Source organism: Hetaerina americana, unplaced genomic scaffold (assembly GCF_022747635.1).
Source record: "Hetaerina americana unplaced genomic scaffold, ioHetAmer1.1.p SCAF_3, whole genome shotgun sequence".
NCBI lineage: Eukaryota > Metazoa > Arthropoda > Insecta > Odonata > Calopterygidae > Hetaerina > Hetaerina americana.
In genome coordinates, this window is record NW_027286874.1 from 4,928,847 (window position 1) to 4,991,214 (window position 62,368).

General features: G+C 40.9%; 1 protein-coding gene across 1 annotated transcript; it reads left to right on the forward strand.

The window, feature by feature from the left end:
• Positions 1 to 11,223: 11,223 nt before the first annotated feature.
• Positions 11,224 to 60,335, forward strand: LOC139691055 (peptide transporter family 1-like). Its single transcript, XM_071588784.1, has 15 exons — positions 11,224 to 11,265; positions 13,469 to 13,547; positions 23,069 to 23,210; positions 26,676 to 26,762; positions 27,440 to 27,714; positions 29,256 to 29,338; positions 29,699 to 29,866; positions 35,305 to 35,553; positions 36,520 to 36,759; positions 38,956 to 39,053; positions 42,680 to 42,808; positions 51,746 to 51,857; positions 51,949 to 52,077; positions 58,836 to 58,943; positions 60,183 to 60,335. Exons 1-15 carry the CDS (start codon positions 11,224 to 11,226, stop codon positions 60,333 to 60,335), a joined length of 2,094 nt encoding a protein of 697 aa, XP_071444885.1.
• The last annotated feature ends 2,033 nt before the right edge of the window (positions 60,336 to 62,368 follow it).

A 62,368-nucleotide genomic window follows, 5' to 3' on the forward strand; every position in this document is an offset into this window, starting at 1 on the left:
CGTCAGAGCGGTGCTGGGCGCGCCTGGAGCGGCGCGCCCAGCCCAGGAGTCAGTACACTTATTTTCCGGACGAACCTCGGCCTCCGCACGGCCTCGGAGAAGGCCGAAAGCTTAAGCAATTTATAATGTCAGTGTCCTTTTAAGTGGTACTATTTTATTTATGTTTTATTGTGCCGTCCAAATATTATATATATATATATATATATATATATATATATATATATATATATATATATATACACATATAATATTTGGACGGCACAATAAAACATAAATAAAATAGTACCACTTAAAAGGACACTGACATTATAAATTGCTTAAGCTTTCGGCCTTCTCCGAGGCCGTCTTCAAGTAAGACTCTTACTTGAAGAAGGTCTCGGAGAAGGCCGAAAGCTTGCACAATTTACAAAGTGAGAATATTGTACTGCTCGTGTGAGTGTTTCTATATCATCGATACATATATATATATATATATATATATATATATATATATATATATATATATATATATATATATATGATTTCGCCGAAGTAACACGGAAGTGTTGAATAACAAACTTTGACAGTAACAAATAATATAAGAACACATAACAACATCACTCACACGTTATCTCTTGATCAATTTCAACTCCGTCTTCATCGGAAGACATATATATATATATATATATATATATATATATATATATATATATATATATAATAGATGAAATGATTACAAAGATGGATGAGAGGAACGGAAACCACAAAATGGAAGAATGTAATCACAGAGTTAGGCAAAATGAAGTACAAAGAGTTAAACAATAAATTGAGGCGGGCAACAAATAAAGCATGGAGGAAGACACAGTGCGAGGATATGGAAGGTTTGTAGCTAAATGGCGTAGTTGGTGCGCGGAACAGCAAAGTTAAATCGTTATCGGGAAGTAAGAAAGGAAGATCTATGGTTACAGTTAGAGATAAGGCGGGTAAGGTAATAGTTGGCAAAGGAAAGATCCAAGAATGATGGAAGGAATATATACAGGTAGAAGAACTGTATAGTAAAAAACAGACCAAAAAGGGTAGACATAGAAAAGGATCATGACGTAGAGGAAGATAGCTTATGTCCAGGCATACTCGACGATGAGATAGAAAGGGCATTACGGGAGATGAAACTATAAGGCCGTGGAGGTGGATAGAATTCCCACGGAACTATTGAAATGTTTAGGAAAATGTGAGAGGAAGAGGCTATATGGGTTCATTCGTAGTATTTATGAGGAAGGAATCCGGCCGGAAGACTTTGTGAGATCAATGTTAGTACCAATTGCGAAGACGGTAAAGGATGCATCATGTGAGGACTACAGGACAATAAGTTTGCTGTCCTACGCAGCTAAAGCTGTTCTCAGAATCATCAATAAAAGGGTAGAAAGTAGAGGAAATGATTACTAAGATGGCAGTGTTTTGGACCAACACGGTCAAAGTAGTAAGGACGTAAGGAGAAGAATTGCGCTAGGCAAAGAGGCTTTCACAAGGAGGAGGGAGTTAATGACGGGGACGTTGAGTAAGGATGTTAAGAAAAGACTTGTAAAAACTTTAATTTGGAGCGTAGCTATGGATGGCGCGGAAATGTGGTCATTGAAGCAGGAGGATAGGCGTAGACTGGAGGCTTTTGAAATGTGGGTTTGGAGAAGAATGGAGAAGGTGAAATGGACAGAGAAGAAAACAAACGAGGAAGTACTTGGTATGGTGGGCGAAGAGAGGGGTTTGTTGGGAGCAATCCTATGGAGGCAGGAAAAGTGGCTGAAGGGGGTATTGACCGGCAGCGGGATGTTGAAGACTGTAATTGAGGGGAGAATGTTAGGCAAACGAGGAAAAGGAAGGAACAGGATAGTGATGTTGGACGGGATGAAAGGGGGAAGAAAGTACTCAGAGCTGAAGAGGGACCTGATGTGGAGTAGGATGTTGTGTTTTGCTAGGGGCCACAAATTATTTAATTAGTAATTACTGCCGTCCAAAAACATACCTTAACCGGTAGATTACCTAATAATAATAATATATATTAACACACACACACATAGCGAGAGAGAGAAATGGATAGGCATAGTTCTTTAATTGAGCGACATTGACACCAAATGGTGGCCCCAAATGACATATATAATGCACAGATTTGCACATCGAAAATATATATATATATATATATATATATATATATATATATATATATATATATATATATATATATATATAGATACATGCATGCATATATAAATTAAGTATACGCTTAAACATACACACATATTCAAATTAAATGACAGCGAAGAAAGAGAACGATAAAATAGGGAAAGTCTGGGCATGTGGGAAAAGCTAGGGAGAGGGTAAAAGAGGGAGAGAGAGAAGGGGGAAGGGGGAATGCTCCCGCAGGTATAGATAAATATAAAAAATACAGACTCATTTATGACTGAGAATATATATGCATAATAAAACTATTGATTTTAATCTTTGAGAAGAGTGAGATGATTATAGCACCGAAGAAACCAAGGACAGACGAAACAGATAAATGCAAGGAATAGAGAATGTTAGGTCTGCTTTCGTACAAATTGAAAATACGCAGATAAATAGTTGAAGACTAGAGGGAAATATAGATGAAAGCCTCATGGAAAATCAGAGGAACAAGAGAGGCGATACTGAGCTTAAGGTTAATGACCCCAAAATGATTCACCTAAAAAATCCATTATATGTGGCATTCATGGACTTTGAGACAGCCTCGGCGACAACGTCGAGAATGGGACAAGATGTTCTAGACGCTAGATGTATGGAATGGATGGCAAAAAAAAAAATTAGTCAACCCTCCCAGAATGAGCAAAGTTACAATAGACAAGAAGGTAGGACAATTGAAGAAGGGCGTAGCACAGAGAAGTCATCAGGGGACGAGGGAACTACAACACTGGATAGATAATAATATAGGGCTGGATTGAACAATTCCTAGGATTAAAATAATGATGACTGTAGTCTTTTTGACATTAGCTCTATTGGTACCGGCCTCAGAAAAGGAAGGAGGATGATACCATATCTAAATGACGGCATTGGAGTATGCTTGCGTTGGAAGGGGGGAATTGGATTTGAAGGCAAATCTAAGTACCCGTTTTTCACTCATCGATAAAGCTCGGGTTGGAGTCCTCGAGGGCTCCGCACGCGCCCTCCCCCCCTCCTTGGAGGTGACCCAACAACTCCCCCATGGGGTCTGATAGCAATGGCTGATATCTAACCTCCAAGATAATCCATCACTTCTCAAGTGGATATCATACGAGTGGAATCATGTGCAGTCATTGTTTCATTTCTCCCCCCTCCCTTCCACCCCCTTCCACGGGACACAAAAAATTCAATCTGGGAGGGTTGAGAGAAAAGCTGTTAACAAATGACGATGGAGGAAATTCGTAAACACCTCCTTCACTTCAACGATTCCGTTGGGAAACGTTCTCCCCTCCCCAGCCACCCCACCCCTCTCTCTCTCTCTTCCCCGGGCTTTGTCTGCGCGCTTGTGGCTCTGCCGAATAAAGAAAAAGTCTTGGAGCAGGGCGCACAGGTGCCTTAATTCGTACGTGCGGACATTCGGAAGACCTCTTTCTCTGATCGGATAAGGAGGCAAATCATCAACTCACGCAAGAGCATAGTCGAAATGTCATTATTTCAGGGCTATCAATTGACTGATCAACCATTGATAATCATTATATATATATATATATATGTAACACCATAAACACACACAGATGCACACACACATATATACATATTTATATATGTTCTTTTTATTTTTTACCACGTTCAAGCTATGAGGACGGAGTTGAAGGTGGAGTCAATAATCAAGTAAGGTCATATCATTTAAAAAATATCAGTCGTAATCGGATGTTTTCCTTGAGAGATATTTTGATTTAGTCAGAATGTCAATATCAGCCTTTTAATACGAAGTAATCCGAAAGCTAAGGTCGCGAATTCAGGGAGACGATAAAGGGGGGCCGAAAACAGTTTTGCTGGATTCACGAAACCTAGTGGCTCTAATGCCGAAAGGCGACGAATCGAGGTGCCTAATTTTCGGGTTTTTCCCCCGTATTTCAGGGTACAACTCTTAAATCATCGAGTTAAGTAGAAATTAGGGCCACGCCCACGTGTGGGTAACTGTCGCTATTTGTATGAGCAGGACAAGGAACAAGATCGAAGTAGCGTGGTGAAATAGTTGACTCTTATTTTCCGTATGAAGAGAATTAATATGGTTGCCTTTTAGTTGATCACATCTCAGCCATGGAACCCGTGCAAGAAGCTAGGAAACTTTTCTAATTTCAAGCCGCAGGTACAAGGTTTACCGACCACAATCTCATTTGAAGAGGGATGTTTGAAAGATTTGCCGGGCGGTGAACGTGGTCTTCACGGACGCAAAATCATGGCACTTAAAGAGATGACGAGGACAAATTTAGTATTACGGATTCGGTGGCCTCGTAAACGCTCGATTTGTGAACAGATATGGCTGATGACTTCTGATGCACTCGACTGGCCGAGAGAAAAATTCTCAGTGAATGAAATGACAATCACATTTCGCTTGGGGGACACTTTTTGCTCTCGATCTGTCTCCAGTAATTGCAATGACCGGATGAAGAATCCTTGAGTTTCGTGCAACGTACTTGACGATTGGACGCTTTAATGACGACTGCTTTGGCTGCTTTATCAACCGGGCGGCGATCACAATCGAATTTACATAATGACTCCGAATTTCTCCAAGGGAAGAACTACTCAAGAGTTTCCCAACGCATGTTTTTTTCACTATCATTATTTTTTTGAGTAATTATTCTATGTTCAGGGGTCACAGTTGTCTCGGGGTCAGACGAATCTTCCAGAGCTTCACGGGTCAGCTTTACACGGTGGTTTTTATTTCGATTAAAGCGAAAAAATCTCCGTGCCAGCGGTGAAGGTGATAAGCCGAGAGATAATCGTTATCCTGTTATCTTTATCCTTGCGCACACATGCGGAAAATAATGGTCAAATCAAGATATACGTGAAGTCGTGCCCTCCCGTTCCCTCTCCCTCAACGCCAGAGTCACCAATGAAAATCCTCCTCGATGCAACAGATTGGGACCCGCCAGGCGCCTCGACCCGCTGATGATAAACAAGAGGCGAGGGACACTGTTTACGCGCTCCAGTTTCCTTCGTTGGTATCGATGCTCGTCCATTGTTGAGGACGTCCGCGGCGTCATTGTTGTCACGCGGTCATCAGTAACGAGAATAACTCTAGTATGGGGCGTGCGTGGGTCACCTTCCCTGGCTGGTCCACTCTCTGCTGACGCACAGAGAGAAACACTCTAAGGGAACTTCGTTCCTGTCGTGAATGACCTGTTATTTTTTCAGCTGGATTTGTTTTTCCAGGGGTCAGTTATTTCTCATAGCGCAAACTGTACCGGGACCGGAACGCGTTTGTAATTTATTGCTCCCATTAGGATGATTGTGGAACTTAGTACTTAATGCTATACCTCTATTTCAAGTCAAATTACGAATTATGAGTTAAAAAACACGTTAATGACCTTTCTTACCTACTGGCTGAAGGTGAAAATACAGGTATATAGTTGGGCGACGGAAAATTTACACAAAAACCAATTCAAAGAAATGCGGGAGTTGTCACGACGGTAATAATTGACGGAGTCAATCGCAAATGCGCATTACACTCTCAAATTTTTGAATTTCAAATTCACGAAGACGTTTGTGACTGAAAGCGTCAAAATATCGCATTGCCCTCCTCCACAATACTACCTTGATCAAAAAGTTCCCGGAATAACCACCGTGTGGCGCTCCCATCGTTCCGATTTGAGTTCTGTTTTTTTTTGTTAAATTGGTACATCTGTTGTTGATATTCCCTTTAAATCTTAGTGTCATAACTTGACATTTGCAAAAGTTACGTAGCCAAGAGTACATCTATCTCTGTGTGTGTTGGCGATTTTTTACAATTGCAGAAATGGATTTAAATTTGCAACAACGAACTTGTATTAAATTTTGCGTAAAAAACGGATTTAGTGGCGCACGGACGTTGGAAATGTTGGAAAAGTGTTTCGGCAACGATTCTCTAAAAAAAACGGTCGTTTACCAGTGGCACGAGCGGTTCAGAAGTGGTCGTGAGTCAATCGAAGATGATGAACGCAGTGGCAGACCATCGACATCGAAAGTCGGTGAAAAAATTGATAAAGTAAAAGAAATGTTGGTCAATAACCGCAAATTAACCATCAGAGAAATAGCGGAGGACTTGAACATTGCCTATGGATCCGCCCAAGACATTGTGGTTAATGATTTGGGTTTCCGTCGTGTAGCAGCAAAGTTGGTGCCAAAAGACCTCAATTTCATGCAAAAAAGAGACCGTGTTGACGTCGCAAAAGACATGATTTGCGAGGCTGAATCCGATCCCACATTCATCAAAAGGATCATTACTGGAGACGAGACGTGGGTTTATGAGTACGACACGCAATCCAGACATCAGGCAAGTGAATGGCGTTCACCAAATGAGCCGAGACCAAAAAAACCACGTCGTTTTCAGTCAAAAAAGAAGGCAATGCTGACGGTTTTCATGGATTACAACGGTGTAGTGCATCATGAATTTTTGCCAGAAGGCCCCACAGTAAACAAAGAGTATTATTTGGGCGTTATGAGACGTTTGCGTGAAGCAATTCGCCGAAAGAGACCAGAAATGTGGGCAGAAAACTCGTGGATTTTGCACCATGATAACGCACCGTCGCACAGTGCTATCATTATTCGTAATTTTTTGACGAAAAATGCAACAAATACCATCCAACAGCCACCGAATTCACCTGATTTGGCTCCCTGTGACTTCTTTCTGTTCAATCGAGTTAAAAAACCATTACGGGGAACGCGTTTTAGCAGCCGAGAGGAAGTAATGGAAAAATCGCAGGAAGCACTGATGGACATACCGAAAACCGAATATAAAAAATGTTTCGAGGATTGGATCAAGCGCTGGCATAAGTGTGTTGCAGTCGATGGGGATTACTTTGAAGGGGACAATATAGATTTAGATGAATAAACTTGTATTTTTAATTTTCTGAATAAATTCCGGGAAATTTTTGATCAAGGTAGTATGTTTCACCAACAACTTTCGGAATTTTTTGTCGATAAGGACAGGACAGGGAAGTTGGAAAATATGAAGCGAGAGAAAATATAGACATATAAAGCGTGCGTGAGGTGAGATGGAAAGATAGCGGGGATTATTGGGGCGATATTTACGCAGTATTGTATATCGAAGGGTTGGAAAGTCAACCTGGGCTAGCCGTGGTAATGCATAGGATACCGGGAAGAAGGGGAGTGAAGGTGGAACAACTGAATGACGTTATTGTTGGTGGGAATAAGAGCAGATCCGGTAAATCCAGCGGTAATCCAGTTGTGCGTGCCGACAAGTGGTCGCAGGGAGGAAGGAGTAGATGGCGCATAAGATCATTTGAAATCAATGATCGTGAATGTACCCGGAAGAGAATCATCCGATAACAAACTAAAGTTCACCAGAGTCTCACATGCCAAAAATATTCCGATGCATTTTTTGTAACATAAAAAAGTGCAACTATATTTCATTTTACTTTTATCCTTCAAAGCAATTTACAAATTCTCATAATAATACTTCACGTTTAACTGTTTTAATATTTTCTTTCGAAATAACGATTACTACTGCATTCACGGGAACCCCTGCTTTAAATAGGCCCTGGAAACGTATCTATTACATATTGTTTCTAATGGAATTGCCAACTTGAGCAATCAAATAGCATGAATAAATGGGACAAAACTAAAAATAAAAGACTCCGGGAACCGAGAGAATTAGTCCAACGGAGTACAGTTCGCGTAAAGCGCTCCGTACATGCTTGCATGCACAAACTACAAATGGAACACTTCGCGGTCCAGGCCATTCCAAAATAAATAGATAATGAATAAAAATAAAATGAGTAAAAAAGTGAATAACTGATCGAAGCACTTTTCCACTTTATAATTTTTTTAATTTTTACGCCCGGGTTTCGATGTATTACATTATCATGAGGTCGTGATGATGATGTAAAGCATCGAAGCCCGGTCGTAAAATTAAAAAAATTATCAAGTGGAAAAGTGCTTCGATCAGTTGTTCATTATGTTCGACTTCCACCACATCACGCCTGAAGCTACTCAATTCGTACATAAAAAAGTTTTGAAAAATAGTTTTTCCAAGAAAATGTAAAATAAGATCCTGTCTCTCGAGAGGCTCCGCGTAAAAGGAAAGGAAAGAAATTATATTATTATGCTTATTCGCAGGCTTGCGTTAATGTATCACATACAAACATATATCTGATATTCCTAAGCTAATTGATGAATCACGCTACATCGTGAAGAAAAGAACATGTCCGTCTAAGTATCAATGGTGTGGAATTTAGTTCAACTGCCCTTTTTTACTAATACGCGAACAAGATGGAAAACATGTGAATCTAATGTTTTATAAACTTCATCACCGGCGACCTACCAATTCAAGGTAACTTTTGAACACCCCCTTACTGCTATGGAGTTCTACGCTTCGCGCGTGATTTCTCTTTTTTTCACCATGTTATTTGCGCCCTCAGATCTTCATTAATTCTTAACTCCTCCCCTGCATGCCGAGCACCATCTCCTTCACACCACGGCCTTATATCCGACCGACTCTCCACATCTCCTACCCACCCACCTGCCTTCTTTCTATTCCACAAACAGCAACTTCCTCTCTTTGCCCAAGATGTTTGAACTTCAGTAATTTCCCTCTTCCTCTCAGTCCAGCTTACTTCCTCCTTCCCAAACCCAAGCCTCGCATGATACACGCCCTCATCCTCTTGCATCAAAATGTGTGCACTTCACGCCCGTTTTCGGATGCTTGGAATATTACGTGCTGATTCTCGGTATTATATATAAAGTCACAAAAATAAGTAGAATAAATCCAAGGGAAAGCAATTATCGCCAATGAAAGTACAAATCACTAAAATTCTTCAAAACTCCGTCCTTGTGCATCGACACAACGATGCTAGCGCCTCTGCCAGTCGCGATACACTTCTTGGAAGGCGTCGACCGATACCTTGTGTTCAGGCAACTCGTCTTGGCCTCCTTGACGTTATTTCAAAATGGTTGTCAATAAAGCTCCAATTTATTCCTGGGATAAGAATTCCGGCGGTGCCACATCGGGGCTGTAGTGGGGCGACGTTACCACCTTGTACTTGGCCAGGTGGTATGGGACGGCGCGTTGTCGTGGTGCGGCCTCCAGTTTGGCAATGATCTCCTTCCTGACGCGTTTCACTCTTTCCCGCAGTCTTTCGAGGACTTCCACGAAAAACGTACTGTTCACAGTCTGTCCCTGAGGAACAATATTTCTCTTTGTGGATAACGCCTTTTGAGTCGATCAAGACAATATTAAGACATAAGCATTAAATTTGGGACACACTCTGTAGTTCTCAGTAACCTTTTCTTAACTTATTCACCTGTCAACGCATACATGATCAGTTTCCTTCTCCGTGTCTGCTTTTTTTTCTGACGCAAGTCTCCCACATCTATAATAAATTACAAAATATTTGATTCCATTCTGTGCAAGTAACAAATTTTATAATATCATATTTGTGCACAATTATGTAATAATTTAATTTTAGTAGTGCAGTGATTCACAAATATACGTATCTTAAAGTATGTGTGGGCAATAGTAATGCACATATTCAAAAGAATTCACTCCTTTAAATAATTTTATTCCTGATCAAAAAAAATTAAAATGTAATTTTCCGTGAATATACAGGTATATCTAGGGCCCGTTTCCCTTTGCTGTAATTCGATTTAAAAGTCATTAGAAAACAGGTTTAAATGTAATATAAAATTCCAACCCGCATACTGTGCTGTAAGCAAGAAACAAATAGAGGATCCATTAAATACAATTAGGAGACGCCGCATATGCAAATTACCAGGACCTTTAAAATTACTATTAACGTTTAGTAAGGGGCCCTCTGATTTAATTGCTTCACTACTGGGCCCATCTCAATCCAAAACAATCACCTAATACTTCAACTGCTTCCATTAATACACTCCTACTTAGCCTAATTTTTTGACGTGATCTTTATTCTTCTTGGAAATCACGTGGGAGGATAATTGTCTTCAATTTTTTATGAAAAAACTCAAGCCTTACGTGCACGACCCTCTGCAATTTGAAGCCCTTATTGTCCGATAAGACCCATATATACCTTGTGGAAAGGCGTTAACTATTTCTTTCCATTTTCTCCTAGATGGATCCATCGGAAAAAACAGCAACGTGACCGATGGTTCGACGGTAGAGAGTCAAAAACAGGTATGAACTTTTCTGCTTAGTTGCTAACGGTTTCTTGGAAAGAATGGAAAAATAGAATAAAGAGTACTAAACCGTCCTCTGTTTAGGCAATTTCACCAGTTCATCCTGCTGAAATTAATAATTGACATCGTCGTTTAGAATAAATCTCGTTTTTCTACAGTCACAAGACCTTGATTTAAGAACTAAAATTACTTAAATTGAAAAAGAACTTGAATCTGTTTAAAAGCAGCACCAGCAGTCCATTCTTGAATTCGAACAGCAAGAGAATCTCCCATCCTATATCTAGTAAACAGCGGGGCAACAGATGATTCTTCATTCCGGCTTTCAAGCGGAGAGAGTTAAACACTTTTAAAGCACTAAGTCAATACACCGTGAGAGCGGAGAGTTTTAAACTGGGTATTTTAAATTAAGTGGCGAGTTCTGTGCCACAGTAATACAACCACATTATTCTGGAGGGTTGTAAATATTATTGAGTGTTTTATGAAATTTTCATCAGACGGGAGGACAATATAGCTCGGTGGTATTCAGGCATTCAGTTATGTGCTTTCGTTGATGCTGGGAATCGAAGGAAACGTTCGAGACCACACGGGGAGGGGGAGGCTTCGGTAACAATGCCAGACCCCATGAGGTCCGATTGATCAAAGGAGGGAATTGGTGAACCAGAGCGGCAAGCTAACTTCTTCAGCCACCGTCTTGCTCAGCCCTTCTTCCCCGACTCATCCCCAAGCGACACTCGCCCTGATCGGTCCGCTGGAAACTTTCTTTGGAGGAAAACATTTCGCGGATGCTAAGGGAAAATGAACGCGATGTGCGAATGTGTCTGTTGCGACAGCGACCAAAGGACTCTCTCATGCTTCGCAGGTTTACGGGTGAAAGAAAAGCGATGCGATAAGCGTGCTTAAATGTCTTCGGAGATTAACTTGGAAAATAAAAATGAACCTCAGGTAAGTATTCCATCGAGTGTTTTTCTAACAACCATCCGTGACCCAATTCATGACTGCTGCATTGCATGAACTGCTAATAGAGTGCTACTTGTAGATAGGTATAATGTTGAAGTCCTCAAAGTGCGAGGAAATGGTGCATGTGACAGCATTTATCGCTGGAAGTGGATTAGGAGAGAGACGATGAAAGAAAACAAAAATGAAAATAATAAGATTTTTTACAACGAACGAGATAATGTGGAAGAGAGATAAAGGGAGTTTCATATGGAAACTAGAGTGGAGTTTGATTAAATCTCTGATATACATGAAGGTAGGAATATTTGAGAAATCATTGCTAGCATCTTTAAACTCAACGCGGTCTATTGATTCTCCTCAGTGATAGTGAACTCAGTGATAGAACTCAGTTAAGGACGATCAATGAAATCGGTGCGATTTTTTTTTATCAATTATTGCGAATAGAGAGAATTTAACTTTGCAGTTAATATCTGAAATAAAATGGAGGTGAAGCTGAGATATACTAAACTAGACATTATGAAAGGAAACATACGTGAAAAGGAAAATGTCACCTTCATACAGGCGAGAAAGAAAGGAAGACCATGACTGGAGAGAATTAGTGGAATAATGAAAAGATATATGAATGTATAAAAACCATCTCAGAAATATATCCAAAAAGATGCAACACCAAAACCATTAGCGAACACTTTGACGAGTATTTCGAGTGTTCAAAGAATCTATAATGCATTCGCTTCTTTGAACACCATAATCAATAATGCAACAAGCCTAAAATTAATGCAATTCACAATTCACTGTCATAATTTCGCCGCTAGCGACATAAAACTCTGTGGAGAGTGAAGATAGATCGCTCGAAAGAATTTAAAGTTCAAGTTTAGCATTAAAGCAAGGGATAGCACAGCAGAGGCAAAAATCGATAAACGATTTGTTTGTTTTGGAGTATTACTAACGTAAACGGAAACTCAACTATTTGAAAATAAAAAAACAACAGAACCATTATACATTATCATTCTTAATAGTTGTGTATCGCAGGATAAATTTCTCGATTGTATGCTCTGATTGGTAAATTCTGATATAAGTCCGAGTTCTTTTCGATGGTGTTTCTGAACGAGAACCCTGACGGACAATGAATCGTTGTAGTTGTTGTAGTTTTTAGGGGAGGTTACCGAAATCTGAGGTCATTTACGCCATTAGTGATGGATGGGAAAATAGGAAGGGTGGAGAGAAACCCGGCGTCGGCATTAGCCTACTCTTAACGAAAGGCGCCAAGGGGTCAGCAGCTTAACATCCCATCCGACGGACGGCGTACTCACTCAAAGTGTTCTCCACAAAGCACTTCAAGTAAGGATTGGGATACCACTGAAAAATATCTGCCGCTGCCGGGACTCGAACCCGGACCCTATGGGAGGGAAGCCAATACGGTAGCCACCGCAGAGGGAGATTGCCCGGGGTGGTTGGGCCTCGTGACCGCCCACCAGACCTCCTCAAGACGACACACACAAAACGGCCCATGTGCACTCAATACCCGCATCGAAGAATGACTGGTCCATTTTGGTGTTAAAATCTTATGAGAGTCACACTATAAGTTGTGCGAGGAAGAAACTGAGGACAGACTCATTATTTACAATTGAATGCAAGTAGCAATCAGAAGAAAACATGGCGTGATTGCTCGCAACAGAGCGCTCCTGTATAAACAAGGTGACAATGGCCTATTTTATCACACAAGTATTAACAGAAGCTGGAATGAATAGGGCTAGGAAATGCTAAATCTCCTTGGAGGATTCGAATGCACACGAATTAACAGCAGCTAAGAGTACTCACTTTAAAGATGAATTATTCTCACGGTATGTTACACTTGAAAGTTTAATTTCAGTTCCGATTAGTCCCTCTATGTTGTCTTAAACGATTTTGACTGAGGTTTGCCATGTGAAAGTTTGCCAAGAAAACAACTTACATGCGCGGCTGCATGGGCGAATTTTCTCGGACAAAATGTTATACGGAATCTAGACTCCGAGGTGATTCAATGAGTGAAGGGGTCAGTGTGTTCTTTGATAGCGTAAATTTTACATAGCGCATAGCGCGTTTCCTAATTCCTTCCAAATGTCATGTTAATGTACAAAATAGCCAATGAAAATGGATTTCTATTACATGTCTCATCTTCTGTAACTAATTGAGTGTCTTTTCTCTTTGCCAGCCACTCAAGTACCCGAAGTCGGTCTTGTTCATCGTCAGCAACGAATTCTGCGAAAGATTCACCTTCTACGGAATTCGCAGTGAGTACCAACCGAATTTCAACTCTAATTTATATCAAAAATTCAATCCAACACAAATATTTTAGCATTCATCTATACCTACATAATGCCCTGCAAGTCACCGCAAGGGCATGTGGCGGGGGATGTTACGTCACTAACTGTAAAAGAGAATAGAACTACATGGAAAACCAACACATGTGCGCAAACCTACACCCACAGTGGCGTATATATTTATTTAAAAATTTTTATTTTTAATTCACACGCATGCAAATATATCACATCATCATAGCCATAGCCGTCGAAATGCCTCTTGGTCTTAGGCATCCATAACTGGTACACACGGTAATACGATAATGTCCTGACCTGGTAACTGGCTGGTTTCAAAACATATACCACATTCTCGTAACCTTTACTGCAATTCATTGAATTACAGTCAATCTAAACAATTGACGAACTGTATTTATTGGCCTGAGTAACATACTTTTCAACCCACGCAAATGTTTGCAACATGTTTCAGTTTTCAAGAGGTAGCGATAAAACACAACAGTTCTAAGTCAAATTATTAACTTTTTGTGTTGTATTACACTAAAACAATAATCTTCTAAATATTTTCATTAAATATGCAACAAAAAAATATTTCCCAATTCGATTGTGGCCATTACGTTTACATGATCCACCAAAATCGTAATCCTCTCACTATAATCGCTTACAAAACAACAGACATCGAATAGCCATGTGATCCCTTCGCGCATTTTCCGATTTAATTATTCCCTCATAATTACTTCCGACCAAGATTATGACCTAAGCTATGCTCCCAAATCAAGTATGCCACAAATATAGACGAAGTTATAAAAGTAGTTCAACTGGGAGCTCAAATCAGCTTTCTTAGGATCCGCAAATATGACATAACGCAGCGGGCTGAACCCTACAGTCGGGATGTTTGTAATGGAAATAATACATTGGGCTTCTAGAATTAATTGGGTTTTTTACTAACTGCATTATATTATCGTCAGTGGTAGAAGTGAGTAGTGGATAGCAGGGTAGGAAGTCAGAGGAATACGTGTCATTGTAAATTTGCCTGTCGCCGTAAAAGATCCACCTAAATTATGTCCATCGCATATCCAGCATAGGGTAATGGTCAGCCAAACACACCATCCAGGGATCCTTAAATTAAATGGGATTAATATTCAGTGAATTCACACAACTTTTTAAATATTACTCAATAATACAGCCAATCCATTATGTACCACAGACTAACTGCGAGTCGGCTGAGTACATTACATTTCATTTCCACAAGTATTTGCCAAGTAAAGTCCTTTTCAGCATGTTTTTAGTCGAATCAGTGTACGAGAAGGTGGCACTCCATTCATTATACGCACTATTAATTTTAATAATGACCCACAACCAATTACCTGGGTTTAGCCAAATTTGGAAAGCCCTACCAGAACCCAACAGAAGAAAAGCACAATACGCCGTCTTAGGAACCCACGACGGACTCCCGAATTGGATCGAGCGTGTATGAGAAATAAATCGAAGAACTTCGAAAGGTGACAGCGTTTTGGACGAATTAAAATTGGGCAGCTGATTAGATACACGAGACGATTGAAATCAAAGATCAAGTGGGAGACTCATCATTGTAACTTGGAACCTCATTTTCGAATTTTTCGTATCGAACTAATGGAAAGCGACATCAAAGGATCCACGTTAGAAGATAACGATTAAAAGGAACGCGACAAGAACACTATAATCAATGGTTAATTTATAAGAGAATTATAAGCTTGTGGCGGGACTAAATTCCTCTCTCCAAATTTTCCTCCACCGCAGAAACCCACTCTCTTATCAACCTGTACCACATACGTCCCTGACCTAGAGTCTCTGAGATCAATCCTAAAAAACTCTACCCCATCCTCAAAAATAATAATTCCACCACCAACCTTTTTCCTAAATATTCCTCCGTTACTTTCGAACGCCCCGTCAACTTATCATATCTCCTTAAATCAGCCAATCCACTCCTAATATTCCCGCTCCGTCCCGAAGCCGCTCCCATGCCCTGCAATAAACTTAGATGCAAAACATTTCCTATTTTCAAAACCCGGACCCTATCCCACTCCCACCAATTCCCTACTCATGCACTTCCAGCAATTTAGTTTACCTTCTGAAATGCCAACTATCCCAGCCTTTTATACTATTGGACAGTGTACCACAATCCTAAATATTATAATCAATAACCATTAGGCCCTAATGCAAGAATTCCTCCCTGATTGGGATTCTGCCTATCCCAAAATACGCCTTCGAACATAACTTTACCTTTGATAAATGCTATACGAGTATGTAGTCTCTCCATGCAAGCATCCCTTTCACCCTCTGACCCTCGACTAAAACTCAAAGCAATAGAACATGCGTGTATCTGGCTCTTGGATCCCTGGAATTACCCAGGTATTAAAATTAGACATAAATTACCCCAATCTTTCGATATTTTCATCCCTCCTCCGCTCCCAACACCTTCCATATTATTCCCACTCTTTCGCAAGCATTTACCCACCTTTGCCTTCCATCCAACGTCTCCAGCCCCGTCTATTTTAACCTTTCACTCGGTTCCTTCCTTCTCTTCCATGAGAAAGGTGGCTTCAACACCGAAAATTCGAAAACGTTTCTTTTCATTTTTTGTGTGTTTTTGTTCGCAAGGGCCAAGTTCATATGCTTTATATATATATATATATATATATATATATATATATATATATCTGTATGATGTTGTATGAATTCTAACCCACTGTACCATCCTCTTGTGTGTTGTCTATTTCTCCTTTGGTGGGTGAAACAACCAGTATATATATATATATATATATATATATATATATATATATATATATATATATATACAGTATACACACATAATGGATGGAATAATAGAACACCAAATAAACTAGGTAACTCGTAAAAGGACACTCACATTGTAGATTTTTGGAGCTTTCGGCTATATTTATTATTATAAGGTAATCTACGGGTTATGATAGGTTTTTGGATGGACACAACTACAAAATAAATAAATATTGTGTGTGTCCTAACCAAATGCCATCCAGCAACCCACTCTACATCAAGTCCCTCTTCATCTCCGAGTACTTTCTTCCGTCCTTCATCCCGTCCAACATCCCTATCCAATTACATAACAAAGCACTGAGCATTAATTTTCCCTGCCTCGTTTACATCTCTCTGATTAATACCCTACATTCCCTCTTCACCATGAATATTTTCCTCATTTGTAACACCTTCTGTCCATTTCACCCTTTACATTCTTTTCCACAGCCAGATTTCATAAGTCTTCAATCTACGCCTATCACCCTGCTTCATTGACCATGTTCCCGCGCCATACAAAACCGCGCTCCATATCAAATTTTTGACGAGCCGTTATCTCTCTTCTTTGCTAATTTCTCGTCTTACTACTAGAACTATTTTTTGTCCGATACACTCAGAATATATATAAACATCTCCACCTGCTTTAGTTTTTTCCCTTGTATTTTACCTTTATCAGTAACTTTACCTTTTCCCTCGTCATCTTCTTAAGACTCGCAAAACAAGAAAATAATAATTCATTAGAAAACCTTGTAACATTTACATTTTTTGCAAGTTTTACATTTTAAGACAGTTAAATTCAGAAACACCTCAAATTTACATCAATGTATCAATTGTCGTCCACACAGCAGTCACTGGTGAGATAACAACTAATGGATTCACTTGCTTAAAAAACTATTTCGCATGATGTCGTCAAATAGGGCAATCAGAGCTCAAAAATATAATATCAATTGCTCTACTATTGAAAGGCGGATTTCGAGGCGGGCATATTTTCCCCTCAGATACTAGCCGCCCGCAGCACCCACCCTTGTTAGGGGAGGCCATAAATCCAGGCCAAAGACTACGCCATCAAGCGCAGCTGCCGCGGCTTCCTTCATCACGCGAATCGATTGAGTCGGGCGGGGAGATTTCCCGCATTGAACGCAACGCGTGTATTTTTATTAATGATACGCGCCACTCAAATTAACTACCTGAAACTGATGGATGCGCTGTAAAAGGTGCGAATATTCTCTTCGAGGTGGTTAGAACTTGACCATGCCAGGATCTCGGATCGGATAGTGCTAGCTCTGCACTAGTATTTGGGGTTTTGGAAGAAAAAAGAGATTTATCATTGACAAACAAATGAAAGTGCATTATTTTATCAATGCATGGATAAAATGTCAAATATATATATATATATATATATTGATATTCGCTGATGACCAAGAGGCAGTGTTAGGAAGAGATGTAAGGCAGGGTTGTCTATTATCACCGTTGTTGTTCAACCTGTATGCAGAGGAAATGATTAAAGAGGCATGGGAAGAACTGGTGGGAGGAATGAAAGTGGGCGTGGAATTCGTAAAATCAGTTAGGTTTGCTGATGACCAAGCTTTAGTTTGTCAGTCAGCCAAGGGGCTGCAAGCATTGCTGAGTGAATTGGAAATTCAGTGCGACAGGTATGGGATGAGAATCAATATTAATAAAACAAAGGTTATGCGATTTTCTAGAAAGAAAAAGGCTAAGGTTAACATTAAAATAGGAGGGCAAAAACTAGAGCCGGTGGAACAATTTACGTATCTCGGTAGTGTTTTGGACCAACGCGGTCAAAGTAGTAGGGACGTAAGGAGAAGAATTGCGCTAGGCAAAGTGGCTTCCACAAGGAGAGAATTGATGACGGGGACTTTGAGTAAGGGCGTTAAAAAAAGACTCGCCAAAGCTTTGATATGGAGCGTAGCTATGTACGGCGCGGAAACTTGGGCATTGAAGCAGGAGGATAGACGTAGATTGGAGGCTTTTGAAATGCGGGTGTGGAGAAGAATGGAGAAGGTGAAATGGACAGAGAAGAAAACAAATGAGGAGGTTCTTGGTATGGTGGGCGAAGAGAGGGGTTTGTTGGGAGCAATCCTATGGAGGCAGGAAAAGTGGATGAAGGGGGTGTTGACCGGCAGTGGGTTGTTGAAGACTGTAATAGAGGGGAAAATGTTAGGCAAACGAGGTAAGGGCAGGAACAGAATAGGGATGTTGGACGGGATGAAGGGAAGAAGGAGGTACCCGAAGATGAAGATTGACCAGATGTAAAGTAAGTTGCTGGGTTGCGTTTTTTTTTGTTAGCAGTCACAAAATATTATTTGGTAGTTTTGTATATGGGTCGCAAAAGTCCAGGGGTAGAATGAACTACTGACCGGAGGCCCGGGTTCAATTTCCGAGCACGCATCTCTGGGTACCTACAGCTCCACCCAAGCTGTGTGGTTTTTCGGGTACCGGGTCTTCCTGGGAAACCATAGCCGGAGCAGGGAAAGGAACCTACCCTGATGTGTGAATTTTACTAGCGGTCGGGCTTAGTACTGGCTGAATTCTACATACCATCACCTATTAAACCGACCTTCGCGTTGATAACAGTGTATATAATATTAATACATAGTATATAGTTATTATAAGGTAATCTACCTGTTAAGGTAGGTTTTTGGATGGACACACCTACCAAATAAATATTTTTTGAGTCCTTGCAAAACACAATCCAGCAATCTACTCTACATCTGGTCCCTCTTCATCTCTGAGTACTATCTAGTTCCTGCCCTTTCCTCGTTTGCGTAACATTCTCCCTTCTATCAGTATCTTCAACATGCCACTGCCGATCAGTATGTGCTTCATTCATTTTTCCTGCCTCTAGAGTATTTCTCTTAACAAACCCCTTTCTTCGCCCACCAAGTACTTCCTCATTTGTTTTCCTGTCGGTTCTTTTCGCCTTCTCCTTTCCTCTCCATAATATATAATTATTAATATAATTTTGTAGTATAATATTATATAGTATATAATTATGTGTGTATATTATACACACATAATTATATACTATTTAATAAGTGTGTAATATTATATAGTATATAATATTATTTATTTAAATTATATATTATAATATTATAAATACACACACACACCTTGATTTCAAAGATGACGGCAAGGTTTCCAGAAATTCAGAATACCGTTCTCGGGGGAAAAGCGGAGAGGATACATGGGGGTGGGAAAAGAGATAAGCGACGAAGGTTGAACGGACAACTGGGTGAGATTGAATGATTTTAGTGGGAGATTGTTAGTCCGGGAGGTTTGAACGGTTGAAGTACCCGTATACAGGTCATCTCGCGCGCTCTCGCCTCTATGCTGCTTGAGGATTCAGGCAGGGTTTCAATCACCGAAACAGAGAAGCGGTGGTCTAAGGATTGATCGCTGGAAGTAGCTTGAGTAGGGATGGATAATTAAGGAAGGCGGGGGATTCAGTAGTAGCTGTGATTGTTCATGGTAAGGGAAAGGGTGGTGGTGCATTCGCCCACGTATAAGGCAGGACAGAAGTTACAGGAGATGCGCTAGATAATGGTTTTTGAGGTTAAGGTGGTATGGAAATAATTTTAGGGTTCCCAAGTCGAGCATGGAAACGTCGACCAGAATGGTGACTATCGCCAGTTGGAAGTCCCAAGAGGAATTTTTACACGCAATACGCCGGATACCAGATAGCAGATAATACCAGATCTTACTTCTACTAAAATAATATTAATCGCTCTTGTAGCGTCGTATTATTTAAATGCGTGAGATTCAACATAAAGGTGCACAAACTGTCTAGAGAAAAATAATCTAAATTTATTTTTAAGGGGCTATGCTGAGGTACACGTACACACTTGGATTTTGTCAGGAAATATTTTTCGAAGAAACAACAGAAAATACCGCTAACGCTTTGACACATGATCCTGCAAAGTCCTGAAATCACAGTGACCGTTCATTATAAATAAATATTTCAACGGACGCTTCGGTAGCCTGAACTATTGAACCACATGGTCGGAAATCAAGGGATCCGGGTTCGAATCCCGATAAAAACGAATGTTTTTCTTTACTTTGTCAAAATATCTCGCATCCACGAATACAGAAGCCCTACAAGAACTTCACTGTAAATACAAAATGGACGCTGTTTATTGATGCTAGAAGATAGGAGAAATCCTCTCTATCACGAACGATGAAGCAGAGTGCTCAAAAGACTGCTCCGTTGTATCGAAATGAAGGACGTGTATCCACGTCATTGTCGCGTGGAAGCACTGCAGCGGTTACGCAAGCGTCGAAGATGGCGCATTTTTTATGCCAAGAGCCAAGAACCAAAAGACTGAGAGAATAAGAGATAACAGGGAAAAGGAAAAAAGTAAAAAAACTTTCCGATTTCAGAAGAGGGGTCCGTTTCGCGATAAAAGAGCTGACGATTCACCTTTGAGAGAGTTACGAAAAGCATTAGCAAGATATGGATCACATCGAAAACACATATGACTACCGAAATTCCCAATTGACTAATGAAACGTTGCATCAGACAAAATTGCCACTCTCAGCTAAAATACGAATCTCGCAAAATGTGGAGGTCATTAAAACATTTTGACTGAAAAAATAAAACTTTAGTGAAAGAAGTCACAAGTTTTCAGAACCATTATGAATCACTAAAATGAAACAATTTGATGTTTTATTGTGTTTTTTAAAGAGGTGGAGATTGAAACACGTGGTAGACGCTAGAGAGACGCCGCATGGCATTATATTAAGATAGTCGGATGAACAAGTTGTTTCCTTGAAGTGAACTCTACATTATCACCTGCTTTGAGATTATGCTGGTACAGTTTCTTCATAAATTTATAGACATAGTTTACTTATCGGTGAAGCTTTTAATGCTAAAATGCCATTTTTTTGCAGAATGAATTTCAGTTAAGGGGGTTTCAAATCTTTGGTACGTCCTAAAGTTTATAAAATTAGCAAAATTATCGCTGGATGTATCGTTTTATAGGTTTTGTTCATCCATAATCTATCTTAAATGGTAGAGTACCAATAATGATAATCACTACTAGAAAGCAGTACAATAAATGCTGGAAGTAGATATGATTGCGAGCTGCATTATGATTTAGAAATTATCCAGCTGGGCAGAATTTACATGATTCCTTTTTAGGACTTTCACAACTAAAACGTAAAAAAACCTTAAATGATTAAAATTATTTCTATTAACTATCACTTGTTCCATCCAAGTTACTTTATGTTAACATATACTAGTCTCTTCCAGTATCAATGTGAAAAGAGCCAATTGATTAAAGTAGACATGAAATAAGGAGAAGAAAAGTAGGCATGTTAAATATTCCCTTTACACCATTGTAAAGGGAATCCTTAAATTTCAGAGGAGAAGATTATTCTTAAGCAAGTATTAAACAATATAGAGTAATTGTAACTGTGCTGATCTACATGTCAACGCGGAATAGATCACAGTAACCATGGGTATTTTGTATAGGATAGGCTGGTGGCTCAGGAAAAGAGACTGGGGATCAATTGAGTCGGATTTTCGGTACTTAAAAGTATTTAAACAAATGAACTTTGTGCTATCAAGCAAGTGGGGGACATGTTCTTAATCGCCACAACATTAAGACTAAATCCCAAGATATGCTCAGATTTTCCAGACCTAAATGTGCAATAGTTCCATGTTGTTATCTCACAATTCTGTTCTGTTGCTAGAATCCTCAATTTCAGTGCCATGGTAGATCGTGGTAATACGGTAGTGGAAGCGCTGCGATCATTGATAGCTTGCTGACAAATGAGTAAAGACGCGTCGCCAGAATAGTTCAATATCCTCAGGGGATTTGTGTAATTTTTCATGGCATTGTTCAATCTGGGCTGCTTCCATCAAGACACTTATTGATTTATCATATAAAGTTTATAAGTTCGCTTCTTATGAATAAGTTCAAGACGCTTATCCATAAGAAACGGTAACGCAGAGTGTATCTGTGCAGGCCTTCATTACCTTTACCCTACGCAACACTCGTATATCCTTGCCCCGGCCAAACCTGACGCTATTTAAAAGATTTTTTCCATGTATGTACATGGCCTAACATGTGGAATTTTTTGACGGATTTTTGCGTTGACACAGAATCGATGTAAATAATGATACCAAATATAAAAACTGAGATTTTCACTAAAAGAACGACTGGCGGATCTATTGTAGTCGTGTAAAATTACTATATTTACATACTGATATTATCTTAAATGATTTATGAGTTACCTTTGTATAAAAAATATAAATGTACGGCTTATACATTAATTTAAAAAATTCTTTTCACATATAACGCATAAACAAAAATTATTTTACGGTGGCCTTAATACAGGTATACTTTCAATACTACATAAAATTACTAAGAAAATGTTGGATAAACGAATCATGTTTTAACGCTATTCTGGAATAATAAACGTTTACTATTATCATTAAATAATGAGGCTTCACAGACACTAAAATTCCAGAAAAAATCACCTTTTCCTGGCGCATGATCACCCTGTAAGCTTTCAGGTAAAATCTGTGTATATTTTATGCGACCCTGCTACACATGAAAGTCTTAGCTGTACTACAAGTTGCAGATAGATATATAAAGGCTGTCTATCCTTGCTCTCCCCAATTGGTCGTGAGCTCTGAATCACCAGTCTCTCTCTCCTCTCAGCGATATTGGCCATCTACCTCATCACCACCCTCAACTTCTCGGAGAACGACGCGACCATCATCTACCACGCTTTCGTCCTGGTCACCTATTTCACACCTTTGCTGGGCGCCATGATAGCCGACAGCGTCCTCGGCAGGTTCAGGTGAGTCTGGCTGCGCGCCTAGGCCTTCTTCTCGTGGACTCAGTAAACGCTGGGCATTGCAGCGTTGATTCTGACGGTGACCTATGAGCACCGAGGGCACTCTGCGAATCATCGAGGCAGATAATAGCGGGAAATTAGGGCGATCTAATACGTGCGCGCTAATAACACTGATCTTAGAAATTCGCAAAAAAAATGGTAACCGAGAAGCACTCTGTGATAAGTCGCAGACGAAAAGTTAATGGTCGCCTCACTATGAATGTTGAAGTTAATTTAAGAATTTACTTTAATTGTTGGACGCGTGGTGGCACAGCATGGGCCACGGTCAATCGAGATTACTTATCTTTACGTTTTCGCTCGTGATTGGGCAAGGTAACGACTTCCGCCTTAAAAAGTGAACATTTGCCTCTTTTTTCGTTAGATTTTGAGTTTTAAAGATGAAACGACAGGACGCTAAACAGTTCTAAGGGCATGTACTCGGCACCAAGTTAAATTGAGAACTTAAGTCTCACGTTAAATTTCAAACATGCAATGCGTACCTGTTTTAACAGCATGGAGTTCTCGAATTGAAAACCCACCTTAGTTAGGTCATCCCACAAGTGTTTAGTGATATGGAATAGTTTCTCTTTAATACAGCCTCCACAGTGATTGGAAAACTGTAAATCAAAATACAGATACCTGTCAAAACATAACAGCTATGATCTCACCGTTGATAACATAGCTGTGTTGTTCTGTCGTTTTCTCCTAGAAATCACAGAGTAAATACAATTCTCTCTCAGATGTTACGAATGAGTTGAAGCAAACACCACGTGTCTAGTAACTTGCAAGACGTGGACGCCACATGTTTTTAGCGTTGGCATTCAATTGAAGTTGTCGCAGTAAAATGAAACCGTTTGAGGTTTAACGATAAAGACTATACATTTTTTCAAGTGAGAAATATATGAAAATTTCGATCGCAACTAGCCGAAAATAAAGTAAAATATTATCACTTTAATATTTTAAGGTATTCTACCATTTAAGGTAAGGTTTTGTCGGCACACATGTAATAGAGTAACATTTATTTGCATCATCAACAAAATACGACCTGGCATCCCTTCAATGCCGCATACTTCCTTCTTCACTTCATTCCGCCCAACAAGCATCTCAGCCAAACACAATTCTTCTTGTTATATCCCTACTAATTTGACCATTTTGGTCCAATAGACCAGGTTACAATGAACACTCCTGTCTTACTCTTTTGAGCCCTGCCTATCCGGACTCTACATGCATCATTCGCATCTATGCTGTATGAGACATGTACGAGTCGTGGATAAGTCTCCTATCCCACCAATCTACTCCTAACTGATAACCTCCGAAGTAGTCGTTTCCCCTGTTCTCCATCATCTTATTGATGGTCCTGAGAACCACTTCGGTTGCGTGTTAAATCAAACTTATTGTTATTTAGTCCTTAAAACTTATAGTTTTGGAATGAGAGCTAACACTGCTCTCATCTCTAGTCACTGATCTGAAGAAGTCTTTCGGCCAAATTCCTCCCTCATAAATGCTACGAATTAGTCCATAAGTACTTTTCCTCTCAAATTTTCCTAAACCTTTGAAGAGTAACGCGAGAATGTTGTCCATCCCCAGGGCCTTATTTGATGCCAATGCCCATTCTATCTCGTCGTCGATTAAGCCTGTACCTAAGCTATGCTCATCTACGCATTATTATTCCCTTCTGTCCTCACTTACTGGCGTAAGATGTTTACCATATAGATCTTCTTTGTGTTCTTCCCATTTTTCGTTGAATACTATTATAGGCACCATTAATTTTTGAAGGGATTTTCTAGAGCCAAGAACAAAAAAAGATTCGACAGAAGTTTATTCTCGTACCTTCATAGTAATGGGAATAGAGGCGAAATTTCAACATTTTCAGATATAAATATTTTTGTTACATTTTTCGGTGGAACAAAAATAGGATTGCTCTATTTCCTATGTTTAAGCATATTTAGTAATATATGTTTTATTCAAAGCGATCGGGCCTCAAACAACCAAGGTGGTGGCGCGATTCGAACCCACCCATTTAGGGCGAGCTAGGTAGGAACCCGCCGGATTATGGAGTCTACCCGGAGGTTTACCTAAAGAAATCTTTTGTGCGGCCGTCAAGTACTAAAATAATATCGACAGCTGTTGTTGTTTTGCATACTTTGTTTCCTTGGGAACGTAAATTGTGACCTGGCTGCCCTCCGGACCTTAACAAGTCGTGTTCCTTCAACCTGCATACACTTACAATGGTCCGGAATCGGGTAGGCCAGGCGAGAGGCTGGTCAGAGGAAGGGGGATAATACACCCGAATTGCGCTCGAAGTACCAGCCGCTCGCGCGAAATCCTAGCGAGTCCACTATTGGAGCAAATCTGTCAGAAGAGACAGTTGGGAAGACATTTATTCATCAGAGAATATCCGACACCGGCTCAGTTTTTTACCCCTGACCATTTCCATGATACCTTTAACGCTTCGTTTGTCTAGGTTTTCCATACTGCGTGATACACACCGCGTTTCCTAATCATTGTTTCTTTACAGCGTTTGGAACTACAATTTACAACAGTAAATTGCAACACCTCGACGTTTTCCACCTTTCCGATGGTACTTATGACTTTCTGTAAGGGGCCGATTCCGGCCGGTCCACTGGCCTCTAGGTGAGCACATCTGGTCCATAAGGCGCCCCTGAATTGTCACCAGGTTCTTCTTTAGGGGTATAACCACCAGGGATGGCACAATATCACGAGGCGGGGTTCAAAACTTCGACCGAGGAGAAGAATGTGCTACACGCATACTCCGATCGGCAATGCAAACATATAAACTTTCGAATAGTACTAGGCTTAAATTGTGAATGCAATAGCTCAATAACTATTAAGTTGGCAACGTGATATCGGAGCGCACACAAAACCTGTAATGTGCGAAGGTATCTAAGAGTGCATTCTCATGCCAACTGATATAATTACTATCATGCCGATTCAAAAAGAATAATGGGATGTACTTGAACAAAAGAGATATTAATTAGAAATAACACAACAGCAAAAATCGGGAGGAAGATAATTGATTTTTGTAAGTGGAGATATTTTCAAGGAGTTTTTTATCATCCTCCGTTCGTAGTTCTATTAAAAAAAAGTAGAACTCCAATCTAATGCGGATACCGACTGTAATCACCCTCTTCACTTCCATGCACCGAGGGCCCACCACTTGTATTTATATATCGTCTCTTTCTCGAACGGATCAATAAAATAATTTAAATAATTGGTCAACCACATTAGCCTCGGTGAAAATAGAATGGGTTGCCTGATAGCACGTAAAAACCAGGATTTTTTTCAGCAACCTCTAAAGGTAATATTGTGAAATGTATTGAGAGCATGTAATAAGCTGCTAACATTAAGATTATCAGTTTTCCCGAGATTTTTAATTCTAATGCCGACGTTTCTAATTTGCAATTTCAGGACCATATTCTACGTCTCCATTATATATGTTATTGGCAACGTAGTACTGTCGCTGGGATCCATACCACAGCTCCGACATGTGGCCGTGTGAGTATCGGTGTACCCCCAATTGAGAAACAAATCAAATGTTGCCAAGAGTATCGGCTATAAATCTAGTAATGCTCTAATTGTCAATGAACGGGGCATGGGTAAGCTTGCGATTAAGCACAAGTCCACCCAAAATAACAAAAAGTGTATATTTGTAATGGATATCTATGACATCCACCGGGTGTACAGATTAAACACCATTTTCATCCTATAGATCTTCAATTATCCTTCTGAATGCCCAATAATGGATTTCTACTCATAAATAAATATATATAAATATATATATATATATATATATATATATATATATATATATATATATATATATATATATATATATATATATATATATATGCTTTCGTAGACGTAACACGGAAGTACCGAATAGTACAATACACAGTAACACACAATATAGAAACACAAAAAAAAGAAGAACACTCATCTGAAGATATAGAAGTAATCATTACTTCTATATCTTCAGATGAAGACGGATTGTTTCCGTCGAAATATCAAGAAATAACGTGTGAGTGTTCTTCTTTTTTGTGATCTTTATTTTGCGGGAGATGGAGACTATGGAGTATCTTCTACTACTTAACCCCTCGCCCTCGCCTTGAAATTAGTCGGCGCGGTGAAGGAGTGTTTTGATATTATTTTATTATTTTTTCCCACTTTGCCAGGGCCATGACAACCATTGGACTCATTCTGATCACCCTGGGCACGGGGGGCATCAAACCTTGCGTGTCCTCGTTCGGTGGCGACCAGTTCGTGCTGCCCGAGCAGGAGAAGCAGCAGAAGCAGTTTTTCTCCTTCTTCTACTTCGCCATCAACTCGGGCAGTCTCATATCCACCTTTCTGACGCCAGTCCTCCGGCAGGACGTCAAGTGCCTCGGCGAGAAAACGTGTTACTCGCTTGCGTTCGGCGTGCCCGCCATCTTCATGGTCATATCCTTGAGTAAGTAAGGGCTTCTCATCTATCAATCCGGCTAGTAGGAAATATCACGCGCAGTTTTCGAGAAAGTGGGAACGGAGAGTGCGCCACGGTCGGTTGCTGATGATCAAGCTTTAGTTTCTCAGTCAAACATGGGGTTGCAAGTATTGCTGTGCACATTGGAAATTCGCAGAAAAGCAATGGAATGATGAGAAAAAATTTAAATAAAACTAAGGTTATGCTATTTTACCGGAATAGAAAGGTGTTCGAATAGGAGGGCAGAAACTAGCGCAGTAGGAACAGTTTACGCATCTCAGACGCACGGGTATTTTGGACTACAATGGTCAAAGTACGTAGTAGGGAGGTAAGGAGAAGAATTGCACTAGGAGAGGAGATTTTCACGAGGAGGAGGGAATTGATGACAGGGACTTTGAGTAACAATGTAAAGGAAAGCTTCGTTGAAACTTTAAAATGGAGCGAGGTCATATACGTCGCGGAAACATGGACCCGGAAGCAGGATGACAGAAGTAGATTGGAGGCTTTTGAAATGTGGGTGTGGAGGAGGATGGAGAAGGTGAAGCGGACTGTAATGAACATAAATGAGGAAGTATGATGGGATAGGAAAAGGGATTGTTGGGAGAAATCATAAGGAGGCAGGAAAAATAGAAGAAGGGCATATTGATCTGCAGTGAGATGTTGAAGACTATGATAGAGGGGAGATTGTTAGGCAAACGTGGAAAGGGCAGAAATAGGTTAGGGATATCGGACGGGATTAAGGGCGTAAGAGGTACACAGAGATGAAGGGAGACCTTTTTGGCGTCGGGCGTTGGGTTGTATGCTTTGTCACGAGGCAAGAAAAATATTTGATTGCTTGTATTAATCCAAAACCTACCTTGAATGGTAGATTACATAGAGTAAAAACTATTCTGCTTCCATTTCACATCCTAAAGGAAACTTCTCAAGTCAATTATACCCCAGACGGCCGCGCTATATATCAAACCATGGCCGTGAATACGACTACCACTTCCGTTCCATAGAAATTTTATTAAGATACTCTAATTCATGTTTTATTAATGCTCAAGTTCAGTGAATGAAGTGGCAGAAAAATAGGTTAATTTTCTTGCTTGCATCTGCTTATAGACCAGGAGTAAATACTCAGGCTACATGTATAAAATTGGCCACCCGGTGGGTGATTAACCCCAAAAGATGTCCAAATCAGGTTTCTTTTCTTTCTCATTCCAGATTTTCTTCCTGTTCGGTATTATATCAAAACATTATAAAATAACTTACATTCATTATTACACGTATCATTGAACTCCAACTGATTTTGGTGTGGTACCTATAGCTAGGGTCTAGGAAATAGGCATTTTGTGACTAATTGTGGAGAGATAACTCCCTCACGATTTACTTGTAGACTAGCTAATGCATTTTACGTTAAAATAAGGACCTTTTGTTCTTATAGAAGAGAAATAAGTGGTCATACATTTCTGAGTAGTGAAATATCTTGCATGTAAATTGTCAAAATGATCTAATATCTTCCCTGAAACAGATGTCTTTCATTACAGCAATATTCCTTCTTGGAAAGTCGATGTATACTGTTAAAAAGCCCGAGGGAAACTTGGTGTTACAACTCTGCAAACTCACGAATGTAAGTTTTGGATTGAAGTAAATGAGCATCTAGCTAATCACAGGGGCGAATCCAGAGGGGGAAGCCGATCCATGCATTACCCTCCTCCCAGACACGTCTTACTTGACGCGATATTTCTTTTAATTCGGTTCTAATAAATCATTCAATGCTACCGGGCACCCGAATCCCGGATTGATTTCGTTTCAACGAAACTTACCATTTATCACCGCCTTTTAGTTTCCCCACCCCTGGTCTTCACTGCGATCAGGATCAGTTCCGCCCCTTTATAGTCCACCCTGGATCCGCCCCTACATTCTTATAAATTTTGTGACCCAAAACCGAATGCTTGCTGGAGAATAATCCTCCGAATCGCACTTCCAGCACGCCGTGGTGCAGAGATTCAAGCACAAGGGCCCCAAGAAGGAGCACTGGCTCGACTACGCCTCGGACGAATTCGACCAGAAGCTGATCGATGACACGAAGAGCGCCTTCCGAGTTCTGGCACTCTTCGTCCCGCTGCCTATCTTCTGGGCTCTCTACGACCAGCAGGTGAGGGTTACGCGTCGCCACCTTAATGGAGGGGGGACCGTCGAACGTGGCTGCGTGTGGCGCAATCGTCGGCCGGGAGGATTCCACAATTTTTCTATCTTACTGCACATTTTCAATGAGCCAGGGCAAATTTCGTGCGGGTCACAACCGGAATAAGATCGAACTGATTTTATGAACAAGGTGGAAAATTGAAAAAGTGGTCGAGTATGCGTGCTATAATATCTCGGAATGGTGATAAACAAAGGGAGAGAAACACCCTTAAAAAGAGTTTTATCCTATTACATCGACATAGATAATAGTAACGTCCTCATTTATTACAGTTCTTAATAACTTGAATAATAATTTGATAAAATTAAATATAACATACAAAGGAATATGCACCGCAATTATTGAAGTTACTACTGTTGGTGCCGTTGCGTAAAAGATGGCCTAGCAGATCCGCATGATTGACAATTGAAGGGGTCGTTTCATTTCTCATGTATTAGATTAACGGTCATAGAATGGCAGGAAGGGACAACTTAATGAACACAAACAACACTTTAAGGATGCCATTACTGGCATAATGGTGAGTAGATGACTGCTTATCACGATTTGGAGAAAATCGTCATAATTACTTTGTTCTCAACCAAATGGAAGTGCGCATTAATGGGAATAGAATGAGAGTCGTTAAAATAAATATAAAGTCAATAAATTGCGAAATATTCATTGGAACACGCTGGAGCCTGTAGTGCACGTGCTTGTGGGACACATGAATGTGTTCGACAAGCTTCGTCCATGAGACGACACGTCAGTTTACAACACTGAGGATGCAATTCTCTAAAATGTCCTATCTTATTAACTACGATCACGAGGTCAGTCTTTCAAATGTTTGCTCATGCTCAGATTTACGTGTTTCTGATGGGCTCAAAACGCGTTCCCGAAAAAAATAACTTGAATGATTGAAAAAAGGTAAAAATATATTAACAAAAATAATATATAAAAACCAAAATGCTCATAAATGGGGGCAAACATTGGAACGGAAACGACAAAATACCACCATTTCCTCTCGACCATCACCGAAACACACCTCCACCGGTCCCATTCGATCCCCTTCGTCTTAAATCGACTACCCTCTCAGTTTAACACGAGAACGTCATCCTTCTTCGTTCGAGACATCCCAGCCAAAAATTCAGGAGTGTTCTTTTTTAATTTTCCTATATTTTAATTGTGACTCTAATATGTAAAATTAAAAATTGTTATTAATTATTATTCTATTTTATGTAGATTTTATGTAGATTTTGATAGGTAAACACCTATTTTTCTTCATCTCTTCAAAAAAAAAAGCTTTTCCTCGAGCAAACCTAACTGATTTCACGAATTCCCCGCCCACTTTCATTCCTACCTCCAGTTCTTCCCATGCCTCTTTAATCATTTCCTCTGCATACAGGTTGAAAATCAACGGTGATAATGGGCAACCCTGCCTTACACCTCTTTCTAACACTGCCCAACCGGACTCCCCGTCTCCCACTCGTACCTGAGCAGTCTGAGACATGTACAGGTTGCGTATTAGCCTCCTTTCCCTCCAATCTATTCCTATTTTCTGCTATATACTCATTAGTTTTTCCCATTTCACTCTATCAAACGCTTTTTCGAAATCTACGAAACAGGCAAACACCTCCTGGTTGTGTTCTATATTCCATTCGAATAATAATCTCATTACTGCATTGGCATCACGCGTACCTCTCCCCTACCTTAACCCAAACTGGTCATCCCCTAAGTAATCATTTGCCCTCTATCCTCTCTATCCTTTTGTTTATGATCCTAAGAACAACTTAAGCTGCGTGTGATATCAAACTTATTGTCCTATAGTCCTCACATGACGTGGCCTTTACCTTTTTCGGAATGGGAACTAAAACTGATCTCAAAAAGTCTTCCGGCCAGATTCCCTCCTCATAAATACTACGGATCAGCCTATATAGCCTCTTCCTCCCACATTTTCCTAAGCATTTTAAAAGTTCCACGGAAATGTCATCCACCCCCACGGCCGTATTTAGTTTCATCTCCCTTAATGCCTTTTCTATCCTACTGTCTAGTATGCCTGGACCTAAGCTATCTTCCTCTACGTCATTTTCCTTTTCAATGTCTAACTTTGTTGGTCTAATCTCTTTACTATACAGTTCTTCTATACTATATATTCCTTCCATCTCTCTTGGATCTTACCTGCGTCAACTATTACCTTACCCGCCTTATCTCTAACTCCTATCGTTGATCTCCCTTTCTTACTTCCCGATAACGATTTAACTTTGCTGTACAGCGCACTGATTTCACCCTTCCTCTACAGACTTTCCATATCCTCGCACTGCGTCTTCCCCCATGTTTCTTTTGCTTTATTTGTTGCCCGCCTCAATTTATTTTTTAACTCTTTGTACTTCATTTTGCCTAACTCTGTGATTACATTCTTCCATTTTGTGGTTTCCGTTCCTCTCATCCATCTTTGTAATCATTTCATGATTACCGATAGCTCAAGTGGTTAAGAGCATCCGCCCGGCAAGTGGAAAGATCCGGTGTTCGAGTCCCGGTTGAGGAAATATTTTTACTCTTGTGATCCGTTCGATTCCGCCTTCCCCACCTCTATTGTGTTCGTCCTTTATATGTGTTCCTATCCCTTTTCCTTATATCTGTTTCTGTATATATGAGTATTTATTCGCCGTTTGGCGGGATTTCGTGTTTGAATGTGTATTTGGCCAATGTGGCTCATCTCTTTCTTCTGGCTATGCGTGCTACGAAACGCACTGTTCCTTTCCTGTATGATGTTGTATGAATTCTAACCCACTGTCCTTTCTTTTCCTTGTGTATTGTCTATTTCTCCTTTGGTGGGTGAAACAGCCCCCTGACGCCATCTCTTGGCTGAAAGAATCGGGGCGCTTGGCGACATATTAGACCCACGGATTTCAGGGTAAATTGACTATCCTCGATAGCTCAAGTGGTTAAGAGCATCCGCCCGGCAAGTGGAAAGATCCGGTGTTCGAGTCCCGGTTGAGGAAATATTTTTACTCTTGTGATCCGTTCGATTCCGCCTTCCCCACCTCTATTGTGTTCGTCCTTTATATGTGTTCCTATCCCTTTTCCTTATATCTGTTTCTGTATATATGAGTATTTATTCGCCGTTTGGCGGGATTTCGTGTTTGAATGTGTATATATATATATATATATATATATATATATATATATATATATATATATATATATATATATATATATATATATATATGCGTGGATCGCGGTAGTCCAGTGGGTAGAGCGTTGGACTGCTGACCTGAGGGTCCCGGGTTCGATTCCCGGGCAAGGCACTCTGGGCACCTGCAGCTCTACCCAAGCTAAAGTGATTTTTCGGGTACCAGGTTTTCCTGGGTGGCCACCATCGGCGTTACCTAACTTTACACTTCTATTCCCCATGCAGAAGGTTTATCCTCTCTCTGGCATTATCTTTCTCTACGCCCCGTACCCCAGCGCCCCTCGACGGAATTTCTCCTCAATCTTGCCACTTTCGTCCTAACTAAAAATGCATTCGCTTTCCAAAATTGTTTTTACCTACAGACAAAAGGCACAGCGATGGGAACGAGGATGGTACCATCATACGCCAATCTCTTCATGGGCCATCTCGAAGAGGCTTTCCTGTCACAGCAACCCTTTCAACCTCTTTTCTGGGTCCGCTACATAGACGATATTTTTATTCTCTGGACACATGGCTCTGATTCTCTCAACAATTTCTTATCCGCCTTAAATTCATCTTTCACTGTTAAATTCACCTCTTCCATTTCAGACTCCACCATCACCTTTCTAGACACAGACATCTCACTTCAAAACAACAAATTCACCACTTCAGTACACATCAAAGCCACTAACCAATAACAATACCTGCACCACACTAGCTGTCATCCTCAACACACAAAACGCTCGATTCCTAACTCTCTTTCTATCCGCGGACACCGATTTGCAACACCACAGCCACTCTCAACAAATACCTTGACAATCTACATCCTGCACTCCTCAAACGCGGTTACCCTGAAAAGTTACTACAAAATAAAATCCACCGTTCCACCCGACCACACACACCACACAATAACAAGCCCACATCTGACGCAGGACTCAACCTTTGCACCACCTATTTCCCCGGATCACACAGACTGAAAACCCTCTTTAAAGAACTGTTTCCAATTTTACATGACAATGACGCGACCTCATCCTTACTACCCCAATGCCCATCTATCGCATACAGACGACCCGCCAATCTCAAAAACCTTCTGAGATCCACCAACCCTTTGGCGCCCCCCCCGTGACAAATTTCCCAATATTTCCCCAACTTGCAACCGCCCCCGATGTAAAACCTGTCCTCTTATTATGCCTACTCCCCTCTCCCTACATCCACTCATTGCTCCTTCACCTCGTTCCCACGCTAATTGCCTCTCAAAAAATATTATTTATCTTTTATCATGCAAAAATTGCACTTCCTTTTACATAGGCGAATGCATTGCCCCCTTATCCATCCGAATGAATAATCACCGGTACTCCTGCCATTCTGCATCACTGTCTTCCCTTCCTATCCCCTCACACGCCAATTCCCACAACCTTTCATTCGACCAGTGTTTTGCCCTCAGCATCCTAGAATCCCTACCTGATTCAGCCACCAATATAGAGGTGAGAACTCGTGAATCCGCCTACATATTAGCTTTCCGTTCTTTCAAAATTCCCACCCTTAACCGCCATATTTAATTTCTCACCCAGCATTCCCTCCATACCTCCCCTCCCCGCCCATACTTCTTTCCCCTCTCCAAAGCAACAGTATATTTTTAGTCTCTCTTGAAGAAGGCCTCTGAGAGGGCCGAAAGCTCGAACAATTTACCGTGTGAGTGTCCTTTTAAATGTTGCTATTCTATTCTATTTGTGTTACATTGTGTCAGCCCATTATTGTATATATATATATATATATATATATATATATATATATATATATATATATATATACATACATGTGTATGTGTGTGTTTCTTTTTAAAGTATACAGTTTAGAAATAGTAAATCAATTTTAATTTTACATGCGTAAATTCAAATAAAGGGTATTCACATCCTGGAAGCCTCACATCATGACCTCAAGAAAGTTTTTGTCGCGCTGAAATTCGGTCTTAGTCGCACTGGCAGCCAGAGGGAAGGCAGAAGTTTCAGCTAGCCCATTTGAGGCGGAGTCAGAAAGGCATGACCAACATACAAACAAGAACTAGCAGATAACGAATGATATGAAATCCGTCGGCGCGTATTCACACCAAGAGTAATTGCACCTACCTCTAACGACGCGCATATTCATTTGACATGAGTGATCCGCTCGAGCGCGCTTCACCGTTTGTAATTAATATTCAATTGCCGCGAGTAATAATTCAATATTTCTCTGCTTCCGACACAAGGGATCCCGGTGGACCTTCCAAGCGCTCTCGATGGACGGAGTGATGGGATCTTTCACCCTTAAACCCGATCAAATGCAGGTGGTCAACCCGGTCTTGATATTGGCGTTCATTCCGCTGTTCGAGTCCGTGATCTATCCGCTCTTCGCCAAGTGCCATCTACTGACAACGTCAATCCCGAGGATATTCGTCGGCGGGTGCCTCGCCAGCGTGGCTTTCGCAACCTCTGGTTTAGTCGACCTTTACATCGAGGTAAGTCCTGTCCCACCTGGACTAGGGTACGATGAAAAATAACCTCCCGACCGGTTCTACTTAGCTTAAGTCGTCCTGGCCGATGACGTCATGAGGGAGGAGGAAATGAATCCACGGGTTGTTTTTCGTAATAGGCGGGTCCATGTTTAGAATGTTGGGGTAGGTGTTGGCCCGCAGCTAGCAAGTAATGTGCACAGAAGTCTCGTTTCTGGATTCATTCATCTTCCAGATTACCATCTCGTACGTATTTTCAGCTGACAACAGTTTCATTCTGACCTGAATGATCATTAGGAGAGGGAGCGTAACCTTTATCATCTGAAACAAAAAACTGGAGGGAAACCATGAAAAAAGTATGAATCCGACTGATGTACACTAGCTATACAACAACCCAGAAAACCCGCAGCAAAGGCGCGGGGTGGCGGTTGGTAGGGCACCAGCCATCCATGCAGGCCATCTCATTATATTATGCAATCACTTGAATAGTTCATATGCTCACACATTCTTTCACATTCATGTCTTTCTATATCGTGCAATAATTGTTGCGCTTGGCTAATTTATATAATTCTACTGTACAATTTCTTTTTCTCAGTCACTCGGGTTCGATTTTATTATGACTTCCTGTATCGTACAAGGAAGAAACAAGTACTTAAATCTGTGTGTGTGGTGGAGTCTCTCTCTCTTATTTTTTCCCGGTGTTCGGTTCTGCCAAATATAATCTAGTCAACCTCGGGGTTGATCACTATGACTTCCGAGGGTGAATCAGAACTCCGCGGCCATTAAGTCGATTTCATTCATCCATAGACCGCGCCAGCAACGAGTGACGCCCATTTCATAGATTAAAATATCCCAAATATGTAGCATGAGCAGCAAAAAAAACATTTTCCTTTTTACAAAATAAGCCTACTAAAAGCGGACGAGTAACACGTACTCTCTCTCACTCTCTATCTCTTTTCTTTCTTCTGAAAGCCCTCGCAAGCGGTAATCCCAGGCGCCGGGGAAGGGCAACTGCGCATCTTCAACGGCCTTTCGGAAAACTGCACCTGCGTTCTTCCAATGGGCAACAAGACAGAGGGTGTCAATATAACGACCATGGGACAGTGGAGAGATCAACACATACCAGTAGATGATGTCCTGAGCTTACCATTATCGTTCGACTGCGGATTGGATGGCAAAATCATAGGAAATATCACCGTGTTGGAGGGGAAGGTAAGATAAAAAGTCCAATCTCTCTGAATGATGAACGGTACCATCACGTATTGCAAGCCTACCTTTCTAATTGAGCAAGGAAATCAAAGGGCTCTAGGAAATGGACGCTGCAGAGGTATTCGTGCGGTTACAATTATTGAGGATAGGGAAAAAGGGAATTGAATTTCTTTTTAAACAAAATGGGAGAACCAAAATCTAGACCACCGTGAAGTCTGTGTGGCGCGCATGGCAACGGCAACAAATGGAACTAATCAACAGCATCTAGAACACAGGTAATTCCCTAGATTAGTACAAAGATGAAATTCATGCATATTTATTTCGTACATTCTGATAAATTTATAAATGAAAAAATAATTTAATAATATTAGCTTTAATGTGTATAATCCACCCTTTTCTACGAGAGTAATACCAGAAGTACCCGACCCAACAAAGAAAAAACAAATATTTTGGAAAAAATGTATTTATTTTTCAACATAATCTCCTTTCAGCTCTATAAACTTTGCCCAGCGATGTTGAATAAGTTATTTGCCCTTTTTATAATAAGAACTGTCTGCCTCCACAAAATAGCCATTAACTGTCGACATCACTTCTTCATGGTTGGAAAATCTTTGACCACCGAGCCATTTTTTTAAGTTTGAGAGCAGAAAATAATCCGAGGGGGCTAAATCTGGCGAATAGGGTGCATGAGGTAGCAATTGAAACTTCAATTAATGAACTTTGGCCATTGCAATAACGGATGTGTGAGCTGGTGCATTGTTTTGATGAAACAACACATTCATCTTAGCAAAATGCGGCCGCTTTTGCTTGATTTCTTCGCTCAAACGTTACAATAAGTTCGCATAATACTCGCTGTTGATAGTTTTTCCTTTTTTAAGATAGCCAATGAAAATTATGCCACGCACATCCCAAAAAACCGACGGCATGACCTTGCCTGCAGATGATACGGTCTTCGCCTTCTTTGGAGCCAGCCGGTTCTCCCATTTGAACCCATTGTTTTAATTATTCTTTTGTCTCGGATGTGAAGTAATGGACCCATGTTTCACCCATGGTTATGAATTGGCGCAAAAATTCTGCTTTGTTGCTGTGAAACTTTGTTTGTGTGAAAATACTCAATTGAAAAATCTTCACGACACTGATTTTGCTCGAGTTTGAGCAAACGCGGCACCCATCTGGCACACAGCTTTCTCATGTACAAATTTTCAGTTGATATGCGATGTACCGCACATTTTGAAATACCTACTATGTCTACTAGCTCGCCCACTCTCAGTCGACGATCATCCAGCATCACTTTGTGGATTTTCTTCCCCGTTTCTGGAGTCGTCACTTCGATTGGTCGACAAATGCGGTGCTCGTCTTGAGAGGTCGTACGGCCTCGTTTAAACTCTGCTACCCAATATTTCACTATTGTATACTAAGGATCAGACTTGCCCAGAGTAGAATCCAGTTAAGATTTTATATTGGTTTGGCTGAGGCTTTTCAAATTAAAGTATTGTATGACAAAACGATAGCCAACACTCTCCATTTTCATAAACTCACTGAAAACGTTCACTATTGATGGCTGCCCAACAAATACTAAACAACATGGTGGCTTCAAACTTTATAGATTGCATACTATCTAATATTGATATTTTTCAAATAACTACCGCTATCTCTAGGTCAGTCCGGGCACTTCTTGGACCACCCTTGTATTGCATATTTAAAAAAATTCCAAGTTTAAGTGCATCATTAGTAACTGCTAGATAATGTACAAAGAATTATTACCTACATCTCCAACGCTCTCATGAATACTCAACGTTTTTTAACATTATTTACACATTAACTAGAGCAAGTTATTAACCACCATGTGCTGAATGGAATGATGTTGCAATAGGTACCAAAATAAACTTCCGAAGCGGCCGAATGCATACGAATTGGAGATGGAGGGAATTTCCCTCCATTCAATACAAATGAATGGAGATATCACATTTTTAATGACAGAAGTACAGACAGCACGAAAGAATGAGAATTGCTCCTAAATGCTCCCTTGCGGCAATTTCAGGCGGTCAGAGTTTAAAAAAATGAAAAAACCCTGCTAAGGCCGGGGAAACTCTGATCTCTCATGCCCTTACTAAAATTTACTACGCTCATTCGGAGATAAGATTTCCTGGAAGAGAAATTTTTTGACTAATTGTTTCTCGCTCCGTTTTTCTGCCACAGGCTTTGACTTATTTCATTGCCGGCGGGACACCATTGAAAATCTTTGGCAGTTACGTCGACTCCGTCGCCAAATCGTCTGAGGGATTTTCCAAAATAAGGTAAGTTTCGACAATGAAATGGATTGAACATTATGGCCCATGGGTAACTCATGCACACAGAAAATGAAACCTGAATTTACTCGATATCTGGGAGATAAAGCACAGCTCAAGCGTAAAAAAATCCTTTTTACGCCTCTCCAAATAAATATTAGGGTGCAACGCTGACGTCATGACAATAATTGTGGCTTAACTGTAATAGATGTCCAAGGTGTTATCGAAAAAAGGCAGGGTTATAACTTGTTTATTTTGACGGATACAGCTTAATCAAACTCGTCGCCCTCAAAGTACATGTCTTGGCTGACGACACACCTTTGCCAACGTTTCTTCCAGCTCTCGAACCCTGCCTGGCAAGCCGCCTTAGGGATCCTCTTCAGGTCCGCCGCACAAATAGTTTTTTAATGTCCGCAATAGAGTCGAATCGGCGCCCTTTCAACGTTGATTTTAACTTTGGAAATTCAAAAAAGTCTTAAGGAGCCACGTCTGGAGAGTAGGGTGGCTGCGGGATCACGGAAGTTCCGGTTCTGGCGGAAAACTCTGTCAATATTAGCACCGTGTGAGCCGGCGCGTTATCGTGGTGGAAACGCCATGCATTGTTTCTCCACATGCCCGGTCTCTTTCGGCTCACTGCGACCCCGAGCCTCTTTCTAACCTTTAAGTAGAAATCTTTGTTGACCGTTTGACCTTGAGGGACGTATTCGTACGGAATCAGCCCTTACCAATCGAAGAAGCACACCTGCATGACCTTCAAATTGAATCGGGACATGCGAGCTTTCTTTGGTCGCGGAGAATGAGGACATTTCCTCTGAGATGACAGGGCCTTTGCCTCAACATCATAACCGTATACCCAGGTTTCATCACCGGTTACGATGGTTTTAAGAAACTCTGGGTCGGCATTGGCTCGATCCAGGAGTTCCTGACAAATGCCCACACGTTTTTGTCTCTGTTCATCAGTCAGCACCCGCGGGACGAATTTTGATGCGAAGCGTGTCATGCCCAAAATGTCTGTCAAAATTGTCTAACAGGAACCAAAACTAATGTTTGCTTCCTCGGCTATCTCCCTAACAATTAAATGGCGATTGGCCCTCACCAATTTGACATGCCTGGGGTCTGTCGAAGTGGAAGGCCACCCCGTTCGGGATTCTTCATCTGTCGAGGTTCTGCCCGATTTAAAACGACTGTACCACTCAAAACACTGGCTTCGGATCATAGCGTCATTAACAAAGACTTGCTGAATTACTCCAAATTTCTCCGTAGCACTTTTGCCAAGTTTGAAACAAAATTTCACGCCCCCACGCTGTTCCTCTAGCTCCTTCATTGCTGCCGTTGCACGCAGCGACGAACAGGCTCAGACACGTACTGCTGCGTAACGACGTGACGTAAACATACACAACACCTCTCGTTTTATTAGTTAGATGGGTCGCTAGATGGCGCACTGGGTCTCGTTTCGATCCGTTGAACGCTTTGGGCAGAATAAAATCAGTCCGGTCTTTTTTTTATCACACCTTGCATTGATGATTTTTCTAGGAACTCATCAAGGATTATTATTTGCTAGTCTACCGTTTAGGTAGGTTTTGGATGAACTTTGACTGCAAAGACCCACATGACTTAGCCTCGTCTAAAAAGACTCCCGATTTGACTCGGATTAGACAACCGATTCTACTAGACAACCGGTAACTGTTCTTTAATTTAGCATGTATTCTATTACCCTTCATTCTACCCAACACACCTATACAATTCATTCCCCTTCCCCGCTTGCCTAGCATTCTCCCATCTATCATAGCCTTTAACATTCTATTTCCAATCAAAATGCTCTGAATTCATCTTTTATACCTCCTTTGGATATCTCCCATTATTCTCCCTTCCATTCCTCCACAATGCATACTACTACCTTGTTTGTTTTCCTTTCCGCCCATTTCAACTTGTCCACCCTATTACAAAGAATTTCGTTATTTAGTTGCAATTTACCAGTGAGGGTAGGGTTTGGATGGACACAGCCTACACAACGGTATATTCCCTTGCCTCTCCTATCAAAAAACAACCTGACAGCTAACATTACAATAAGCCTCGTCTATTCCGAACACTTCCTTCTACACTTTATTCCATCTAACATGCCTACCCTATTCCTACCCCTTTTTCTTTTACCTAACGTTCTCCTATATCGCAGTCTTCAGTATCCCATTACCAATCCAAAAGGTCTGTATCCATTATTCTGTCTCCTTTGGATTTCTCCCAACGATCCTCTATCCTACTCCGCCATACCTAGCACATCCTCTTTTGTTTTCCTTTTCGTCCATTTCACTTTCATCCTTTTCTCCACCCTTCTCCACACCCACATTTCAAAATTCTTTAATCCAAGCCTATCATCCTACTTCAATGACCATTTTACCACGTCGTACATAACCACTCTCCTTATCAAAATTTAACGGATATTGTTACAAAAATATATCACTATTTTCCCTTCTTACGATTATTTTGTATAGTATAAATCTCCAAGTTTTGCCTTTTTCAACCACTTTTTCTCAGTCCGGAGCCAATCTTTCCTGGTTTCCATGGAATTCCTACAGGTGCCTCTTGACGAGTTTCGCGAAACAACACACCTCGCAGCCAAGGTTGGAGGGTGTGTTGAGTGAAACGGGTGCTTAGGCTGGATGGTGAGAGGAAACATTTTCGATAATTTCCTGCTGTCAATATTAGACGAAGACTTGAAAAGTGTCCAAGAAAAATTATTCAAAGGAAAGGAGAATATCATTGCCATGCCTGTAATATTTTTGTGTTCATTTGTATAGAGTGTCTCGTGAGTCAGCTTTTTATCCAGATTTTACTAAAATAAACGAAGGTGGAACACATGGTCACTTGCGGGGATTAAACCGACAAAGACACACGAATCGAGTCGGTTGCTCCAATTTACTCCCAACTTTTATGAATTCCTCGCAACAATATTCTCACCTCACCCACAATGCTAAGTGCTTCCTTTGTTTATATTTCCCTCCATTTCAGTTCAATTCAATTTACGTGCAAATCTCAGAAGCCTCCCATCCACGCCAATCATGTAGCCTTAAAGACCTGACTAAATGATATAAGGTTCTACAAAGATACACTACTTTCACACATGCCAGTCAATATAAACGAAAGACGGGCTATTAAACAGAAAATGGATGCCGAAAGGTTTATTGTTAGATGCTTACGAAGAGCGAATTTCATTTCTCCGTAGAGGCAGTAAAGTAACTTACGATTGAAGAAACAAGTGAGGCATTAAGTAAAACTGATATGATGAAGATGGACTTTTATTAGACTAAACTAAGCAATTCTTAAATTCATGAACGTTAGCATTTCACAGCTAAGAGAAACTTAAACGTGGAATTTGATTGGCAATATCTGTGAAACAAGGGCATTAGCAGCAGTATAAATAATATCAGAAGCGGCTATTATTGGAATTATTATTCCTGCGGTCAAATCTTGGCTAGATTGCCAATAGGGTTTCTATGTACATTCCCTGAGCAAGTAAAGCTTTACATCACTCGTGGATTTAAACAATTGCGCAGCACTGGATTCTTCAGAGAAAGTAAATTTTTCTCCACCTAATAATTTTGATGCATATCATTCATTATTGCAATTATCGTTTTCAGAGTCCTATTCAACGGTGACAACCTTGCGGCAAATTTCACTTTCCGGAACGACGACAGGTCGTTGATTGCCTCTGCAGAGATGGCCAATGATTCCAGGGCCACCGACTACATCGAGTTGGAGCAGGCAGAGTAAGTATTCTGCAGTTTGGATTAATCCAGCACTAATGAACTATTTCCCGGTGCCACGAGCACTGTCACCCCCAAGTGATTCCGTCTGTCAGAGGGCTCTGGATAGAGAACGGAGATCAGAGGAGAAATAGGAAGTGCAGTCTCCTCCAACGGAACATCTTCATCTGTATTATACCCTACGATCCTACATATAGGTATAATGTGTGAGGTGCATTAGGACACCAGTCTTCGCAATGAACATGGAGGCTAAAGGTTATTCGATCGTATTGCGAATAAATTATATCTATGATTAGCTAGCTGACTTAGTGATATTTGTACATTTAAAATTAATATTTCATTGCAAATCTCTATTCCATTACAAAATGTTTGTGAATATAAGCAAACTGTTAAGCATTATGAAGTGTTAGAATAAAAGTCATTTTCGACGTTAAATGTTTCATATTGTAGCCATAATTTATGGGACCATAGGCAGACATTTGTACGGCTATAGAACACGGGAGCAAAGCCGAAAAAGTAGCTGGAGATGTAAAAAAACTTCGAGACCATGACGTTTCGGTTATCAATGGATCCAACCCCTTCCTCGAGGAAGTAACCTCATGCTCCACCTCCCCTTCCCCTTCAAGCGTCCCCTGTACTACCCAAATTTACTCTACAGTTAAGTTTGCATTCCGATAACCCCTGGAGCTCTGCAGGTGGGCTCACCCATACTCCTGGTAGGCTCACCCATAGGCCGAAGGTTAGGAGCTAGACGAAAGGTAGTCCACGCAGCGCCTTTTTCTTAGTGAAGCGGCTGTAATGGCGTCTGACCCCGGTGGGGCGGCCATTCATCTACATCTACATCTATTTAATAGCCCGCAAGCCGCCGCAAGGGCGTGTGGCGGGGGGTGTTAGGACACCACCCGTAATTTAGAAAAGAAAAAGAAAAAAAAACCGCATGCAATTACCACAAAATCATATATCCTCAAAAAAAAACATGGCATACATTCATGCATGAACACTTACCCCCCACAAACATGCAAACACTCAATCTACACCTTACATACACATGCACCTGAAAGTATACCTAACATCTCTATAGTGTTTAATTTTGTTCCGACTTTTAAATTCAACGTTTTTAATATTTCTAAAGTGACTTCGGGGAAAGAATGAGTATTTGTACCTATCTGTCCTGGAATCTATCTCCCTTAGTTTATCTTTGTGGTCTGATCTACCTAAGTAGTGTGGGGCCATTATAATTCTTTCAGTGTCATAGTTAAACTCGTTTGTTCTGAACCTTTCTAAAAGTCTAAGCCTCGCTTGTTCTCTCCGCATTCCAAGTGGTTCCCAGCCTAAATCCACTAAAAGATCTGTCACACTTGTGTTCTTATCATAACAATTTTTAACGAATCTAGCGGATTTTCTCTGGACTTTATCTAATTCTTTTTGCCAAATTTTCTCCCACGGACCCCAAATACTTGCGGCATATTCCAAATGAGGTCTAACTAGAGCAAAATAACACCTCTCTTTAACTTTTTCATTACATTTCCCCACCACCCGTTTTATGAAGCCAAGTTTCTTTAAAGCTGATCCGCATATTGTCCTGATATTAAAATTATAACATTAAACTGCCGTAGCATTAGAAACAAAATATCGGATATTGAACATATTTTTGTCAGTACAAACGCAGACATAGTAGTTGGAACAGAAAGTTGGCTCACGGGAGATATAGCAAACAATGAGGTTTTTCCAAACGGTTTCACAATTTACAGAAGGGACAGACCAAATAGGTTGGGTGGGGGAGTATTCATTGCAGTAAAGTCACATCTTAGTAGCCAACGATATGAATGCGACGTAGATGACATAGAAAGCGTTTGGTGCAACATTAAGGACTACAACGGCAGAAGCCTATACGTGTGTTCATTTTATAGACCCCCAGATTCTAACACAGATGTCCTACACAAGCTCGACGAACAAATATCCACTATCAGCAGCAGACAAAGCAACAGTATTACTATAATCGCTGGCGACACAAATCTACCGTCAATTGACTGGGACAACTACTGCGTAGGAAAATCTGCCAAAAACAGAGATTCATGCCAAGAACTCCTTCATATATTCACCAAACACTCCTTAGAACAAATAGTTAAATCACCAACACGGGGCCAAAGCATACTAGACATCTTTGCGACTTCTATGCCCGAAATCATTACTAACATTGAAATAATAGACGGAATCAGTGACCATAAGGCTATTCTTGTGGAGTTAAAAACGAAGTTCGTCAAAATAAACAAAGAAAAGCGTAAAATATACCTAAACAACAAGGCAAATTTTAACGGAATAAGAGAATATTTAAAGATAAAATTACCAGAATACAAGACAAAAACACTGACAACAAATACAGAGAACACTTGAAATTATTTCTTAAATATTTTACGCGAAGGAATGAAGACGTACATCCCGTCCAAACTCAAATGCGACAGTAAGGAACCTAGATGGTACAACGGGGAAGTCAGATCGGCATTAAGAAGGCAAAGAAAGCTACAGTCAAATTTCAAAAAGAGTTTAAAAAGTGACGATATAATTTATGTGAATACATCAAAACAGCAACTAAAAGAATGTCGTAGTAGGACGAAAAGTATTATGCGCACAGCACTACACTCTTTCAAATCTAAAATGCTAAGCGAATATCTTGAGGAAAATCCAAAGTCATTCTGGTCCTATGTTAGGGAAATACAGGGTAAACGTCCCACTGTTCACTCTTTGAAGACGGAAAATGGAGAAATCATTACAGATAGCGTGAAAAAGGCAAATATTTTAAACCATTTTTTCCAGAGCGTCTACAACAAAAACACTAAAGCACCAAACGATCCTCCACACCCACCCGGGGAACACATGAGCGATCTTACACTGACCAAGCAGGGAATAGTACATCTGCTCCGTAGTATCAAAGCACACAAGGCACCTGGTCCGGAAGAAATACCGGCTAGAATATTAAAGGAATTAGCTGACGACATTGCCCCGTTTTTACATATTGTTTTTCTAAAATCGATAGAAGAAGGCTCAGTGCCTCGCGACTGGAAGCTAGCCCATATAACTCCCATCTATAAAGGCGGTGATAGGGATAAACCAACCAATTACCGACCCATTTCTTTAACATCGATCTCTTGTAAAATATTGGAACACATTATTGTCACTGACATTATGAAATTTCTTGATAGTAGGAAAATACTAATCCACAACCAGCACGGCTTTAGGAAAAGCAGATCTTGCGAAACACAACTTGGTCTCTTCATTCACGATATACTTAGATCGGGAGAAAAGAACACACAAGTCGATGCAGTATTCCTGGATTTCAAAAAAGCCTTCGACAAAGTCCCACACAATAAATTGTTACATAAACTTAAATACTATGGGATCAATGAGAAAATAATTAATTGGATTAGAGACTTCTTGTCAAACCGCAAACAAATAGTAGTCATAGATGGGTTGTGCTCAACGGATAGAGATGTAACTTCGGGCGTCCCCCAGGGAAGTGTAATAGGGCCTCTTCTGTTCTTAATATACATAAATGACTTAAGCACACACGTTAGTAGCAATCTAAGGTTATTTGCTGACGACACGGTGATATACAGGGAAATAAGGAGCCAACTAGATCGCGAGCTACTCTCTAGAGACTTAGACAATATCTCGGAATGGTGCAATAAATGGGGATTATCACTTAATATAGATAAATGTGCAGTTTTGAAATTTTGGAATAAAGGAAGCGAGGAACAGGATATAGACTACAAAATAGAGGGTTCAGTATTGACTACGGCAAATCAAGTTAAATATTTGGGGGTTGTTCTAACACCACGCCTTTCACGGGGAGCACATATCAAGACAATATGCGGATCAGCTTTAAAGAAACTTGGCTTCATAAAACGGGTGGTGGGGAAATGTAATGAAAAAGTTAAAGAGAGGTGTTATTTTGCTCTAGTTAGACCTCATTTGGAATATGCCGCAAGTATTTGGGGTCCGTGGGAGAAAATTTGGCAAAAAGAATTAGATAAAGTCCAGAGAAAATCCGCTAGATTCGTCAAAAATTGTTATGATAAAAACACAAGTGTGACAGGTCTCTTAGGGGATTTAGGCTGGGAACCACTTGAAGTGCGGAGAGAACAAGCGAGGCTTAGACTTTTAGAAAGGTTCAGAACAAACGACTTTAAATATGACACTGAAGGAATTATAATGGCCCCACACTACTTAGGTAGATCAGACCACAAAGATAAACTAAGGGAGATAGATTCCAAGACAGATAGGTACAAATACTCATTCTTTCCCCGAACAATCAGTAATCATAATAGCAAGAAACCGAAGTCACTTTAGAAATATTAAAAACGTTGAATTTACAAGTCGGAACAAAATTAAACACTATAGAGATGTTAGGTATACTTTCAGGTGCATGTGTATGTTAGTTGGTAGTTTGAGTGTTTGCATGTGTGTGGGGTGTAAGTGTTCATGCATGAATGTATGCCATGTTTTTTTTTTATATATGATTTTGTCGTTATTGCATGCGTTTTTTTTTTCTTTTTCTTTTCTAAATTATGGGTGGTGTCCTAGCACCCCCCGCCACACGCCCTTGCGGCGGCTTGCGGGGTATTAAGTAGATGTAGATGTAGATATGTGCTCCCCATGAAAGGCGTGGTGTTAGAACAACCCCCAAATATTTAACTTGATTAGCCGTAGTCAATACTGAACCCTCTATTTTGTAGTTTATATCCTGTTCCTCGCTTCCTTTATTCCAAAATTTCAAAACTGCGCATTTATCTATATTAAGAGTTAATCCCCATTTATTGCACCATTCCGAGATATTGTCTAAGTCTCTAGAGAGTAGCTCGCGATCTAGTTGGCTCCTTATTTCCCTGTATATCACCGTGTCGTCAGCAAATAACCTTAGATTGCTACTAACGTGTGTGCTTAAGTCATTTATCTATATTAAGAACAGAAGAGGCCCTATTACACTTCCCTGGGGGACGCCCGAAGTTACATCTCTATCCGTTGAGCACAACCCATCTATGACTACTATTTGTTTGCGGTTTGACAAGAAGTCTCTAATCCAATTAATTATTTTCTCATTGATCCCATAGTATTTAAGTTTATGTAACAATTTATTGTGTGGGACTTTGTCGAAGGCTTTTTTGAAATCCAGGAATACTGCATCGACTTGTGTGTTCTTTTCTCCCGATCTAAGTATATCGTGAATGAAGAGACCAAGTTGTGTTTCGCAAGATCTGCTTTTCCTAAAGCCGTGCTGGTTGTGGATTAGTATTTTCCTACTATCAAGAAATTTCATAATGTTAGTGACAATAATGTGTTCCAATATTTTACAAGAGATCGATGTTAAAGAAATGGGTCGGTAATTGGTTGGTTTATCCCAATCGCCGCCTTTATAGATGGGAGTTATATGGGCTAGCTTCCAGTCGCGAGGCACTGAGCCTTCTTCTATCGATTTTAGAAAAACAATATGTAAAAACGGGGCAATGTCTTCAGCTAATTCCTTTAATATTCTAGCCGGTATTTCTTCCGGACCAGGTGCCTTGTGTGCTTTGATACTACGGAGCAGATGTACTATTCCCTGCTTGGTCAGTGTAATATCGCTCATGTGTTCCCCGGGTGGGTGTGGAGGATTATTTGGTGCGTTTGTGTTTTTGTTGTAGACGCTCTGGAAAAAATGGTTTAAAATATTTGCCTTTTTCACGCTATCTGTAATGATTTCTCCATTTTCCGTCTTCAAAGAGTGAACAGTGGGACGTTTACCCTGTATTTCCCTAACATAGGACCAGAATGACTTTGGATTTGTTGGTTGGACGTTGTACCATCTAGGTTCCTTACTGTCGCATTTGAGTTTGGACGGGATGTACGTCTTCATTCCTTCGCGTTAAATATTTAAGAAATAATTCCAAGTGTTCTCTGTATTTGTTGTCAGTGTTTTTGTCTTGTATTCTGGTAATTTTATCTTTAAATATTCTCTTAGTCCGTTAAAATCTGCCTTGTTGTATAGGTATATTTTACGCTTTTCTTTGTTTATTTTGACGAACTTAGTTTTTAACTCTATAAGAATAGCCTTATGGTCACTGATTCCGTCTATTATTTCAATGTTAGTAATGATTTCGGGCTTAGATGTCGCAAAAATGTCTAGTATGCTTTGGCCCCGTGTTGGTGATTTCACAAGTTGTTCTAAGGAGTATTTTGTGAATATATGAAGGAGTTCTTGGCATGCATCTCTGTTTTTGGCAGATTTTCCTACGCAGTAGTTGTCCCAGTCAATTGACGGTAGATTTGTGTCGCCAGCGATTATAATAATACTGTTGCTATGTCTGCTGCTGATAGTGGATATTTGTTCGTCGAGCTTGTGTAGGACATCTGTGTTAGAATCTGGGGGTCTATAAAATGAACACACGAATAGGCTTCTGCCGTTGTAGTCCTTAATGTTGCACCAAACGCTTTCTATGTCATCTACGTCGCATTCATATCGTTGGCTACTAAGATGTGACTTTACTGCAATGAATACTCCCCCACCCAATCTATTTGGTCTGTCCCTTCTGTAAATTGTGAAACCGTTTGGAAAAACCTCATTGTTTGCTATATCTCCCGTGAGCCAACTTTCCGTTCCAACTACTATATCTGCGTTTGTACTGACAAAAATATGTTCAATATCCGATATTTTGTTTCTAATGCTACGGCAGTTTAATGTTATAATTTTAATATGGCTAATAACTTCTTGTTTTTCGGTTTTATGTACGCTAACAAAACTGTTTTGAGACGATTCGTGGTGAACAGAGACAAAAGAATTACATTCACTTGCATTGCTATCTGTTATGTATGTAGAGGCACCAATTTTATTAAATTTACGTGGGTTATATGTTGTTTTAACGCAAGTGTTTGTTTGTTCAATTTTTTTGGGGATTTGAGAGGCATTACCTGAACTGAATTGACAAAAAGCGCTAGATTCTACTTTATTTTCCCCAATATATGACCTACGCTCTTGCCTGCCAGCTATGCTAAACCCTCGAAACGTGTTCGTGTAACCTACGCGCTACCAACTGCGATGCCTCGGCAGTATAATGGACCCCGGAGCGATTAAGGGGTACCCGACACGATGAGAGGACGGGCCTCAGATCAACGAAGTCCGCTCCGATTCCCCGGCAAAATCCCAGCAATCTCTGATTTAAACGCTCAATGCGGCTCCAAACGAGCCTTCCGCGGTCTACACGCGGCACAATACTACATATACTTAATTTAATTGGGACCTTTAACTCTGCCTCGACTCGTTTCACCTCCGAGTGCATCTCCTTAAAGGAGCGCAGGATCTCTTCAGATCCACGTTCCGAGGCGTCGTTTGTCCCGACATGAGCCACAATGCGTAGCTTGGAGCAGCCCGTATTACTGACGGCCGCCTTCACCGCCAGCGTCGCCTGGGGTACCCCGCCGCCTGGTATACACCAGGACGACAAGAATCCAACACCTCCCTCCTGTTGGACTCTGCGCCGCAGCGGATTCATTATACGCCGGACATTTGAACTACCTAATATAACGGTTCCCTCCATCCCCGACCGCTGATGCCTTACCCTAGGCAGTGCCCTCGGAGTAGGGGTAGGGGCTGCAGGTACGGTGGTGCTGTCATCCGACAGCACCTGGTACCTGTTGGAGACGGGGATGGTATCTGCCACCGCAGATTCCAATCCTCGCCGCAGCGTTACCTTCCCCTTGCCCCGAGAGACGACCCTCCAATCGTCCGACCTACGGATGTGAGACACTCCCTCGTTGAGAGATGGGACACGGGGTAGGTCTCTAATCGCCCAGCCACGTGTTGCATTCGGACGAATCCGTGCACCCCTATGGGCGTAGCGGGTTTTCGTATTCCCACCCTGAGCACCATCTCTCCTGAGGGGAGCCCTCCGGCCGGCGATCTCCGATCGAAGCTCCCGCACCATTCTCTCCAGCATGACGATACGGGCCCTTAAAGCCGCATTCGCCAGTGCCTTCGAGCATGGCAACAGGAGACCTGGATGAAGCCATCCTAATTTAACTACCGAGTTCCCAACAAAAGCTAACCTGTATACACTATGGTAAAATTTCTAAAAGGGGTTAGTTAATTTTAGCTCAAACAATAAGTTACGATTTAGAATTGAATATGAAGCCTAAGTGGAAAAAACGATGCTTGAGTAAGGTCTGGTTATCAGAGGACCAAGAAAAAAGATAGTAAGAAAAAGGAAAGCACTCAGCGGTCACCAATCAGAGTCGAAGGACAAAAACCACCACAATCCACTAAATAAATTACTACTACCACACACTACGGTTAACAAACAACACACAAAACGAAAACTATATAAACGAAGCAACGTATACGTTGACACTACACTTCACTAAAACCAAAAGCACCAAGAAGCAAGCTGGCAGGCAGGTAGTCTCTGGTGGGTCAAACCGGTTACGAGGAGCGCTCAGTAGGCCATTGAGTGATGGTGTCACGTTAAAAACACTATTGAGGAGTGCAACGGAAAACCACCTCAATTATTATTCCCATGATAATTAAGATGGTTGGTATAGATAAAATGAGGCCTGACAGCATATAGTAGTATAAAAATGGCCACTTCGACCAACTTTTTTTGCTTTTTAATAGATATGGAATACTTTCTTCAATGGGAACTATTTCGACAAAATGGTGCCGCGGTGAAGGTGTTAATTAAAATTAAGAATTAAATTTATTGAGTTCGTCGGACGAGCAGATAGTTTCGCTGCTGTTCTACATTTGGAGTGATTTGATTTATTTCAAAATATTTATGCTCAAAAGATATTAAAGCAGAATCAAGGAAATCGGCGCGCTATTACATTATCATCGTAGCAATGGTGATACGTAAATGAAGCGATAAACGAGTAAATGAAGCCACGAGAATAAATGATTTATTTTCCCGCTCACAGGTATGCCGTCTACGTTGAAAGACATCCCGTCAACGTTGATAAAATTGGCCAAATACAACTTTACCAAGGAGGAGTTTATACTTTAATCGTCCAACAAAGGGGAAAAGAATACGTAAGTAAAGTGAAAGAGCTAAGAATAATGATGCCAACTCAAAATGTCGGTGAGAGGGCTCAAATTAAAAAACAACGCTTCTTATTTCCAGATAATGGAGCTGATAGAGGTGACGCCAAGGAACAATATTCACATGATGTGGCTGCTGCCTCAGTACATCATAATAACGGCGGGCGAAATCATGTTCTCCATCACGGGTTTGGAATTCGCCTTCACCCAGGTAGGTAGGGGCGACGGCCCAGAGGGTGTTAGGCTCCCTGCGCTGTCAAAATGGGGAAGTTGACCCAAACAATTGAACGAGAATGCATTCGAATGCGATCCCAACAACAAGAAAATTGAACAGCGAAATTATCCATGGACATGCAAAGAAAATGTTGGTGGTCCTATAAAAAAGGTTGGTGGAATATAAAATTCGGGAAATAGATGCCAGAACTGGCCGACTCAAAGACTCCTTCTTCCCACGGGCAATACGGGATAGCAACTGCAGGGTTATAGATAGCAAAAATTCCACTTGCCACCCTCGGTGTCTAAAAAATAATTAGTTCTACTTAAATGCATGCTCTTCTACTAACCTCGTGAATTTTGTTATCATAGGCCATTCTTTCCGAATGACCTCATTAGTGTTCTGTTCATCTGTTTTTAAGTCTCCCTTTCAATCCCTCGTCCCTCTCCGCGGGGGGAAATTCCTGCTACCTGCAACGTTGGGTCGCATTCCCTGCCTTTTACAGTCTCCTCGGGGGGTAGAGTGTTTTGTGGTGCATGTTCATGTGGTAGTGGTGTTTCACATTTTTGCTTGTTGTGTCCTGGCTTGAGTGTTGTAGGATGGCTTTCGTGCTGCATTCTGGGGTGCAGTTTTTTGTTGTTTTGCGGTATACATGTTTGCTTTAGTGTTGGATGAAGGGTTGTTTGCATGAGTGTGTACGCTGCTGTGGGTGTAATTTTCCACGTTGTTGTTTTGCATGCGGTATTGTTCCTCTTTAGGGTTGGTGACCTAACACCCCCCGCCACACGCCCTTGCGGCGGCTTTCGGGGTATTATGTAGAAGTAGATGGTCCTCCTGTCGGTTTGGAGATGGAAAAAATATCTTAAAGGAGCGATTTAAGAGTGGACTACACTATGGGTAGGAATTATGTGCTGCAGATGGACAGGGGAGTGATGGTTTTGGTCGGAGGGAGTGGGGCACAGCTTGTGTGAGTGGGAGTGATTTTGCAATTCGCAATGGTTGAGCATCATAAGGGTTCTCCTCCGTGGGATTTACGCAACAGATAAAGTGGCAAAGGGAGGACGTCATACCAAAGAATGGCGCACAATCATCTTATTCAGTGGAAGGAACATTTATTAGCCAAGTATAGATCCTCTAAAATTGAAACCAAAACAAAATTACGTAGCGCCTTACAAGATTTTTAACGTTGTGTACTTAGCGAATATTTGGACACTGACCCCAAAGCTTTCTGGTCATACAAACCGCAAGCTTTCTGGTCTTGTATATTAGCGAGGTAAAAGGGGGTAAGTACACCGTGGCTTGCTTAAGGCATTGTAATAATATAATTCATACTGACAGTGAAGGTAAAGCTAACATCCTAAATTCATTCTTCCAAATCATTTTCACGTGTTGCCAGCGCACATTTTCAAGAAACAAAACATACTCAAATCATGGAAAAAAATAACAGCGGACCAACAAGGAATTGTCAAATTGCTCAAAGAGATTAAACGCAACAAATCCCCGGGTCCAAAAATATAGCAGCCAGGGTGATAAAATATTTAGCTCCTAACATTGCCCCGTACCTTGAATTTATATTAAAGAATCCCTCACAGACTGCAAGGTCCCTAAGAATTGGAAAACCGCGCAAATAACGCCTATTTCTAAAAGTGGTGACAAGTAGGACCCCAGTAATTACAGACCTATATCTCTCACTTCTATCGGTTGCAAAATCTTAGAGCATATAATTGTCAGTTCCATAATGAGACACCTTGACAATATTAACTTTTTAAGTGACAATCAACACGGATTCAGGAAAACCCGCTCCTGCGAAACCCAATTAGGATTATTTACACATGATTTACTTTTATCAGGTGAGAGAGGTAGGCAAGTGGATGCGATCTTCTAAAGGTATTTGATAAGCTTCCCCATGGTAAACTTGTTCTTAAATTAAAGGTCGTAGATATAAACAAGGGCGCGATGAATTGGGTAAATATCATGTGAGCCTCATGAAAGACATCATGTGAGGACTACAGGACAATAAGTTTGATATCCCACGCAGCTAATGTTGTTCTCAGGATCATACACTCATACACAAAATGATAGAGAGTAGGGTAAATGATTATTTAGGGGATGATCAGTTTGGGTTTAGGAAGGGAAGAGGTACGCGTGATGCAATTGCAGTAATGAGATTATTAATCGAGAGGGATATAGAATACAACCAGGAGGTATTTGCCTGTTTCGTAAATTTCGAAAAAGCTTTGGATAGAGTGAATTGGGAAAAACTAATGTGTATACTGCAGAAAATAGGAATAGATTGGAGGGAAAGGAGGATAATCCGCAACCTGTACATGTCTCAGACGGCACAGGTGCGAGTGGGGAACGGGGAGTCCGGTTGGGCAGTGTTAGGAAGAGGTGTAAGGCAGGGTTGCCCATTATCACCGTCGCTGTTCTACCTGTATGCAGAGGAAATGATTAAAGAGGCATGGGAAGAATTGTAGGTAGGAATGAAAGTGGGCGGGAAATTCGTAAAATCAGTTAGGTTTGCTATATGACCAAGCTTATTTTGTCAGTCAGCCAAGGGACTGAAAGCATTGCTGAGTGAATTGGACATTCAATGCGACAGGCATGGGATGAGAATCAATATTAATAAAACAAAGGTTATGCGATTTTCTAGAAAGAAAAAGGCTAAGCTTATCATTAAAATCAGCTTAACATTAAAAAAAGAATTAGATAAAGTCCAGAGAAAATCCGCTAGATTCGTAAAAATTGTTATGATAAAAACACAAGTGTGACAGGTCTCTTAGGGGATTTAGGCTGGGAACCACTTGAAGTGCGGAGAGAACAAGCGAGGCTTAGACTTTTAGAAAGGTTCAGAACAAACGAGTTTAAATATGACACTGAAGGAATTATAATGGCCCCACACTACTTAGGTAGATCAGACCACAAAGATAAACTAAGGGAGATAGATTCCAAGACAGATAGGTACAAATACTCATTCTTTCCCCGAACAATCAGTAATCATAATAGCAAGAAACCGAAGTCACTTTAGAAATATTAAAAACGTTGAATTTACAAGTCGGAACAAAATTAAACACTATAGAGATGTTAGGTATACTTTCAGGTGCATGTGTATGTTAGTTGGTAGTTTGAGTGTTTGCATGTGTGTGGGGTGTAAGTGTTCATGCATGAATGTATGCCATGTTTTTTTTTATATATGATTTTGTCGTTATTGCATGCGTTTTTTTTTCTTTTTCTTTTCTAAATTATGGGTGGTGTCCTAGCACCCCCCGCCACACGCCCTTGCGGCGGCTTGCGGGGTATTAAGTAGATGTAGATGTAGAAAATAGGTGGGCAAAAACTGGAGCAGGTGGAGCAGTTTACGTATCTCGGTAGTGTTTTGGACCAACACGGTCAAAGTAGTAGGGACGCAAGGAGAAGAATTGCGCTAGGCAAAGAGTCTTTCATAAGGAGGAGGGAGTTGATGACAGGGACGTTGAGTAAGGATGTAATGTAAAGACTCGTAAAAACTTTGATATGGAGCGCAGCTATGCACGGCGCAGAAACGTGGGCACTGAAGCAGGAAGATAGGCGTAGACTGGAGGTTTTTGAAATGTGGGGGTGGATAAGGATGGAGATTGTGAAATGGACCGAGAAGAAAACAAATGAGGGAGTGCTGGGCATGGTGGGGGAGGAGACGGGTTCGTTGGGAGAAATCCTATGGAGGCAGGAAAAATGGTTGAAGGACGTTTTGATCGGTAGTGGGATGTTGGCTTTTTTTCAGAGCGGGAACATAAGGTAGTCCTTGACAGCGCTAGCTTCGACAGCGTACGAGTGGCCTAGGGGGTACCTCAGGGAAGTGTAATCGAGCCGTTGCTTTTTCTTGATTTTTGTTAACGACTTGAACCGCGAAGTGAAAAGTAAGATTAGAATGTTCGCGGATGACACGGTGATCCATCGGGAGATATCTGGGGTTGAGGATGGTTTTATTCTGGTGCAGGATTTAGAGTGCATTACTAAATGGTGTTCTAAATGGGGATTAGCATTAAATTATAATAAATGTTCGGTGGCAAATTTCTTTAAAAGATAGTCAACAAAGAGCAGGTAACGGATAGAATACTACTAGTGGAGATAAAAGCAGACCGACGAACTTAGTTATTATTCAGGTATTCATGCCACCGAGCAACCATAAGGAAGAAGGGGTCGATAGGATATACGATCAATTAGAGGACATAATCGCGTGTGTCCCTGCAGGGAAACATTTGATAGTGATGGGGGATTGGAATGTGACGGCAGGCAAAGGAAAAGATGGCGGTGAGGAGGGGGACTACGGTTTAGGCACGAGGAATGACCGCGGGGAGAAAGAGTGAATTCTGCAGGAGACAGGGGTTAGTTATCACCAGGAAGCATATTGCAAGATGCAGTGCGAGGATATAAAAAGTTTCCAGAGGAAGGGTGAAATTGGTGCGATGTATAGCAAAGTAAAATCTTTATCGGTAAGTAAGAAAGGGAGATCTATACTAACAGTTAGAGATAAGGCGGGTAAGATAATAGTTTACACAGGAAAGATCCAAGAGAGATGGAGGGAATATATAGAAGAACCGTGTACTAAAGAACTTAGAACAACAAGTTAGACATAGAAAAGGAACATGACATAGAGAAAGATAGCTTAGGTCCAGGCATACTCGACGATGGGATAGAAAGGAAGATGAAACTAAATAAGGCCGTGGGGGTGGATAACATTTCCGCGGAACTATTGAAATGTTTAGGAAAATGTGGGAGAAAGGGGCTGATTCGTAGTATTTATTTATACAGGGTTCGTCCAGAAAATAAGTGTACTGAGGTCAGGAAAATAAATTATTACACTTTTACATATCTTAAGCTAATATTCCTCAAAATAGGACCCTTGTGAGTCGATGCACTTGTTCCAGCGGCGATCCCATTCCTGGAACGCTCCCGCGAAGGCATCATCGGGAACCTCTCGAAGACACGTCGTCACGGCCTCTTTGACGGCGTCCAAAGTCCCGTATGGCGTTCCTTTCAAACTCCTCTTTATCTTCGGGAACAGAAAGAAGTCCGGTGGTGCCAAGTCCGGGCTGTAGGGCGGGTGCGGCAGCGTTGCCACGCCGTGCTTGGCCAAGAAGTCCGACACGACAAGCGCGGTGTGAGACGGCGCATTGTCGTGATGCAGCCGCCAGATGTTTTTGATCGCTGGCCGGACGCGGGCGACTCGTTTTCGAAGCCTGAAGCACTTGGACGTAAAATGCAGCATTTACAGTTTGTCGTTCAGGTACAAATTCGTAGTGGACGACTGCCCTTTTGTCAAAAAAGACAACGAGCATCGCCTTGATCCGAGATTTGCTCATGCGAGCTTTCTTTTGACGGGGTGATGATGGGGTGTGCCACTCCGCACTTTGTCTCTTCGACTCCGGGTCGTACTCAAAGATCCACGTCTCGTCACCCGAAACAACGTTCTTTTAAAATAATGTGGATCATTTTTGCAGTGATCCGCAAGTTGTATCGCGATTTCCAAACGATTGAGTCTTTGATCATCACTGAGCACTTTCGGCACCAACTTTGCACAAATTTTTCGCATCTGTAATTGCTGCCTAATAATCTCGTGCACTATTGTTTTTGGCACATTACACTGCTCAGCTATCATCCGAACACTAAGACGACGATCAGAGTTCAGTACATCGCGAACTTTTCGCATATTTTCGTCGGTGAGTGTCTTTGATGGGCGTCCAGGCCGTGGTCGTCGTCGACCTCTTCTCTGCCCTCCACGAACATCTTGTGCCACCGAAAGATCATGTTTCTGGACATGGCTGACTCCCCGTAAGCCTGGTTAATCATACCGACAGTTTCGGTAGACGATTTCCCAAGCTTTACCGCAAATCTGATGGAATAACGCTGCTCAAAAACTTCGGCATCGCGTTCCGTGACGTGGGTCGAGCGTGGAGGTTCGCGTTAACAGAGCTCCTCACTACACCACAGCATACTGCCTTTTTCAGCGTCGCTTGCCAACATACCCCCCTCCAATCGCAGCCCGTCAGAGCGGTGCTGGGCGCGCCTGGAGCGGCAGGAAAAAATCAGTACACTTATTTTCCGGACGAACCCTATATATATATACACTTATATATAAACATATATATATACTTATATATATATATACTTATATTTTTATATAGTATATATATATATAATTTATGTATCACACTTTTGAAAGTCTCAAGGACGTGAATAATAATGTTTTAAATTTAGCACTAGTAGAAACAGACAAAAACATAGAAACACACAAAATAGACACTAACGAAGAGAAAGTTTTAAATTTTCTGTGGTCGCAGCGTGGGAAATTATATATATATAATGGACTTCTATATCTTCAGATGAAGACGGGTTGTTTCCGTCGAAATATCAAGTAATAACGGGTGAGTGTTCTTCTTTTTTTGTTTCTATATTGTGTGTTACTGTGCATTGTAATATATATATATATATATATATATATATATATATATATATATATATAGTAAAAATACTTTAGGATCATTTTATTTTCTTCCAACGTCTCAATTTTATCAAGTTAGCTGAGGTCAATTTGTAGAAAATGTTTTTTACTTGTGTCTTCGTTCAAAATAAGAAAATCGAAAAGAAAATCCCTACATGTGACCCATGTACATGTTACCTGAAGACCAACGTGAAACCGGGTTTTTCTTTCCTTCAATATAAATTTTAATTATGAACAAGATAGATTCTGAAAAGTGTAACAATTGTTATTTCAGGCGCCGGCGAGCATGAAGTCCGTCGTGTCCGCTGCGTGGCTCTTCACAGATTCCATAGGAAACATGATCATCATCATCATAGAAGAGCTCAAGATTTTTGACAAACAGGTGAGATTTAATGTGAAAATATAGTTGGTGACCTATAGCTATTTCTCGCCACGCACTTAACAAAGCCCTGTCGCATCTTTGAGCCAACGTCGGTGCTAGAGGAATAAAAATTGCCAGCGCGCGTGCAGAATTATACGGAAGTAGATTGATAGTTGTACGATAAAGAATTAGGGTATTCGCTATTTTCCCCCACGACTTGCATTCCACAGCTAAACATGTGGTAGAGGCGTGATTGTGATATTAGAGTACGATACACGCTAGAGTGCAGCCTCATGAATCTTGAGTTAGGGAGGCAAAGCCAAATAAATATTTAAAAGAAGATGGAATATACATACTCGCCTTGACAATTACGACTCCAAAGTAGTAGAGGAACATCAAGGCCTTGTTAATTATCAAATAAGATGATTGTTAAGGTCGTTTCAAAGGGTCGTTTTCTTCTCGCACAGCGTTTACCTCGAGAAAAAATCCGATTCCACTACGCGAATTATATCCAGGAATCCTTTGACACGATACACAACTTTTGGAAAGTCATATAAGATGACATGCCTTGGAGAGGCTTATTGCGTAAGTAATCGATGCCGCTCTTACAAAAGCTAAGAGATGGTTTCTTCCTCCTAATTCGTGATGAAAATATCCTTTCTGTTTATGTCTCCGTTGTTATTTATATTTATGTACCGTTGTCGTCCATTGTTACCTTGTTTTCTAGTCGCGCAGCAGAAAACAGCTGAGAGAAGAACTGACTTTTAATCGGTCTAAAAACAAATAGAGAAAAATTTTTAAAAATCTTAAAATATTTCTCGAAAAACTTTTCGTTCAGTTATCATACGATTACCATATGGCTTCGTAAGCGAGTCACTGTTTCATGTGGGGAAACTGGGCCGTGTGACGTAGCCTTTAAACAGTAATCTCTCCCAAATTATTGCTAGTTTCTCGAGATCTTTGGAAAGGATGCCACTGGATAAGTCGCATATCAGATAGATGGGAAGAAATATAGGTTGTAAGGAAAATTGGGCTCCAAGTTCCCTGAGCTCTAATCCTCAACCTTTTGGAAACATCCTTTTAGCCATTTACAAGCAGTAGTATTAATTTGGATATTTTCTCCTCAAAAAGTAATAACTTACGCGATGTTTAAAGTTACAGGTGAAGGTGTTTCGATGACCATCGAAAAGTTGCCCACTGCTTTACACTGTCTTTTAGAGGAATCTCTATTAATACCTCGCTTACGTTGTCCATACACAGGCCTACGAATACTTCCTCTACGCCGGCATAATGGTAGCGGTGATGCTCATTTTCCTGTGGATGTCGTGGAACTACAAGTACGTGCAGGTCCACGAGAGGAAAGAAGATCTGGAGATTAATCCAGAAGCGGTGATCACCGCCACGGAGAACTAGGGGCGCTCCAGCGATGCCTTCCACTAGGGGAAGCTATTCCTTCCCACCCCCACCGGCGCTAGATCTCAATCAGCTATTGACGGAGACAGCGAGCCGTCCTACCATGACATTGTAAATAGTGAAAAGTGGTGCGCGCTGTTGAAAGACGCGTTTTCAAAGAAACCAGCTGGGCCTCATGCCAAGTGCTCAAGGAGGGGATGACACCGGGTTCGGTTCCCCAAACGAAGTGAACATTAAGTATGTGTCTATATTTGTGATTAGGTATCGGCAAGAATATCTCAGCCAAATAAATGTTTAAAGTTTTTTTTTAAATTATATGTATACACATATATATTGTTTTTTTAACGAACTATTAATGATAATAACACACACTATAAGGTAGGATTTTGGATAGACATAATAACTAATTAAATAATTTGTGACCCCTAGCAAATCACAACATCCTACTCTACATCAGGTTCCTCTTCATCTCTGAGTACTTCCTTTCTCACTTCATCCCGTCCAACATCCCTATCCTGTTCTTTCCCTTTCCTCGTTTGCCTAACAATCTCCCCTCTATCTCAGTCTTCAACATCCCACTGCGGGTCAATACCCCCTTCATCCACCTTTCCTGCTTCCATAGGATATCTCCGAACAAACCCCTTTCCTCGCCCACCATACCAAGTACTCCCTCATTTGTTTTCTTCTCTGTCCATTTCACCTTCTCCATTCTTCTCCACACCAAAATTTCAAAAGCCTACAGTCTACGTCTATCCTCCTGCTTCAATGTCCTCGTTTCCGCACCGTACATAGCTACGCTCCACATCAAAGTTTTTACGTGTCTTTTCTTAATATCCTTACTCAACGTCCCTGTCATCAACTCCCTCCTCCTTGTGAAAGCCTCATTGCCTAGCGCAATTCCCTATTTTAATGTTTAGCTTAGCCTTTTTCTTTCTAGAAAATCGCATAACCTTTGTTTTATTAATATTGATTTTCATCCCATACCTGTCGCACTGAATTTCCAATTCACTCAGCAATGCCTGCAACCCCTTGGCTGACTGGCAAACTAAAACTTGGTCATTAGCAAACCTAACTGGTTTTACGAATCCCCTTCCAACTTTCATTCCTACCTCAAGTTCCTCCCATGCCTCTTTAATCATTTCCTCTGCATACTGGTTGAACAGCAACGGTGATAATGGGCAACCCTGCCTTACACCTCTTCCTAACACTGCCCAACCGGACTCCCCGTTCCCCACTCGCACCTGTGCCGTCTGAGACATGTACAGGTTGCGGATTATCCTCCTTTCCCTCCAATCAATTCCTATTTTCTGCAATATACTCATTAGCGTTTCCCAATTCCCTCTACCAATGCTTTTTCGAAATCTACGGAACAGGCAAATACCTCCTGGTTGTATTCTATATCCCTCTCGATTAATAATCTCATTACTGCAATGACATCACGCGTACCTCTCCCCTTCCTAAACCCAAACTGATCATCTCCTAAATAATCATTTTCCCTACTCTCTATCCTTTTGTTAATGATCCTGAGAACAAATTTAGCTGCGTGGGATATCAAACTTATCGTCCTGTAGTCCTCACATAATGTAGGTTTTACCTTTTTCGGAATACATACAATTATATATATATATATATATATATATATATATATATATATATATATATATATATATATATATATATATATAATTGTATGTATGTATGTATGCATACAACATTCAGAATTCACGGTTCTACGCTGCTCTAACGGTACGCTTGCCTTGTCTTGCTGCTCTAACGGTACAATTATTCCGAAGGGACAGGCAATCATTTTCTTCGATGTCCTTCGTGCACGAATCACTTTCGTCGAATTTGGATTGTCTTGGGAGACCCATACAGTGGATTGCTTTTTATTTTTTTGGCTCACATGAAGCGATCAAGAGTCGTCACCTGTGTAGATGTCATACACAGCTTTTGATATAACGTGATTGTATTTCTTGAATATTTTTTTGCACCAGTGACACAAGCATCTTTTTGAGCTTTTGCCAAATTATGCG

Bases quoted from the DNA above. Each gene is read 5' to 3' on its own strand.
- LOC139691055 (XM_071588784.1), top strand. From the start codon at position 11,224: ATGTCTTCGGAGATTAACTTGGAAAATAAAAATGAACCTCAG. The intron at 26,763-27,439 runs GTGAGTATCGGT...CCACTTTGCCAG, and splicing joins CAGCTCCGACATGTGGCCGT to GGCCATGACAACCATTGGAC. The intron at 58,944-60,182 runs GTGAGATTTAAT...GTCCATACACAG, and splicing joins TCAAGATTTTTGACAAACAG to GCCTACGAATACTTCCTCTA.